Source organism: Lissotriton helveticus, chromosome 9 (assembly GCF_964261635.1).
Source record: "Lissotriton helveticus chromosome 9, aLisHel1.1, whole genome shotgun sequence".
Lineage (NCBI taxonomy): Eukaryota > Metazoa > Chordata > Amphibia > Caudata > Salamandridae > Lissotriton > Lissotriton helveticus.
The window spans coordinates 172,620,248-172,691,783 of record NC_136070.1 but is presented as its reverse complement, the minus strand read 5'-3'; the positions used below and the strand labels follow the sequence as shown (position 1 = coordinate 172,691,783).

General features: G+C 46.6%; 1 protein-coding gene across 1 annotated transcript; it reads right to left on the bottom strand.

The window, feature by feature from the left end:
* Positions 1–37,691: 37,691 nt before the first annotated feature.
* LOC144781064 (small ribosomal subunit protein uS14) lies at positions 37,692–51,500 on the bottom strand. Its single transcript, XM_078659700.1, has 3 exons — positions 51,343–51,500; positions 50,484–50,583; positions 37,692–37,913 (listed from the first exon to the last, which is right to left on the bottom strand). The coding sequence occupies exons 1-3, from the start codon at positions 51,402–51,404 to the stop codon at positions 37,905–37,907; spliced, it is 171 nt and encodes a 56-aa protein (XP_078515826.1). The 5' UTR covers positions 51,405–51,500; the 3' UTR covers positions 37,692–37,904.
* Between the last annotated feature and the right edge of the window lie 20,036 nt (positions 51,501–71,536).

The window sequence follows — 71,536 nt, the reverse complement described above, 5'->3', positions numbered from 1 at the left end:
CAAGTAGTGGCATTGGAGTTTCGGGGCATGGGTGGCCCGGAGGGACGCTGGATCCCGAGACACTTGTTATTCTCTATTATCCTTCGGCAACAGTTACGCCTCGGGACGCTGTCTGGCGAGGTGCGGACAATGAGGCTGTGCTGGCACCGGAGTCAGCGCAGAGCTGGATTTACCCGTACATACGCCCCGGAAATACCTCTGGTGATGTGTACCGCCTTCCCGCATGGGGGGAATTGGGCCACGCTGACTGAGTGGGAGGCACTGCGGGTTCAGGTAGTGGGGGATTTATATAAAGACGGCGCCTTATTACCCTATCAAGCATTGCAGGACAGGTATGGCTTACCTTGTGGAGATTATTTGCTCCACTCGGCCCTAGTTGCTGCAACATTGAAGGGAGGGGCTATCGGAACCAAGGACGGATATGGCATGTCAGTACGTAGTGATGGCAGCGGGGACCTTCTAAGCAATTACATGTTTATATTGGCGCTTGATCGATGAGGGAATGAAACCGCTGCGGGACTTGCAACGAAAGTGGAGGGGGATCTGGGTAAGAAGATTCCTCAACAGACTTGGGCACAGCTAGTTAGAAGAGCATGGAAAAGCACCAGGAGTGCCAGATTCCAACTGATTCACTTCTTTATATTACACAGGGCGTACCTCACTCCTGCCAGAATTAATAAATAGTTTAAAGTAGACACAGCACGGTGCCCGCGCTGTAACCTAGAGGGGGCAGAGTTTAATCACATGATGTGGGATTGCCCACAGTTGGGAACATATTGGGAAAATGTGGTCAAGTTGCTCTGCGAGGTTACGGATCGACAATTAGAACCTGACATGGGTACCTGCTTACTTCAATATGAGACCCGCTAATAAATGTTAAGTGATTTTTGCGGCTGCGCGATTGGGGATCACCGTGTATTGTGCTAACATTCTTATGTCAAATAAAGTTGAATACAACGTCGCACTGTATCCTATAGACGGACTTTAGTCGGATACACCGGGGAATGTGGGCGGGTTGGGTGGGGGGGGTGGGTTGTGGGCTAGCTTATTTTTTTGTTTGTTATATAACTCAGTTACGGTCGCAGTCACACCCCAGTTATTAGCCACTGTTGGGCCTTCTCTGGCCTGTATGTCGTAATTGCGGCATAATGCTAGCGAGTATCAATCTGGAGAATGTCGGCACAGGCTCAACTGGCTTAAGACGATGAAGTGTAGTAGAAATTTTACTTAATGTGGATTGCCGATTTGTTGGTTACTGAGCAAATTTGATTCTGTATTATCTGCTTACTGTTGCGGTAAAAATGTAATAAAAACATTTAAAAAAAATAAATGAAGCATTTCCCATTAAATAAGTGTATAAAGGTGGCTTCTACTACAAGGAGGATAGTTTCATCATTTAACCAGAATATTTGATCCATGCATTATTAGTCAAGAGGTTTTGATAATTACTCACTAGCAGAAAAAATTGTGACAAAGCCACAGAAAAACTTACAAAACATTAAAATGTATGATTGATCTCAAAGTGATCTCACGCAGAGGGAATGTTAAAACAGCGTAGTACAATGTATTACAGATATGCAATGAAACAGAGGCTATTTTTTATTGCCAGCACTGCTTGAATCATATACAGTGTATTTAGAGATTTTCAATCGCTGCAATTGTGTACGGGGTTATGACATGCTTGAATTACAGGGATATCAAGGCAAAGTTTGTGAAGCAAGAGCAATGTATTAAATTATTGATTGGAAGAAATCGAGTGTTAATGGGCATCGCCAAATGGAACCTGCATATTGAGTAGCATACTATCACCTGGTTCAAGAAGGATGAAGACAGTAGTCTGTCTTATGCCCTACTGGAGTAGATAATCGAATGTGTAAGCGAAGACACAATATTTTGCAATGCTGGGGCTACGATGCAAGAGTTGCCATGCCAGAACAAAGTCTAGGAGAGAGCTATACATGTTTGACTGCCCCTGGTTCCAGGTGGTATTTGGGCAGCCCTTGAGGCTTAATATTAGTTCAGGACTGGTCATGTGTGAAGGGTTAGCCTGACCGTAGGCTGCTTGTTGTGTTCATCCCTTTTTCACTACTTTTATTCTGATGCCGGATTAATGTTTTAAATTATTCCCCTCTGTGTTGTTAATTTGTTTACCAACCTTAAGCCGCTTCCCCCGTCTGCCACGGCGTTCTATGCCGATTGAGCGGAGGCAAGTGGAGCCTCTCTAATTAAGCCGGAGCACTTTGGCTGAGTCAGCAGTCTAGTGCCTGAAGGAACAGCCATAAATTGTCATGCTGGGGCGGATGCATCAAAGGCAAGCCCTTCTGTGCCTGTACTGCGTCATGCACCATGACACCTGGTTCTTGTACCAGGGAAAAGGCCAACAAACTCACTTACCCCAGAGACCAGCTCCTTAACATACAGGAACAGGGTAATTCTGTGGCCTGTTATCTCCTGCTCGCTTAGGGAGAACCCTTGTCTGGCAGCATTACTGGCTGCCCTGTCTGCAACTTTTAGCCCACCTCCTTGACATTGGGCTCGACGACAGCTCAAGATGTCCCTCTTGCTTAGATAAGAACACCCTCTCTGGATTTCTCATCAATGCCATATCACTTATAAAAAAAATTAAATTGAGATAGCAGACTATTTCATGTGCCGGACCGTATTTTTTTTTTTATGGATACCTGGGCTAAGTACTCCTCGGGTTCTGATCTGGTTGATGCTATTCCTCCGGGATATACCGTCACCCGGCTTGATAGAACTGGCACAATTGGCGAATGGGGGTTGGCCATTTTATATAAGGCTACTTATACCCATTTTATAGAGCCATTGTCTATTCCTTATTATCTTAAGGAAGTGAGAGCAGGGCTTGGGGGTTTCTGGAGGAACATCACACGGCAGGGTGATTGTTGCTACTCTAGCTTGCTTGCAGGAGTCGCCTGTTCCTGTTGATCTTCCTATCGGATTGCTGTCGACAGGCGAGCCCGATCTAGGCTTTGACTCTTTCTAGACTTGCTTGGCTGGTGGGGTGTTTCCCTGGCTCTGATGTTTACATTGAGGGACACCATAGTGTTTGTGTTTATCTTTATTGTTGCTTTCGGGCATCCATTTTGTCCTCTGGTCACGAAAACTGAAGTGGGGTCCCCCCTCCCCGGCCTCTATGCTCGACTGGGCATAGAAAGAGAAATGGGCTGGTTCCGCCCTCTGCTTTTGGTGGACATCTTAGAGTGGCCATGTTGACATTATCCCACACGGCTGGGCACAGAAAGCGAAAATGGCTGGTTCCACCCTCTGCTTTTGGTGGCCATTTTGGAGTGGGCATGTTGACATTATCCCACACACCTGGTTCAGGAGTTCTCCTCTTGACACCATTCATGTCCCACGGATAAGACATTACCATCGGCCAATAGACACACTCTCAAAATCGAGTTAAGTCCAGATCCCTCAGGATCCAACGCATTATCAACAACCCATCCAACCTATCGAAAAACACCACCAAAAACACAAGCATCACATACTCAGGGCTAGGCCCGAAACTTAAATCCCGGACGTCTACTTTTGTACAAACAAGGGTGGTAGAGTTAATGGGGGAACATCCTTTACAACGCAACTTTTACCACGCAGTGCCTTTACGACGCAACTTTTACAACGCAAACCATTACAACGCATTGCGCTGGGGGGCGCTCTAGGATAGGGAATAGGTTTAATTTACTGTCCAACACCTTCCCTACTATCCACGGGGACTGGAGTTGGAATAGTAAATTAAACTATTCACTACCCAGCGCCCCAAAGCACTATGCGTTGTAAAGGCATGCGTTGTAAAAACAGCGTTGTAAAGGCATGCGATGTAAAAGCATGCGTTGTAATGTCATACATCCGAGTTAATGACCTTATTTTCTACAGCAGGAAAAGAGCATGTTGGCGAAAAGTCTTCTACTCTATGCTCAGAATATCAGTTACAGGAAGAACACCTCATGGTCTCAAACAAACAGTAGCGCCCGCGTCCACGCTCAACGCCAATGCCACCATCACCCTCTATAACAATGGGATCATCCTAATCCAAGCTCAATCTAGCTAAAATAGCCATTATCTTCCCGTTACTCAAAAACACAGTTTCGGCAAACACCAACCCATCTACTTTGGGGAGGCCTTCGCTCTATCTAAATCACTCATCGCCTTTAGATGATCACAGAGCGGCTCTGTCCCCTGTTGACGTGCCCCAACCCTCTAGACCCCTGACTTAGACAGCGAGAGACATTTCAGGTCCACTCGGCACACAGCTAACCAGTTCGATTCCATCCGTTCCTCGATCGGAGAGATCCCTGTGTGACCTACTATCATTGCCTTCAACGATTGAGCCCCCTTTCCTCATCCCTCTCCCCAAGCTTCATACTATGCTGGAGTCCGGGCAGATGCCCTCCACCGACCATGATCAGTCAAACCCACTCATTCCTGTTTGGACCGTACCTGACCCTCAGCTCAATGGTCATATCACCCTCGCTAATGCTCCATGTTTAATATCCAAAGGCCATGGAACTCCGCTAGTCCCAAATGATCAATTCCCTCCCCAGGAACTACTCACCATCACTTTGGACCCAACGGGCTTACACCTAGGCCTCCCTTCTCCGCTCGCTTTTCCCAGCACACCCATTACCTCTTTCAGACTTGGTTGCGCACCTGGATGATATATCTCTCCAGCTGTACCTTCTCACTACTGAACTACATGACCTGAAAGTCCTCTCAAATGATCTTTACCTCGTGATCAGCTCCTTCCTCACCTCTGCGATTCTACCCAGAGCCTCCCATAGCGTTAGAGATCGCATGGGGCAATTGTGAGCCCCCTCGTCTCGAAAACCATTCCCCAACCTAACGCACCCTCCCGCCCCAGAACATTTGAGACCTACCTGGCGTCCAATGATTTCAATGACCTTCTCAACTCTTACTCTACTAGATCCAACTCCAACATGATCCTGCCAAGACAAATACAAACCATCCATTCTAACCCGAATAGAGAACCTCCTCACAATCTTAGTGTCATCAATAAAGACACCCTCACGAGAGTGAACGTCATCCAGACTCCTTCCCCCATTAATCTGTTACGACTTAAATGTGTACTACTCAATTGCAGGTCAGCCAGTAAACAGGCCTCCGATATGTTCGACCTCATCCAACACAATGATTTAGACATTATCATCATCACTGAAACTTGGTTAAATCCCGCCTCCACTCTTATCTTAGACCTCCTAGTTCCTCCTACTCATGACATAATTAGGCTAGACAGAGCTCGTAAGCGGGGTGGTGACCTAGCACATATTCATAGGAACACACTCTTGATTTCTCACTTGGAGTCCTCCTCGCCTTCCTCCTGTCAATACCTTTGTCTCAGCATCTCAAGTAATATCCTGCTGGTTTGCAAACTTCACCCTTTTAACACCCCTCTGGAGACAATCTCCCCTTCATCGAGCAACTAATTGAAGTCATCTCTGGCAATGTCGACTCAATCGTGTCCCAAATCTTCCTTGGTGATTACAACCTTCACTGGTCTAACCCCAATGACCACGTGGTAACTTGCCTTAAAGCATTCTTGAACGATCAAGATTTGATTCAGCACTGTGACCAACCAATTCCTAATAAAGGAGAAACTCTAAACCTCATTATCTCGAAAGGGCAGACCATAACATTGGATACCATTACCCCTTGCGATTAGTCCGACCACCACTGCATCCTCTTTTATATTAACAGGGAGGTGTCGATGAGTAAAGTTCAGGCAACAAAATCAAAAATCTGAAAAAGGGACCTTAGATCAATAAACTCAGATGAACTAGCAGCCCACTGTAAATCTGCACTCTCCTCCCAAGCTGACTTGATTGAGGTTCAGTTACTCACCGACTCCTACAACTCAACCATCTCCAACATCATGGATGACATTGCACCACTCCAATAACAAGCATTTACAATGCAACGGTCTCGCCTTTGCAAAAGTTAGAGCCATTGGCATTGTAAATTACTAACTTTTTATTTATGTGTCGGTTTTGAAAACAGATAAATAAATGGCATTGTCATTTACAATGCCAATAGCTTAATCTCTTGCAAATGCGAGACCTATTGCATTTGCAATGCAATAGGTTGTGTATTTACGTGAGTTTGAGCTATTAACATTGCCAATAACAATGTGTTTTATTTGTTTAAAAAAAACAATACATAAATAAAAGGTCTCTCACACTGCTGCCTCTCTCACACTGCTGGTGTAGGTTGTGGGTTTACAGCTCAACACACACACACACACTCACTCACTCACTCACTCACTCTCTATAAAACAACCCAAAAATGCTATCAGGTGCAATTCACAGAAGGAACTTAGCGGACAAAGGGTCATAACAGAGGGTTGTGGGGAACACTAGTAATGGTGGCTAATCAATAAAGTGGACGAACAATAATCCAAGATGTGGTAACTCAATGAAACAGATGACCTGCTGCAAAACAGTGTACCGCCTAAATCTAATCGCTTCACTTCGTCCCACTACTTAGACGATCTAATTATACATATTTGGTTACAGCGTTTACGCCCTGTCATATAGAGGTAGTGACAGAATTGGTAATCGACCACCACGATGCAGCTGTCTGTCACTCGTGGGATATAGAGCACCCAGCGTGAGAGCCAGTAGAAGCAGATGAGACATCACAGTGAAATTGCTAGTTGCGATCGGGCTACTATCTCCTATTTGCCCCTACTGGCTGCGGAACACTTTAACAACATGACAGGACAATATTATAACACGCGGTCAGAAAGAGAAAGTCTTGCCACGTGTCCATGCGCATGTGCTTCAGCCGATGAGGAGCACACTACACTAGCTAGTTAATAATGCAATTTAAGGTGGGCATTTTGTTGGTAAGGCTCAACTAAGTTCTCCCAATCTTCGTAAGCATTTATTGAGAATTGTTAACCGTTTATATGCGACCGAGCAGCCAACATGACCCATCTGAAAAGCCTATCAAAACAACAAAAATAGTGTGTGAGGTAATGACATATTACCTCCGGGTCTACAGTGTGTAGACGGACTGCTTGGCCTTCAGAGGAAGTAGTGTTGTTACTACCAAGGAAACGCCAAGAAAATCTGTAAAAACCCTTCTTTTAAACTTAATCATCTCAGTTCCCATTATTCAACATGCAGACATTCCCAAGTAAACTATGATCTGTTAGGGAATCAAGCAGCTTCACATAACTTCTGTGCAACCCTACCAGGGGCCGGTACACCTCTTCTGGCAGAAGCCTGCAGTTTAAGGTACCCTACTGTGGAAAATGACTAAAATTAGGTATATATAAGCGGCGTTCGTTTATGTTCACCCCAGCCACTGTTGAAAGTAAAGTGAAAATCGTGAAACAGTGGCTACGCCATCTTGTCCCTTTTAGGCCCCATCATGCACGTAAGTGGCAGCCATTTTGTGTGTCGTGGCCTCTCTGCCCACTGCCAATAGCCTGCACATCTCTCCCCCTCACTCCACGGCCTCGCAAGCATTCCCCCGCGCCCCGACAGCCCCCGGTCTCTCCTGCTTGGGCCATAAACGCACCTCTAACGCGACCCTGTCTCCGAGCCACATCCCGTGCTGAACCCCCTCGCTCTTTCATCTTATTCAAAGAACAGGCCCTTTTGATAACCTCTTCCTTCCTGCCCGATTGTCCGGCCTGATCCCAGGCCATCACCTAGCCCAACAGATGCAGTTTATTGCCCCCTACAGTAGGACCTCGCCTCACATCAAAGGAGCGGGGATTAATCAATGCTTTCGCACCCCGAAGATCCGACTGATCACACACATCCCCGTTCCCAGCGGAATGTCCAGCTGCGCGATAACCACCACATGCTGAGATCGGGGTGGGAACTCTACTGTAGATGTGTGTGGGAACGGGCCTGGACCGGGGATTCCGAGGATGTCTTTTCTGTCCTTCAAAGAAACATTACGGATGCAATGTATGTAATAAAGCCATAAACCTGTGTATAAGAGGCCAGGCCTCAGAGATGCGGTTAGAGCACCTCGAGAAGATACCCTGTTGTCTGATTTGACGTGTTCTGCTCTGTCGGAATAAACTCCTGTTTCCTGCCTTCCTGTCTCCAGCGCCTGCCTCTTTGTTTGGTAACTATCGGATGTATGAGAGGCGGCTAACGCCGGGCAAACACTGAAGGTTCTTGGTCGACCTCGGCTCTACCTTTTTACAATTGGCGTCCCAAACGTGGGGCCCATCAGCGACACGTGGATCCAGTGGGAGAGGTCCCAACGACAGAGTGAACGACTGCAACGATCGGGAAGTGCACCTGCCCGATAGACCCTCGTCTGGCAGCCGATCATCCGAACTTCACTGGTTCCGAGCAGACCTCTCTCGAGTGATCTACGGTCCTGACTGGGAACCATCAGGAGTGCCACAGCAATTACGGAGAATAGAGGACGATCAGGTGCTGGAAGCGGAAGACGAGAAACTGTCCATGCGGTCTGGGTAAGGTCGTGTAACACGACAAATTGCGAATTGATTGTTTGATTGTTTGAAAATACTAGTATTACTCATTTGATTGTTTCTGAGAGATTCTCTGTCTGCTAACAGGGAAGAATAGGAGTATTCTCTCTTTGCAGATAGTGAAGGGTAGGTAACGCAGGCCTTTGCCCCCATTGTAATCCGTCGTGCCTGCTTCTCTCTCCATTTGATTGATTGTTATCCAAGCATTTACTGTTTTGGAATTGGTTCTCTTTGGATCATTCTCTATTTACAAACAAGCACAGAGTCGCAATACTCTGTTTAGTCTTTGCAGATAGTGAAGGATAGGTAACGCAGGCTTTTGCCCCCATTGTAATCCGTCGTGCCTATTTTTATCCCTCATTTGATTGATTGTTTATCCGAACATTGATAGTTCGGAATTGGTTCTCTTTGGGTTATTCTCTATTCACAAATAAGCACAGAGTCGCAATACTCTGTTTAGTCTTTGCGGATAGTGAAGGATAGGTAGTGCAGACTTTTGTCCCCTTTGTAACCCGTCATGCCTATCTTCGCCCCGTTTGTTGGTAGTTGGTTCAGCCCGGACCGCTTATTAGAGGTGAACCATCCGGCTCCACCGGAGGACACCCCTAATAAAAAGGACATATATATAAAAATACGGATTAGCCGCTGTATCGTGCTAGCAAACTATAACATAAAAATCGTTAGGAAAAACAAAAGGAATCGAGCAAAATCAGTAGGCCACTGATGGGATCTTTTTGACCCCGCTAAAATAGAAACATTAGGAACAACCCCTCATGAGAAATATGAAACTAGTGAGAAGAGCCGAGCTCGACGCCATGATGGCCGCAAGACAGCTCGGCTCCGCCGCCCACCCCGCCAAAATAACGACAAACCCTATGCAAATATTATAAATTTATACAACACTCCAGCAAAGTAATATGTTAAAACGTTTTATTATACAACTATTTACATGGCAGCCGGCTGCAACATCAATCCCAATGCATTCTCTGCTTGACGCTGTTCCTGTCCCTCCTTCCTTAAAGTAGCAATGTTGGGCTACTTTTTAGTTGGCTTTAGGCTATAGAAAGTCTACAAAAGCCATCAGCCGGCGAGGTAGCGTCGGTGGCGGCCTGGGGTGGAGGACCGTTGTGCGAATAGGCCGGAGGCAACCCAACGCGCCGAGGCCCGTCCCCGGATCATCCAGAGGTGATGTCCAACAAGTTGTGTGCGGGGGATGCCTTGCTGATGGCTCCCCCCTTTGTTGCCTGGTCCAGCCATCTTGTATACCTGCGCCAGGAGATGGCGTGGGGCACCCGCAGATGGCGTGGGGCACCCGCGGAGAGGCGGCGCGGACGGCCCCCTCTCCCCCGCCCCCCCCAGGTGGAGGTTCCTCTCCCGCACTAAGACTGCCATTAGCGTTCCACTCAACGAGCCCCCGCGGTTGACTGGCCAGGGGACCCGCTCCGGTGGCTGTGGTGAAGGACAGCTGCGGGAGGGGGGGGCTCTCAAGATGGCGGCCGGCTCCCCGGATTTGGGCCTGGTCCACTAGGATGGCTCTGGGCTACCATGGAGCTCGGATGCTTGCCTGCTCGGGCATGAGCCCCATTCTTGAAGACGTCCTCTCAGTTTTAAAGATTCTACGAGAGTCGTTGGCCCTCGACTCCCGCGGGCTTCCGGTGGGGGCAACCGCCACTGTTGCTCGACTATCCCCCATGGATATGCCGCTGCCCGGGGCGACCGCCACCTTATCCACATCTGGTGCCGTAGGAAAGACTGATTCAACGCATCTGTGGAGGAATACGCCTGCTGTCCCGCTCTCCGGAGTGGCCACAACGTCGTCACAAGATGGTGATGCTCTCATGCTGACACCAGCTTTTGTCCGAATTACTAAGAGACGCTGTAGACTGCCAACTCGATCAGTTCCGGTGGGTCCTCAGCGTGACCCGGTAGGGAAGAGTTTGCCTTCCTCGCCTTTAAGTCGCGGTTCATGCCGCCTGTCTCTTCTGCTGGCGTTAACAGAACTTTTTTGAACTGCCGAAAGGGATTCTGGTCCGGCCGCTAGTCATTGGAGGCATTTGAACTATACTCTGGACCCGCCTGGCCTCGATCAAAATGGCGCCAGTATGGGCGGGACTTGCAACTCCTTCTGACGATTCTAGTTACTTAGCCTTGATGTTATGGGGGATGTATGCGGTCTTTGTGCACATGGCGGGCGGGGAAGTGTACTGACTGGGCATGCGGACAACCCTATTGATGTCGTTTTTTTTTTACTATTGATTATTGTATTATTAAAGCTCCGAAGTAATGTTACTCATGATACTCGCCCATGGTGTGCGCATGGACGATTTTATTGTAACTGATCCTGTTATACTTTCAATTATAAAATCAACCTTCACTGATCCTGCAACCGTTTGTCACGTTTAGTTTTTTCCAATTAAATGACTCGCTCGTTACGTACTCCTATACTACAGTGTAATCTCTCCTTACCTCATGCGTTTCCCGTCTGCCCCGTGGCCGGCCTGTATGGTTGGAGGCCCGTATTTGAATGCTGACATTTTTACAATCAAGGTTTTAAAAGAAAAATATATATGGAACTATCATCATAACAGTCATTTAGATTGATAGGGTTGTTTTTTTAAATACCATGCTCTGCGAACAGGAACGACCCTATACCACCGTAAACCTTTTCTTTTCCTCGAATGAAAACATGAATCCGTCACCCCCCCCACCTTATACTGAATACCCCTGGCCTTTGACCCTCTCCTACACGCGGTCTGTGCTACTGCCCTCGGGCGCACTACCAGTTCCTCTGGGCTTCAATGCCGAGACATAAGGGACTGCATCCCAGAGAGATAAGTCAAGTACGTGGTAGGTAAAAACATTTTCGTGTTTATGCGCGCTGATGTACTTTGAACGCTGCCCCCCCCCTCTTTTTCTTTTTTGCAGGTTACATCGGAATTTCAGCTGAAGTATGGAAAAGACCTAAAACCGCACCGTGTTCCACGCAAGGAAAATAGGCTAGCTCTGTGAGACGGTACATTATATGTAGGAGCTATCTCTGGGAGCGTGAAAGATTGTATGGTATGAATGTGCGCATGGGCCCTGATTTGTACGGTATGAATGCGTATGTGTGGCGCACGTCTGGGTCAATAAAAGAATGCTTTTTGTATGATTGAGGCGTTGATCGAACGGTTAATGGGATAGGAAAATTAAGCCCGAACATGGTACCCGCATGTGAAAGACGAATAAAAATATAGCACTTACCTTACTTAGGAACGACTCTCTCTGGAGCTAGCGAATGAGAGAGTGGCCTACACCAGAAACTCGAAGGCTTATTTCAGTACGACGAACCCAACCCCAACCGATATCCCAAATGTACACCCAAAATAATACGCACCAGTGAGTCAGTTTATGTGCTGACTAAATAAGAAAAGTTAAGAGTACCCTGGGTTGGGGTTCATCCAAAATCCCCCTCAGCCCAGATATTAGGGATATTGTTATTTTTTTAGATTTACCCCTTCTTCTTCCACCCTCATAGAAAAGTCAGAATTGTACCACCGCACGTCCGACTGACACCCCTCCTTTACCTCAGCTTGGATCATCACTTGCTAGATGTTGGAAGACCCCACCGTGAGTATAAGCGCGACTGGACTAGTGTCCGACCAATTAAAAAGGAGTAAGTATTTTTGAAGCGAGGTTACCAACAAAATTGTCTACTATTAGGAAGGAAGGAGAACAAAGAGCTCGACCCCCAGAATGAATTAAAGGGAATACTGAGAATATGCAACATGCATGACAAAGTCCTTTTGCCCAAAATAGCTCTGTGTTCTGTCTTAGGTTTCCGTACTTGATGTATGTACTGTCGCACCCTATCTGGTATTTGTGTGTATGTAAACTATGTATTTATGTTTTCCCTCAGCTTGTGTTTTATACGTAAAACCGACCCGTACTGTTCTATATGTGTGTGCACTGAATAACCTATTATTATACACGTTTCTCTCTCTCTCTCTCTTTATGTTGTACGTGTACTAATAGCCTATTTGGTGCACACGACGCTCTCTCCCTCTGAGGGCTCCCTTGCTCCCTTTTGACTAAATGACGACACTGTACCTCGCCGGCACAGGTATAATTGGCTTTAGACACGACAGTATTTGAACAAATTGACAGAAACAAAACGATCGTATTTTGCCATATTACTACCTCTCCTTTCTGTAAAATGATGGAACTTAATTGGCTGAGAAAGAAAGGACAGGTAAGACGACTAATGTCCCCTAATCTGACCCTTAAAAGGGAACTATATGTCAGTGGCTTTTGTTTTAGTGCTTTAGTAACACCACCCTCATCATTTGGATTACCACCGCCCATTGCACAAAAGTAGAATGTCCGAAACGTCCCTGTTTTTCCAGAGTGATCCCAGTTCTGTAACCAGCCGTCCCAGAAAATCTTAAAGATTGTAGCTGATGACCTTGTTTTTAAAGATAAATCGTCCAAAAACTGATAAAAGTTAGCAGTTGCTGTCAGAAAAGAAAGAAAAAAATGCTTTACGTATGTCCTTCCCTGAAAAAAAGTAGCTGTAAGCCCATGATAGTAAGCACTTCACACTTTTTATGAATTAGCAGACCTTGAAGTAAAATATAGCTCAACAGGATTTGTTTTAGAAAAATACAAGTCTCTACTGGAGGAGCCGGTTTGAATTCGATGAACCATGTAATTGTTGGATATCAGACTTCTTGCCACGCTCGCGAATATAACAGGAATAAACACCAGACAGACATGATGTTTGAAAATAGAAAGACACTTGCAGACCTGCACCACAGCAATGATGCATGAGTTAACAGCATACACCGATGTAAGGGTTACTAAGCATCCACCCTATTGTGACCAATAAACGTTTCCCCAACTACTTGGGGTTGGGAGAGAAATTAAAGTGTGTAAACATCTTCCCCTGCCAGTTCTCTAAGACTTGTTTTTTTTGTACTCATTTAAAGATAACGTGCGGTCGTCGGAGAAGAGGGGCCGGACGTGACACACAGCCTGGCTGCAGATCGGGGAATATCTATGACCTCGACCAAGGTGGAGCCACAGAGCAAAGAGTTGCGGGACAAGGCACCATTCTCAACGTGGAAAGTGAAGGAAAGAAGGGCTGTCCAGAAGCCCCTACATGTTGATGAGCTCGTGCCGAAAGTCCCAGCCCATTGTGCCCGATTGATGGGCCCACTTGCTTGAAATTTCTGCCCTCCTTGGTCCGTTTCAGACCTGATCCCACTCCACCCTCTTTTCCCTCGGCCTCCCAAAGCACGCCCCCATCACCCCTTTTTTCCATATGGAGTTTTTGAACTTGACTTAAAGAAGAAACACTGCACAAAAGATAGAATAGGGTTTGTCCCGAAAGAAGAACGGGATACGGGTACCCCGACTAAAGTACCTATGGTAGATTAGTTAGGTAACAGGACAAACAGGACTGTGGTCCGAAAGCAAAGAGTGGCCACCCCCTGCAACGCGAAATCTGAATCCGAGCTGGACGCATAGCTCCACCGCCGGTGCTCAACAGTGCCAACAAAAGAAGAAAAACAATGAGAGCCTACCAGTGATGGCTCGCTGTAATAAGACACTGGAAAGACTAACCCTTTTTTTTTTTTGAACATTGCCACCCCTTGACTGCCCCTTGTATTAAGTTGAATTCCTCTCCCAACCGCTTTGTATTGATTACCACCCAATTGAGCTTTCGAAACCTTACATCGGTCACTTTCAGCTGTACATGGATAACTAAGAAGGCGTTAACTCTGTATCTTGATGATTGTAGAACACCAGTTATGCACATGAACATGCTGTCTAAGTTTTGACACCCATGGAGTCCAGACCTCAAGTGATAATAGCCCTTATCCTGCCAGAACTTTTTGTATGACATCATGTTTGTATTCGGACGAATCTCCTACATCGTCTAAAGTAATGTCCCCGCCTCCAAGGGCTAACGTATGACGCAGCTAATGTAATTTTGTATGCACTGTCTCCCCGCCCATCACATTGACTACATATGGTTATGTACGATTCTGTCTGCATTGATAGCAGAATTATTTCCATCTACCTATAATGCATATGGGCTACCAAAGCGAATTGTATAACTAATGTCAGCTTGTACATCCTCACCTGTGACATGAACAGGAATGAACTAACTTATGATAAAAACTGGGGACTGTGGAAAATGACTAAAATTAGGTATATATAAGCGGCGTTCATTTATGTTCACCCCAGCCACTGTTGAAAGTAAAGTGAAAATCGTGAAACAGTGGCCACGCCATCTTGTCCCTTTTAGGCCCCATCATGCACGTAAGTGGCAGCCATTTTGTGTGTCGTGGCCTCTCTGCCCACTGCCAATAGCCTGCGCATCTCTCCCCCTCACTCCTCGGCCTCGCAAGCATTCCCCCGCGCCCCGACAGCCCCCGGTCTCTCCTGCTTGGGCCATAAACGCACCTCTAACGCGACCCTGTCTCCGAGCCACATCCCGTGCTGAACCCCCTCGCTCTTTCATCTCATTCAAAGAACAGGCCCTTTTGATAACCTCTTCCTCCCTGCCCGATTGTCCGGCCTGATCCCAGGCCATCACCTAGCCCAACAGATGCAGTTTATTGCCCCCTACAGTAGGACCTCGCCTCACATCAAAGGAGCGGGGATTAATCAATGCTTTCGCACCCCGAAGATCCGACTGATCACACACATCCCCGTTCCCAGCGGAATGTCCAGCTGCGCGATAACCACCACATGCTGAGATCGGGGTGGGAACTCTACTGTAGATGTGTGTGGGAACGGGCCTGGACCGGGGATTCCGAGGATGTCTTTTCTGTCCTTCAAAGAAACATTACGGATGCAATGTATGTAATAAAGCCATAAACCTGTGTATAAGAGGCTAGCCTCAGAGATGCGGTTAGAGCACCTCGAGAAGATACCCTGTTGTCTGATTTGACGTGTTCTGCTCCGTCGGAATAAACTCCTGTTTCCTGCCTTCCTGTCTCCAGCGCCTGCCTCTTTGTTTGGTAAATATCGGATGGTATGAGAGGCGGCTAACGCCGGGCAAACACTGAAGGTTCTTGGTCGACCTCGGCTCTACCTTTTTACACTCCACTATGCACCACATCCGGACAGTTGAAACTTGCTCGTTACAGGAGCGCTGCCAAAACCAAATGTTATGCAGTCAAAAATTTGATGGTATCATTTTCGAAAATAGACACTTTGAGGCATTCACCACAAGAACAACAAATGTACTCTTACAAGATCGAAAATTCAAAACCATATTGACCCATTTCACGAAAATAACATTGAAGTGCATAGTGGGTGCAGATTTGTGAATAAAGAGCTTAATTTCACCATTATCCACAGGGATATGTCAAGGGAGACCTGGAGACGTTGACGTCGCGTAAATCAACGGAACAGCATTTCAGAAATAAGAAAGTAGGTCACCACCAGGAACGAGAACACTCTGGGGAATAATAGAAATGTTTCGGAAACGTTCTGACTGGAGCAGAGGGCTGCCGAGCCGACCATCGTTGAGACGCCGTACCTTGGCGAGGGCTGCCGAGCCGACCATCGTTGAGACGCTGTACCCTGGCGCCGGCGTCCACCATCTGATACATTGAGCACCCTGCTAGCTCGTGCACCTCATCACCAGGCACCATTTCTGCCCGTCGTTTGACTGCGATCTATTTTTGACTGCGACCAATCTATACACGAGACTTTCTTTGGCAGGAATTATACAGGTATCGCAGAACAGTCCTTCTGCCCTTAACATTTGGATTTTTGAATCAGCTTTATCTACTTCTGTAGAGACTTTGAAATACTCAGCGATTACCGGGACCCGGCTGCAGGGCTCTGCACCTTCCACCCTGACTCATCGCCTCCATTCATCGGCAACTGGTTGCTTTTGCCATCGTAGTCACCCAGTTGCGACCTAGACCTTCTCGTAAAGGGGCTCCTAGAGAAGCCTCCCTTATAACTCTACCAAGTATCGACCAGCTTTACGACTGCCTGATTTTGTGGGACACTACTGAAGGTCACATCTCTGTTTCTGAAAACATGGCTTCCTGATGAAGGCACATAGCCGAAACGCGCGTAGGAACACATTCCCTAGCCATGCCCCAATTCACTACAACTTATCATTATGAATTGTATTGTGACCATTGATTGTCTGACCAGACACTTAGTGACATGTTTTAGTACTATTATTCTATGAATGAACTTTTGAATTACTGTGTATTTACTGTATTTAATATATATTTATATTTAGAGAAAAAAATCTTTTTCAATAAAAAATAACCCTGTGAAATTATTATCTCTATGTATTATTGATTACATGTATTTTCTGGCATTCGTGATTTAATTATTCTGTTTAGGTCCACTGTATTTATTTTGTTCCTAAATGTTTATATTTACACTAGGATTACTTTCCCTGATTTAGGAACTTATTTCAGGGGTACCCCTTTTTTTGCTCCCATTTTGCCTGGGTTTTTCACACTCCGAGCTCCGGAGTTTCCAACGCTAAAATGCTTCCCAGCGAGATTTCTCAACGCAGGTGGTTGGTTGCAAATGGTCGCTACCGCTCACGTTGAGAAACCTTCCGTTCATGCTGAGGAAGCTAAGCTGCCTCTCGAGTAGAACTTCTACTCGAGTGGCAGAAAGAAAAGATCCCTCTTGCGCTGCGCAGGATGCTGTTCACGCTGATTTTACAGTGCGTGACAAACACGCAGCCCTAAAAATCAGTTAGAACGGCACTAGGTAATGTACTCTGCAGCTCGCGGAACTCCACGTAGCTTGGCGGAGTTTTCAAACTCCGCCCAGGGCTAATTCTGTCCCTGGTATTTAAAAACACCTCTGGAGCAAAATACAGCATGCACTATGTTTCTTGCGTAGGAAGGAGTTTTGAATATGTGCGTTTTCAGTTCGAAAATTGTACCTAAAATGATTGGCACATTATGCCTCCTTTGCACTATATTCTCAAACATACCACCTGACAACTGTTTTCAAATTCCTTAAAAGTCGAAAAGAACATTCAAGTGCTCATCTCACTGTGTTTACAGACATGTTGAGACAATGGAAACAAGGTTTACGTAAGAAAAAAAGCTTAAGTGACCAGGCAATGAATATTGGCCTTGCCCGTTTTTCCCAGGTTTCCTACAGCATCATCGAACTTTAATAAAAATTATTTTTAGCCATGCTGCACTGCAGCCACAGTGCTATACAGCAGTGGCAAAAATAATTACCAAAGCCAATAGCTCACATAGACGTGGCCTATTGGCTTTGACAATGCTGGTTTTCGAAATTTTCAAAATGAGCAGGACTACAAAGGCTATTTTGGTATTCTTACAAGAGATTTGTATCATTCAAAAATATATGCTATCTCTAGATGGTGGACGTAATGCTGAACAATGCAAACAGTCATCTCCTGTCAACAGATTTGGGTTTAATCCATTGTTTTTTTGCCCACTGTGCTACCCCAGTTTGGACCCAGGCATATGCAAATCAGTCTTGACCCTGCTCCTCATCGGAACACTCCAGCCTGAACTGCCAAGCCAGGTCCTCCTTGTACCAGAAACAAGCATCCTGGGACCGTTTTTGGGGTATCACCCCTCATCAGCCAGGCTAGCTTGAATCGACTTGGGAAGGGAGCACAGGACTGTTGCCATTTTCACAAGTAGGACACAGATAGGGTCACGCATTTTGGTTTGTGATTTCTAGTAGAACAATGTCTGTTCTTATGCTTTCCATATACAAGTTTAATAGGAGTCATAGCCTTTGCCAGAAACTGCTAAACGCTTTGCTTTAGCTACCCCAGTGGTTCGTAACCTTTTGACTTCTATGGACCACATTTAACCATTACTGAAGCCCAGGGAGCCCCAATGAATCATTATTGGAATTTGAGGACCCCACAGTCATTATTTACAGCCAGGGACCCTGCCATAAGCATTTTTGATGAGTGGACATGCAAAACAATACACAACAATACAGAAACAAGCATTCATCAAACAAATAGATAACTGGTGAAATATTTTATTTAATTCCCAAATAAATATAACAAAATATGAATCTTAATGGGAAGGTTAACAATTCAGTTTAGGCTACTCATCGCCCACACTATATTGTGTTTGATGCACTCGCATTACTCCCACAAATCAATCGGAGGATACTAACTTAATTTTTCGCCTCCAATTTCAAATTCTTTCACATTTACAAAGCGTTTTAAAAATGTCAATTTAAATTTTTGCTTCTTCATATACATACATTTTATTGTTCCGTTAATATTATTTCATTTTCTATGTAGCCACAGACACACTGAGTAGCCTTCGTGGACCCCGAGGGGTCCCTGGACCAGAGGTTAAAACCACTTAGGTACGCCATGACCTCTTAAATAACCGAGGTCTAAAGTCCACATAGCTCTTGTATGTTTAATTTCGAATTCTTCCATAATGTGTACATCACTTTGGTGGTATGCGCAAAGCCTAACTCATGTTAGACCAGCAAGGGTGTACCTACACTAGAATAGTCAGACTCAACATAAGCATGTAAGATGGCAGTTTTCCTTAAGGAAAACTGATTACACATAAACTGGGCCAGAGAAAATGTTTCACCTCTCTCCAGCTGCAGTGTTTCTCCCACAGTGTTGATTCTGATTGGTGTCAAACAAGAGAATAGAAAGCATGTCCACGAGTCGGTGTATAAAAAGAATAAATAGAATATTTGCTTGCAATACATAGTGGATTTTTATAAGATATGTAATTATACTTATAAATGCAGTTACAACTGTCTGCAGGTGCCACAGACTTCCTAAATGAGGTGAATAGAGATGATGGTATGTTAAGTGGGTGCCTTGTAACAGACCAAAGTACCTCACAATTGAGATCTTCACCCCAGAAGACTACTTCAAGCTGCTTACCATGGTAAGAAATCATGTTGCCTGTCTGGGAGTGGCTACTCCTGTTGGACCGACGTTCAGCAAACAAACCCGTCCCCTTGCACCGGGGTTAATCTCCTCAAATCGTCTCTTCTTGAAATGCAGAGAATGAGAACAAAGAACAGAGGAAATTCTGCCAACAAGTCAAGACTGAAGTAACTTTGTTGTTAAGTTGGGTGTTGGTTACTTCATTAATAGCTTAGCGTCGGTGCACTTTAAACTCAAATGATCACGATATTAATGCCAACTTTTCCTTATGGAGGGCCTTGCTGGTGTCCATTGACTGACGCAATCCTGGGCCGCTCTGTCTTTGCCTAATTTCTGAGATATAGAAGTCTGTTCTGCTATGCCAGAGTCCAGTGTAGATCCATGTTACACAGCTGGACCTGAGAGCTCACCAAATGACCTCTGAGAGCAGTAAGATGCTCAGACAGCATTTCTGCGCTGCCGCCCTCTTCTGAAATCCCAAATTACTTGTAGATCTTTCTGGCCGTGGGGCAAACCCTTAAGTAAGGTTAAGAGCTGCATGTCATCACCCCAGTGCTAGACCATATGTTCTAGGAGTGATGCACACATACTTTTGGCTTAGTGATTTGACAACCAGCTGAAAGAAGCCAGAAACTGAAGCCGTTGAGTCTAAACACACCGTGGTAAGTGGGCGCAGAAGAAGCACTGACATTGGGTGAGAGGAATCTTTATCAAGGTTCTTCTATCCAGAGTCTGAAGTTTGTGCAGTTCAAGGCATTCAGCATCACTCCATAAAAAGTGTCTGTGACTACCAAAGTAAGTGACTCTGCCCAGCCACACCAGCCTGTGGGAACTGCTGGTTCCCACAGGCAGACAGTGGAAAGCTGCCCACTCACCAAGACGTGAGACCATAAGCTGGAGCTCTACTTTGAAGCACCACAGCCACATCCACCTGGATAGACCCTTCTACTCCACGTTTTCGCTGTTGAACCTAAAACTGCTCATTTCCTGAAGGTTGGGGAAAACTCCAGTTCCCTGATGGAGTTCTGCTTGCATATTACCCTGCTTCTGCTGTTGATCTCACCAAGGTGGACGCCCATGGCCCACTCAAAGTGTCTACTAATTATTACACAGAGCACTAAGATTCCCTCTTTACCCTGTACGAGTAGACGAGAGGATGGTTGCCATGAGATTCTGCAGGTAAAGGTGAGCTGGATGGTGACTGCCTGGCAAGCAGACTCCCTCCCTTTGCCCAGATGTACTTGCTTCAACTCTGCAGGACATGCTGATGTTGCCCTTTCTTGGTAACTACTAGATCAGGTCAGCGGGCAAAACACCATAAGCCCACGACTATTCTCAGTGGCCTACAATCCCAGTTGCAGGGTTCAACTCACAATTCATGGCTATGTAGGAGTCCAGTGAAGTGCTTGTTTGCTTCCTAGCCCGATCCAGAGCTTGAAAAACTCCTGACTGGTCTTTGTGTCCCCTTTACTCTGCAGGGTCCACAATCCCACGGTCAGCCATAGGTAAGAACTCAGTCTGTTTCCTTCAGTATTACAGCCTTTCCTTCCTGGAAGTGGAGGCATTGACCCAATATAACCAGTAACTATTGAGTTTCAATAGCTACAACTTTTGAGTTTTTAAGATACTTTGAAAACCCTAACCCAAAATTGGAAGGCAGAGCAGATTTCCTGGAAAAAATATATTGAAAGCACACACAGAGAATCTTCCCACAGGTTGTCTACAGGTCATTGTATTGTGATTGTAAGTTTACCTGTGATCTCGTTCAACTGTTGATCAAAAACAGTGTAGCAGGAGGTATAGTTTTTGGTGGCAAGCTTGGTACTCAGTAAGGATACTGTTGGTTTTTGCTTCCTAAGAAAGATGCTGTGATTCATCTAATTAAGGACACTCGATCATAAACAGCAGTTACTATGCTCAATAAAATGATGAATCGTATTTGTGGCTGCTCAATGATACTACTGATGGAGCAGATAATTGAACAAAATTTAGTTCAGTCTTGTGAAATCAAACTTCCATAATGTTTAATAAAACTAATATGTTTTGCATGTATGTTATTAAACCAACCTAGAATAAAATTGCATTCACGAACATATGGGTTTAACATTATGTGCTCTATGTTGCAGCAAGTACGTTTTTTAAAAATAATTAACTAACCTTGTTTGTTTGTCTATTGTCTTGACAATATTAATTGTGGCTGTTTAATTAATGGCATGCACCTATTTTATGTATGCTTTTGTCTATGTTATGTCTTTTTATTTTATACAGGTTTGTGGAGAATCCTGTTGGACTAAATGAAGAATGGTAAATACAAATGCTGCTTTATTTGTTTGCTTCTGCTAGATAATATTGACTAATGGGTTAATTATTAGCAATGGTGGGTGGGTAACAGAACGAACTATATTTCTTGCATTAATTATTCTTTTATGTTTGTTTATACACTAGTTAACGTGAAGGCGTTTTTGAGGCCTAGTGTTTTCGCGGTTGGCAAAAGTTCTGCTCGGAGAAAGCGAGAGTCCTGTGAGGAAAAAATGATTTCTCTGCCAAAAAATTATTCGTGTGGGATGAAATAAATAAACGTGATGAGCTGACTGTTCTTTTAGTCAGCGAGGCCAAGGCCAGGAACCGGCAGAGGAGTATGACAAGCTGAGGAAGTTATGAATCTCGTTATTAAAATGTTGCAAACTGGGGGAAGCCTCACAATTCGAAAGCGAAGGACAATGGACTCTAAGAAAGAGACGGAACTAAAGTTTTGAGAATGCAATGACATTATGGCCTGTCATTTGACAGCCAATGAAATCCCAGTCCGATCAGAAAGAATACAATTTTCCTTAGATTAGTTTAGTTAGAAAAGGTATATAAACTCTTCCTCTAGGGAAGAGCTGCTGCTGCTTGCTGACCTTTAGATGGGTGTGTCGTGCTGACCGACTTCTTTTGGAGCACGTAAGAACCTAGGGCTTAAAGACTTTTACCCTTTATTCTTTAACAGAGATAGTGTAGTTAGGGACTTAGAATTTAGAGGATGCCAAACTGCTATTTTCCATTTGAAATTAATGCTTTGAATTTTACTTGAAACTGATATTACCTATTGCAAATACTTTAATAAAAATGCTTTAATAAAAGATTCTAATGCACTTTCTAAATATTAGTTAATAAAAACATTCTTTGAAAAAAACAAGCTGGCCTTGTTATTTCATGAGTTTAGGTTACTAATAGCAGATCTTTTCGCCACAGTGGCTTAATTAATCGTAGGGTTTGATAAAGTGTGATGAAATCGTCTTACTGCAGTTGTATATAAATGTATATAATTTGTGAATAGGTTAATTAGGTCACATGATTCAGTTGGTCAAAATATGTCATGTTAGTTTATGGGCCTTATGAATAATTTGTGGTAGATGGTAAGTATTGTGGAGTTGGGTAGCGTTGCTTATGGCATATTTCCTATAGGCCGCTGGATCACTACTACTTTGTATTAATTGCTGACGTTCTGTGATTTTAATGAGCGTGTTGCTTGATATTATTTGGTTTTACTTTAGTGTTATGCATATATATATTTAATGTTTTCACTGGTAGCAACTCTAGCTGGACATTCCTTCTGCATTGAAACTCAAGAACTGTGCTACACTGCATCCAGTCTCAGCCTCCTCACCCCCTCCAAACTACCCTGTCAATAAGGCTTTAGAGGGCCAGCTGCGGTCTCCAACCAAGTACCTGCACCCTGGCCAATGGGAGTCACGTCCAGTCTCACCTTTGGTGCCTGGGCACAGGCCTGCCAAGCAGCATTGCATAAACGTACAAACAGAGTTAACATTGGCGGTCACATTCGGCACTCGGGAGACAGGGAAGAGACTCGCGAAGGAGTACTTTACCATTGTGTGTGTGACTCAAAGCTGTGCATGAATCACCTAACAATGTTCGCAGAAGCAGGACAAACCAACCTTTCCTCTGAGCTCTCGAGCCACACACCTAGGGGCTACAGGGGGTACACTGAGTGAGGGCTGGCCTCCTGACGCACGTGTAGTTGTCCCTCTTTAAAATAAATCAGTTTCAAGTAATGAACTGAGCTGTCCAGGTCCATAATGTAAATGTGCAAAACAGAAACTTACATGGGAAGCACTGACAGGCCTGAAAGATGTAACATATACACGTTTACCATTCCTCTCAGCCTCACCCCTCACAGCAGTTTATAATGAATTACGCAGTCAGTTGAGAAATGTACTAAGAGCAGTGGTCAAAGTGGGAAATAAAAAGTAGGGGAACTGTGGGTGGAGAATCAGGGGGCAGGAATAACCGAAGATTGAATCAGTGGGCGGAGTCAGGGGTGTGGCTAGAAATAGCAAAACATACCAATTTTTAGTACGTTTAGCATTTCACTCACCAGTTACAGCTTATAACATTGTTTAATTAAAACAATGGATAAACATGTTTATTAGAGGTTTAATTCAGGAAAAAGCAAACACTTATAGGGAATACTGGTTTATGTAAAGCGTGTGAAATATAAGCAGGAACAGCATGTTACCTTAACCCTTTCGTTGCTGCCGTCGGCCAACGGCTGTCGCGAGCACTACCTTTGTAGTGCTGCGCACGTCCGTTGGCCGACGCGGCCCTGCCCACTCATCAGAACGCCCGCCCCGCTGTGGAATTGCTGCCGCGGTGAAGGTGTTAATGCTTTTACTCTCATTGTTCAGAAATCCATGATATTTTTTGTCTCAAACATTGAGGTCATGAATACAGGGCTCCTCATGTACACATGTGTTAAGCAGGGCTCAGAAGAGAAAGGGACTCTTCAGGAGAATCTAGACTCATGGAAACCCACGAAGGCTCCTTCATATTCATGTCAGCCAGTTAGCTGTTCAACCATAATATAGCAAAAAGAACAACTGGTGGACAGAATGCAGAACAATATCATACATTCACCCCAGTACAGAGATCTGGGCTTAAATCCATCGTTTTTTGCTCACCATGCCATTCCAGTTTGGACCTAGCCATGTGCAAATCAGTCTTGATCCTGCGCCCAATGTGAACAGTCCAGCCCGAACTGCCAGGCCATATGTATTCAAGTGTCCTTTCATTCGGGAAGTGAACACAAAGCAGTACCCACTGAACTATGCACATAAAATATTGCTCTTTGATATGCATGGTACATGTTCTTTTCAGCAGGCATATTCCCTTTGGCCCTACCTTAGATGAGTAAAACAGCCACTAGACAAAACATGCTCCCATCTCTCTCCAGCAGGTACATTGATCACCAAAGTTATCTTGGCACTTGTATTGTTGACCAAAACCTGCTGAATATACAAAGAACTTTGCAGTGTTATTAAAACTCCTGTACTTGTACAAAAACGGTCCCCCCCAAACTAAACTGGCCCCCTACCCTTCCAGTCGCCCTGGGACACGCATGCTCCTGCCCTTTCACTGCTCCTGTCCAGTCAGTACTCCTGCTCATGCTCGATCAACACTCCTGCTTCGTCAATTCCCCTGCGCACTTCCTTCTCCTGCCACCGTCACTTCTCCTGGCCAGTCACTTCGCCTGGTCCAATCACTTCTCCTGGCCCATCACTTCTCCTGCCCTGTTCACTGCTCCTGCCCTGTTCACTGCTCCTGCCCTGTTCAATGCTCCTGCCCTGTTCAATGCTCCTGCCCTGTTCAATGCTCCTGCCCTGTTCAATGCTCCTGCCCCGTTGACCGCTCCTGTCTGTTGACCGCTCCTGTCTGTTGACCGCTCCTGTCCGTTGACCGCTCCTGCCCGGTCACTGCTCCTGCTCATGCCTAATCACTGCTTCTGCCCCGTCACCTCTCCTGCCTTGTCACCTCTCCTGCCTTGTCACCTCTCCTGCCCCGTCACCTCTCCTGCCCAGTCACCTCTCCTGCCCCGTCACCTCTCCTGCCCCATCACTTCTCCTGCCCGTCACTTCTCCTGCCCGTCGCCTCTCCTTCCCTGGCACCTCTCCTTCCTTGGCCTGGCGCCTCTCCTTCCCTGGCGCCTCTCCTGCCCTAGCGCCTCTCCTGCCCTGTCGCCTCTGCTGCCCTGTCCCTTTTCCTGTCCCGTCACTTCTCATATCCTGTCACTTCTCCTGCCCCGTCACTTCTGCCCCGTTCACTACTCCTGCCCCGTTCACTGCTCCTGCCCCGTTCACTGCTCCAGCCCCGTTCACTGCTCCAGCCCCGTTCACTGCTCCAGCCCCGTTCACTGCTCCAGCCCCGTTCACTGCTCCAGCCCCGTTCACTGCTCCAGCCCCGTTCACTGCTCCAGCCCCGTTCACTTCTCCAGTCCCGTTCACTGCTCCAGCCCCGTTCACTGCTCCAGCCCCGTTCACTGCTCCTGCCCCGCCACTTCTGCCCCGTTCACTACTCTTGCCCCGTCCACTACTCCTGCCCCGTTTACTGCTCCTGTCCCGTTCACTGCTCCTGCCCCGTTCACTGCTCCTGCCCCTGCCCCGTTCCCTGCTCCTGCCCCGTTCCCCGCTCCTGCCCGGTTACCGCTCTTGCTCATGCCTAATCACCGCTCCTGCCCCATCACTTTTCCTGCTTCGTCACCTCTCCTCTCCTCTCCTCAGCTCTCCTCTCCTCTCCTCTCCTGCCCTGTCATGTCACCTGCCAGTCATGTCACCTGCCCGTCACTTCTCCTGCCCCGTCACTTCTCCTGCCCGGTCACTACTCCTGCGATACAAAAGGGGATGATGGACGGAGCGTTTGAGCAAATCAAACACTCATCCCCAGTCAACTGATCTGGGTTTAATCCATCACCATTCTTTAGCCCACTCAGCCACCCCATTTCAGACATGGCCATATGCAAATCAGTCTGACCCTGTGCCTCATGGGAACAGTCCAGCCCGAACTGCCAAGCCATGTCTTCCATGGACCGGAAACAAGCATCCTGGGACTGGTTTCGGATTCATAATCCTCATCAGCCAGGCTATCTTGAATCCAGTGGCCAAGTGAGCAAGGGACTCACGTCTGAGCATACCCTGCCACACTTAGGGCGAACAAAGCGATACAAAAGGGGATGATGGACGGAGCGTTTGAGCAAATCAAACACTCACCCCCAGTCAACTGATCTGGGTTTGATCCATCACCATTCTTTAGCCCACTCAGCCACCCCATTTCAGACATGGCCATATGCAAATCAGTCTGACCCTGTGCCTCATGGGAACAGTCCAGCCCGAACTGCCAAGCCATGTCTTCCATGGACCGGTGTGAGTGTTTGATTGATTCAGATGCTCCGTCCATCATCACCCCCTTTTGTACCGCTTTTGGCCGCCATAAGTGTGGCAGGGTATGCTCAGACGTGAGTCCCTTGCTCACTTTGCCACTGGATTCAAGCAAGTCGGCCTGAAGACGGCTGGAATGCCAGAAACCGGTCCTCGGAAGCTTGTTTCCGGCCCAGGGAAGACATGGCTTGGCAGTTCCAGCTGGACTGTTCCCATGAGGCACAGGGTCAGACTGATTTGCATATAGCCATGTCTGAACTGGGGTGGCAGAGTGGGCTAAAGAACGGTGATGGATTATACCCAGATCTTTTGACTGGGTGTGAGTGTTTGATTGATTCAGATGCTCCGTCCATCACCACCCCCTTTTGTACCGCTTTTGGCCGCCATAAGTGTGGCAGGGTATGCTCAGACGTGAGTCCCTTGCTCACTTTGCCACTGGATTCAAGCAAGCCGGGCTGAAGACGGCTGGAATGCCAGAAACCGGTCCTCGGAAGCTTGTTTCCGGTCCAGGGAAGACATGGCTTGGCAGTTCGGGCTGGACTGTTCCCAGGAGGCACAGGGTCAGACTGATTTGCATATAGCCATGTCTGAACTGGCGTGGCAGAGTGGGCTAAAGAACGGTGATGGATTATACTCAGATCTTTTGACTGGGTGTGAGTGTTTGATTGATTCAGATGCACCGTCCATCACCACCCCCTTTTGGCCGCCATAAGTGTGGCAGGGTATGCTCAGACGTGAGTCCCTTGCTCACTTTGCCACTGGATTCAAGCAAGCCAGGCTGAAGACGGCTGGAATGCCAGAAACCGGTCCTCGGAAGCTTGTTTCCGGTCCAGGGAAGACATGGCTTGGCAGTTCGGGCTAGACTGTTCCCATGAGGCACAGGGTCAGACTGATTTGCATATAGCCATGTCTGAACTGGGGTGGCAGAGTGGCCTAAAGGACGGTGATGGATTATACCCAGATCTTTTGACTGGGTGTGAGTGATTCAGATGCTCCGTCCATCACCACCCCCTTTTGTATTACTCCTGCCTGGTCACCTCTCCTGTTGCCTCTCCTTCCCCGTCACTTCTCATTCCCCGTCACTTCTCCTGGCCCGTCACTTCTCCTGGCCCGTCACTCCTCCTGTCTCGTTCAGTGCTCCTGCCCCGTTCACTGCTCCTGTCCTTTCACCTCTCCTGCCCCGTCACCTCTCCTGCCCCGTCACCTCTCCTGCCCCGTCACCTCTCCTGCCCCGTCACTTCTCCTGCCCGGTCACCTCTCCTGCCCAGTTACCTCTCCTGCCCAGTCACCTCTCCTTTCCTGTTGCCTCTTGTGCCCCGTCACTGCTCCTGGCCCGTCACTTTTCTTGCCCCATCACAGCTCCTGCCGTTCACTGTTCCTGCCCGTTCACCGCTCCTGTTCGGTGAGCACTCCTGCCCGATCACCGCTCCAGCCCCATCACTTCTCTTGTCCCATCACTTCTCCTGCCCCGTTCACTGCTCTTATCCGTTCACTGCCCCTATCCGTTCACTGCTCCTGCCGGTTACCGCTCCTGCCCATTCCTAATCACCGCTCCTGCCCCTTCACTTCTCCTGCCCCATCACTTCTCCTGCCCCATCACCTCTCCTGCCCCATCACTTCTCCTGCCCCATCACTTCTCCTGCCTCGTCACCTCTCCTTTCCTGTCACCTCTCCTGTCCCATCACTGCTCCGGACACGTCACCTCTCCTGCCCACCACTTCTCCTATCCGTCACTTCTCCTGCCCTGTCACTTCTCTTGCCCATTACTTCTCCTGCCCAGTCACCTCTCCTGCCCTATTACCTCTCCTTTCCTGTCTTCTCTTCTGCCCCGTCACTGCTCCTGCCCAGTTCACTCTGTGTACAACATTGACAAATTACACAAGGTGGCAAATTCCCCACAGTACTCTGTTTGGGGAAAGCTCCTCTGTAATCACTAACTCCAATCTCACTGGCACATGACATGCTGAAGGCAGACGGCGGGCGCATTGTCGTTCGAAAGGGGGTAATCAGCCTCAATCGGAAACTATAGCATTTTCAATATTATATACAACAAAGCCATAGTTGTATGAATGTAGTATATTTATCTTTTCCAACCAATAACCTTTGACAAAGCCAATAGTCCTGGCTTGTTGTAGGTGTAATGTTACTTGTTGTATTATATATGTGGGACAATACCAGAAGCAGCAAAATACAAGTCGGGCAGCACATTACGCTGGGCACATATTTTTAGCATAAATGTTTTAAGCCACATCCTTAATTATATCGGCCACATCCCTTTGAGAGCCCCCCAGTTTTTTCATCCCACTTAAACCCCTGCCCCAATTGTGCTGCGAGTGATGGAAGGTCATGAAAAGTTGGTTGTATGGGTGTCAAGGGGGATCATATTGTGAGAGCCACTGTAGCGTCACAACGAGAGATTCCCCAGCACACAGGCCCTTTGCGAGGAGATACAAAGCTATACTGATCTGTGCTGCTTAACAATTTCAATCAGATGTGCAGCCATTGCAGTCTCAGACAAACAGTCAGCATAGAGGGGATTGAGACAAATAGTTTTTCTGAGTCTCTTTTGATTGTACTGGGTTGCCTTCCTGAGGAACAGTGCACAAAATGTCAGTGCAGTGAAAAAAAAAACGTCTCCTTGAGTAACCCTATACACCGAAAAGGCATTTTTTTCAGGCCTTCTCACGTAACATGACACAATTATTGTATTGTATTGTAATTGCATTTAAATAGTGCTTACTACCGCCAACGAGGTGTCGAAGCGCTCTTTCGGGGAAAGCTCCTCTGTAATCACTAACTCCAATCTCACTGGCACATGACATGCTAAAGGCAGAGGGCGGGCGCATTGTCATTTGAAAGGGGATAAGCTGCCTCAATCGGAATGACAATGGGCCTGCCCTCAGCCTGTGAGGGCTCAGGGAGGGGCTGCTGCAGGGCCTCAGTCTGTGAGAGCTCAGGGAGGGGCTGTTGCAGCTTCTGGAGTTCAACAGAGAAGTGCGAGCAGCCCCTGAAAGCTGAAAGTAAAAAGTTATTGTTTTTATTAAGTAGGACTATTCTTGCCGTCCCATGATGCTATTTGAAGGTAAGAAGTAGGGGAACAGACTGGCATAACTTTTAGAAGTAGGGGCACGCCATGCCCTTCCGTCCCCGCCCATTTCTACCACTGACTAAGAGGCCTAGAAGTCCACACCGTGGGTAAACCACGACCAATGTTTACGTTCTTCCGCCCCTCACACGGCGCTTCCTGCTAGAGTGCCACAAACAGAGGCAAAACGAGCGACTAGAGTTAGCGCGTCAGTAGCTCTGCGCCACTTAGACAAAAGCACATCTCATTTAGCACTCCCAGGAACAGCCGTCTCGTCAGACAGAAGCTTGGACCACTTCCAGGCTCGGCCAGAGCAGAGGCAGCTGATGTCTCTGCGGGGACTACCCTCGGCCTCAAGTCATGGAGTCACACTGGACAAGGCGGTACTCGGAGAACTTTTCACATGCACAGAAGGCTCCGTCTGCACAGCTCACCACACCCTGCAAAAAGCCTCTGAGTGCTGACATGACACCAAACTTTCTGCTAGAGTGCCACGGCTCTGCGGCATGAACCAGCTCACTGCCTGACACGAGAAAATCTTTAAATGACTAAGAGTGTGAAAAACAACAGGTCGTGGTTTAGCACAAATGCAGCGAAATAGACGCACGTCACAGTGTAGGTAGCAGGCAAATATTATTTGGGATCCCAGCAAACAGCACTGAGCACAGAGTTGTTTATCGGAGGGAAATATTTCTAGGGCAGACGTGTTTGGTACCCCCACGCTGTGTTTGTGTATACGGTGCCTCTCGGATAACAGCCAGCAAGAGCAGGGAACAGAAATGCCCCGCAGCGTCCAACATCCACAGGAACCGGCAGCTCGTACGGCTCCATTTGTAGAAGAGACGAAAGTTAAAAGCAAGAATCCATTTGAATACGGACAACGTAAAACTGCGGCGCAGCATTTCTCGATGCCAAGTACTTACTGAGTCTTGTCCCTACTGGAAAATCAGCGTCAGAGCCAGCCTTCTCCAAGTCCTAGGCTGAACGCACTGCAGCATATAGATCCTGTGCATTAGGTTGCTTCCACTGCAGTGCCTGCCTGCCCGGCCCGCTCTGACTTCAGTTTGGATAAGTGCTCTGCTGACCAACCCTCCTGTCGGCACACGTGACGCGCCCCGGCCCGGCCCCGCGTCACGACTCCCCACCCGGGGCCCTCTGCTGCTCCACCTAGTTTATAATAATAATATGCGCATCTGTTTGAGAGCAAACCCTATGTATATCGAATTAAGTCACTTCCTGCAATTGTGCAGCGCATAGAATGTACATGTCATGGCACTTACACGGTCGTATTCTGCAGTTGTTTTTTGGGAACGACGCAATACCCGTCACCTACTCTTATTATAATGCCTGACTGAAAAAGATGCACGCCAAATAAATGCTTACATGACAAAATGTAATATTAGTTCAGAGAAACGGAATGAAGTTCGGCACGCAAACACTAAAAGTGATAAAACATTTTTGGAATAGGTGCCTTCGCTGCTTAGCATTAGCAGTGTTACGCTAAAGCAAAGAAGGGAAAAATACCTAGTGTGAGATGCAATGAACCTTCCCAGACTGACAGCTGCAGACGCCACTTTGAGAACAAGCTGAGGATCACCGGGCGCGAAACAGCACGGTGACGCAGCACGGTGACACAGTCGCCGTGAGCGTGCACGGAGGCTGAGGATCGCCGACGAAGACACGCATAGCTCAGAGTCTGCCTGCTGCCAAGACTGACCCGCTGCGGAGGGACAGGGACACGCGGAAAGAGCCCAGTGAGTGGGGGGGGGGGGAGGGAGGGGATGTGTGTGTGCGTGTGTGTGTGCCTGTACGTGCGGGTCCACAGACCAGAAACGCCGCGCGTGCCCCGGTCTCTCTCCCTTCAGAGCTAACTCGGCGACAATAGGTCTCGAGAGCGAGACCTTAAAAAATGGCTCAACAAAAATATTCAAACCATGGTACAATGACAATTTAAACACGGAACGCCACAACCTTAGGGCAGTTGAACGTTCCTGGAGATCCATTCCCATCTGGAACAACTAAAACTCCTTAGAGAGGTTAGGAGCTTCTACAACAAACAAATCAAGAGCCCCAAGAAACTTTTCAAATTGGTCAAACAGCAATCAGTGGTAGGTCCAAACCACTCTAACTCTGGAGGCAGCCCTCCCTCATGCAACAAACTTGCTTTCTTCACTGAAAAATCAAGACTCATCACCATTGAACTCCCCTCTAATTCCATCCTCCGTGTCTGCACCACTCCTTGACCTCTTAGAAAAGTGTAAGCCTATCAGCCTGAACACAAAGAGCAATGCATCATGGGGCACCTTTACCCCATCATTCAGTGAAAAAGACATCAACAAGAGTCTTCAGAATATAAACCCATCTAACCACTTAACTGAACCGTTGCCCCCAGCCATCTTCAAAGACATCAAGAATGTACTCATCCCCACCTGGACAAGGATGGTAAACGCTTCTCTACCACAAGGCACAATCCCAGACTGCCTAAAAGCAGCTCAGGTGTCACCTATACAAAAAAAAAAAAAAAACAAACGCAGATAAAGCTGACCTCAATAATTTCCGCCCTATCTACAACATCTCCACCTCGGCGGGTCATGGGTTCAATTTCCTCGGACCTGATAATTCTCGCCTCAGTGCCTATTCTAATCTCTGCAACTCTGGGCAATAGCTTGCTTAATCTCCACAACAGCCCCAACAGCGCTGGGATGCCTGGCTTCACCTTGGGGGTGCCCAAGAGTGGACATTTCACAGGGAAAAGCCAGGAAGGGTTCCACAGCGGTATGCGTTACAGCGCCAGGACACCCCAGTTGGGGTATTAGTGCGCTTTATAAGTACAAATTACCCTAGCCAAACTACTAGAAAAATGCGTACGATCCCAACTTTGTGCTCACATAGAGAATTTCCAACACCTAGACCAACATCAATCCGACTTTCGGAAGGGACAGTACTGAATCGGCTCTCACGCATGTTATGGGTGACATTTTAAAAATGCTTGACCAAAATGATCCCTGCCTCCTAATCCTCCTTGACCTTTCCTCCGCATTCAACACAGTTAATCAAGACAGCCTCCTATCCATTCTGAAGAACTGAAGAACAGGAGGGGTTTCTTGGGTCAGGTGTTACAATGGTCCTCGTCCTTCCTCCACCACAGATCACAAAGAGTCAAGGCAACCAGTACTCATGGGTGTCCCCCAGGGGTCCACCCTATCTCCTATCCTCTTCAACCTTTTCTTGGAATGTTTAGCTAATTCACTAAATTCCACAAACATTCTCTTCCATATATATGTGGACACACAACTTTATTTGACAGTCTCATCCCAGATAACATTATTTCACTCAACACCACTCTAACGTCTACTCAAAATTAGTTAACTGAGAACCATCTCCTGCTCAACACCTCCAAAACTGAATTCCTTCTCATCATCTCCTATAAACCACATCCCCAAGCTATACCCTTGGCTGAATCACCTCACTGCTGTCAACTGTACCCCTCTCATCATAGACTCAGCCAAATCTCTTGGAATCACCCTAGACAAGCACCTGAATATGAAAAACCATATCAGCAACGTGTGTAAGGGAGCTAATCATTTGATGAGGACACTTCGAAATATCAAACCATTCCTTCCACAAAAGGATTTCAAGCAGGTGGCCCAATCGCTTGTCTTGCCAAGGTTAGACTACGGCAGCGCTACGCTCTGTGGCCTTCCCAAATACACCATGGCTCCTCTAAGGGCATCATTGACAGCTGCGGCTAGACTGGTCACAGGTACCAAACGAAATGAGCACATATCATCAGTCCTAAAATCCCTGAAATGGTTGCCCTACGAAGTTCAAATTCAGTTGAAGATTGCTGCTCTGGCGTACAAAGACCTGCATTTCAAAACGCCCAGGTACCTAGCGCAAAAGCTTGAATTATCCCGTGGTGGTAGAGCCTCAAGAAGCGCTAACACTTTCCTCTTGAAACCACTCATCCTTAGCAAAAAGACAACTTGTCACCGAGCCCTCTCCGGTGCTGCCCCAAAGATATGGAACTCTTCCACTGGAAGTACGCAGAATCTCCTAGACGACTGCTTTCAAAGTGGAAGCCAAAAGAAAAAGATTTTTAATGAACAAATTCTTTCCTTAATTGGGCTAGGTTCACCTGCTCGAAATCATTCATCCTCCAAGTATTGTACCATCATTTGATGCACTTCTTCTTTACTGCATAGTGTGCCCCCCCCCCCCCCCTTTCATAGCCCGCTATATACCGGTTTATTGTATTATTCTCCTTGATTAATTTGTCTTGTAATTATGCGATTACTCCCGTTTTGTATTCTTATTGGATGTTGATATTGCATTTATTTCCTTCCTTCCATCCTTTTTTTAAAGCGCACCGATATCCTTTGTGATCTTGTTCACGCTATATAAAACTTTATAAATTCCTACAACTCCATGTGAAGGATTATATTCGAAAAGTGTCGCGGACCGAATCTTTTGCTGGAATCTTGGGTTATCGGCCATCTGGACCTAGGTAGTCTTTTACCCAGGGGATTGCTCACCTTATAGAACCCTATAATGGAAAGCAAAACATTACCCTTTTGGGAGATTTAACCTTTCATTTCGCCAGCGACTCTTGTAAAGTCTTACAGGTTTTTAAAGACATGTTATGTTGCGGTCTTGCACAATTAGTAAGCTACTCATGATGCAGGACTCATTCTTGATGGCATTTTCTCTAATGTCCATTGTCTGAGGGTGGATGAACCTCTTCCTCTCACTTGGTCTGACCATCATGCTGTACCACCCCCACACATGAAACTGCCCCAAGGGGCATTAATAAGGTGTTTAAAAAGAATTGGAAAGGTACAAGCATGGAGTCTTTTCTTGGGGCTCTTAATCAAACTTGGACTGACCATAAGGATATTGACCTGGGTATTTAACATGGCTTTCAGCAGCTATTGACTCTCTTGCTACCCTTAAAGAATCCTATGTATGTAGGAAGAAGCCCACCTATCCCTGGTTGACAGAGAAGCTGAGAATATTTAGACAAGCTTGTCACCGCCAAGAACGCGTTTAGCATAAACAGTATGACCCGCTCGAAAAAGCCAACCATAAGGCCATGCTGGCAGAATACAAAGCAGCCATTAAGCTACATACATCCATGTACTGCAATCAGAAGATCGAATCAGTCAAGTCCTCCAGGGATCTATTTAAACTGATAAATCTTTTATCCATACCTTCTGTTTCCTCCAGTTCGCAGGTCTTCTGTGATTGTATGGCCATATCCTTTCATTCCAAAATATTTTGATATTTACTCTTCCTTGGACAGTCTGAATTCCGAGACCCTCATTTCTGCTCAAAAGACTTCTCACAGCCCCCAGTCCCCTACAGACTAAGAAGAGGGATAATTGTCTTTCTGCTTTTAACACTTGATCCAATGAGCTGACTGAACAGTTTCTTCGAAGGATTAAATCAGCCTCCCCACTTGAACCGGTCTCTCCCAAACTGATGAGGTTGGGAGGGGATATCATTCTCCACCTTACAGCAACTCTCAATCCAACCATTTCTTCTGGATGCTACCCTCAAAGCAGGAAAACTGCAATTGTTTAGCCTCGGTTTAAGAAATCCAACTTAGAACCCGCTGAATTAAAAAATTATTGGCCTAATTCTCTTACCTGTTCCCGCCAAGATCCTGGAGAAACATCTAAATGTCGAGTTGTTTACTTATTTGGAACAGCAGCATCTGCTGGACATTTCAGATTATGGATTTAGGAGTAACCATTAGACTGAGACTACACTACTATCTGCAATCAACAACATCCATACCATGGGTGATGGTGGGCTGGCAGCAGTGCTGGTTCTGCTATCCGTGGCCTTCGATACCATCTCCCCCATCAGGATAACTGACCGCCTACAGAAAATTGGGGTCTCAGACTTAGCTGTGAAGCTTCTGTCACCCTTCCTGATAGGTCAGACACGGGTGGTGGACGGTCAGACACGGGTGGTGGACCAATTCTACTCTCACCCCATAGCCACCTTGTGTGGGGGTTCCGCAGGGCTCAGGGATGAGCCCTATCTTGTTTAATATATAGGTCTCCCCGCTGGCCTAACAGATTAGATTGTTTGGGCTGCCGGCATCATCCTACAATGATATGAGACAGATAATTGTGTATCACAAATGGGAGAGGCCTTCGCCGCTAATTTTAACTGCGGCCCCCTGGATGGGAACTAATTACCTCCGACTAAATGGGGACAAAACCAAGGTTTTAATCTTTGGCAGCCAACAATCTATTTGGACCCACTCCTGGTGGCTAGAAATGCTTGGGCAAGGTCCCAACCCTGCTGGCTCAGAAAAGAATCTTGGTGTCATCGTTGACAACAACCTGTCCTTTAATCTTCAGGTCAATAAGACAGTATCGGCTTGTTTTTGGGTTATTAAGACCCTTAGGAAGGTATTTCCATTTCTCACCCCCTATGCGTAAACACGCGGCGGTGGCACTTAATTTTGTCCAGGGCGGATCATTGTAACGCACTCTACTTAAGACAGCAATTGAAAAGTTGCAGCTTATCCAGAATGCTGCAGCAAGACTGGTTTTGGATCATCCTAAATATCATTCAGAGTGGAGAAGTGTGGCTCAATGGTTAGAGCGGCAGACCCTGATGCAGAGGTCTAGCCCGGGACCAGGGTTCAATTCCCCGCCTCGGCGGGTCTTGGGCTAAAAAATTCCACGGACCTGATAATTCTCGCCTCGGTGCCTATTCCAATCATGGAGTCCCACTCTGCAACTCTGGGCAATAGCTTGCTTAATCTCCACAACGGCCCCCACAACGCTAAGGATGCCTGACCTCCGCCTTGGGGGTGCCCAGGAGTGGGCACCTCACAGGGAAAGCCAGGATGGGTTCCACAGCGGTATTCGTACAAGCGCCTTGAGACCCTTGCGGGTGAGTAGTGCGCTATACAAGTATCAATTTACAATTTTATTCAGTCTCTGCTGCTATTCGGAAGCTGCACTGGCTCCCGGCTGCCAAACAAATTGTATTTAAGGCCTTTTGCACTTTCATAAAGCACTTCACAACTCAGGACCTGAAGGAGTTCAGCATCTCTCAACTGTATATTCCTACCAGACAGTTGTGTTCTGCTGGAAAAACCTGTTAGTTATTCCAGGGGTTCGAAGGGCAAGGTGGGGAGGGAGAGTCTTTGCTGTGGCGGCATCTAAGCTTTGGAATGCTCCCCCCCCCCCTCAATCTATCTCTTGCCTGGAAGCCCATATTCCTTTCCCCAAGTCCTTCAAGACCTGGATTTTTCCCCTCCTAATGTCTTTTTAGCATAGTAATAATGCTCTTGTCCCTTAGACTAACCACTTTAGCACCTGGACGCCCTCGGGCATTTGTTTGCGCTAAATAAGCTGCCAAATCAATAAGCTGACATGGTAAGCATTGTAACACCCCAAACAGGAATCCACTTCTGGCTAAAAACTTTCGAATTGTTTGATTTTCTAGAAAATCACAAAACTGCACACTTAAGAGCCACTGTTAAAACTGCAAGAACACAAGGTAGACTGCATGTTCTCCCGTCCACCACTTTTCATTCAGGCACTTGCACACTTCAAGCACCTGCTCTTCCTGTATTGGCTGTAATTTTCAGCACAGTTGGAAGCACTTCCTCATGCAGGCAGAATACCACTTCGTAGTAGGCAGCATGTATCTGGTATAATAAGCAACATGTCCTCTAGCTTTTATGCTGTCACGGTTCTCGTTTGACAGAGGGCTGCATGGTCTCCAACTTTTTCCATACCAAGCTCAATTCCAGTTGTGTGCCAGAGGCTTTCACCTCATTTACCACTTCTGTCCTCCCACTTAGAGAGCTCAGATTTCACAAGATTACCTAATGTTTGTGAATACAGAAGTGTGAACTAAGCAATGGTCCTCTTTAAAGGATAAGTGACCCTCACTCTAATCGCTCCAAATTAAAGTGCACAAAGTTATAGTGAATAAATTGAAGGAAACAAAACGTAAGACTGCAACCATTTATTTCCAAGCTGTTAACAGAGCAAAAAGCCTCTTCAACATTCCAGCCTTATATTGACTGCCATTTATGTAGAATATGGCAAATGCTAATTAAACATGGTGGAAGCATAGTCCATTTTGTGCATCTCCATAGCTTTCCTTTCTTTGTCTTTGCCACTCTTTCCTTGGACGTCCACGCAGCAGCCTTTTTTGTGTAGTTTAGTCCAACTAGGAATGAAAAAAAACACATTATTAAAGCATGAAGGTTCCCTCCCCCATTAAACTTACAAAAAACAATACCGGATGAGATCTGTTACTATACAAGACACTCCATATATATGCAAGACTTAAATGTTTTCAATCTGGCCAAGTTAAATAAATAGAAGTACAAAACTAAAAGGATACATTTATAAACACTTATGTGATAAATTACTGGCAACTGGAACTTTGAAATGCACGTCTTTGGATTATGGGTTCTTTAGAAATGCATGGTCAACTCTGCATTATCAGACAGTCATTTGTTCAAGGAGCAGGCTGTTAAATATGAAGTCTGTTTCGGTGTAACACCCTGTTCAATTCATAATCTTTTAGCCACGTTCAGGGACTCCACACGGTCTATATCAGTGGATTTACGCTTAGCTTATGCATTGTAACATTAACAGAGATATAAACACCTTCATACAAGAAACATTACTTCACAACTGAAACACGGGGAGGTTGTCAGGGGGTCTATTCCTACCACAAATAAAATGCCACCCTACAGCATGGGTACTCACAAACATTTTCCCAGGGCCAAAAAGTTTGGTCTTGGACGGCACTGTTGGTTGGGGGAGGCGTAAGGTGGATGATGGGGAAGCTAAGCATATACAACTAGTGGCTGAACTGAACAGTACAATATGGAACCGGAAGACCTAGGATGAATCCTGGCTTCCCCACTTGACCAAATTGTGTATAATTTATACACGTTTGCTGTCTTGAAGGGTGCTTCTAAAGTTAAGGGGTGCAGTACACCCTAGCTACTCCCTTTAACTGTAATTCACTTTTAAATGCTTGCTGTTTAAAAAATGTTTAATGTTTGTGCTGAGTAGAGTAAACAGCAGCTCATGGTGCCCATGTAAAGGTCAGAGGGCCACATGCGGTCCCCGGGCCGTATCACTGCCCTACAGGGATTCTGGCAGATTCACCCCCCCCCCCCTCCCCTAGGTACACTAGGATAAGGAGCGGTAGGTAGGAGCACAACATATAATTGCATCAACACGAAAGCATATAATCTATGCAACAGCACAATGGTTGAACTGTTTTTATTCTTTACCATTCTCATAATTACTCTATTTTGTTTCCTTCTATTAATAGCAGCAGTGCACTTTTTTTTTTTTAAAACAAGAGTCACTGCTTCAATAAATATTGAAAAACGGATAAACTCATTGTTGGCGGGGCAAGTCATATGATGTTGATGCTTTTACATTCCATTTAGGGTAATAGTTCCCCATCTATGGTTATTTAAATACTTCTAAAACATAAAGGCATAGAAAATTATGAGATTTAATAAATTCAACAACCATGAGAGTCTGCTAGTCTTGCATGACAACCGGAGCAGCATCATGCCGGTTTGTAATAGGACAGCGTAGTCCTTAATAATTGTGCATATTTATGTGCAATTATAACTGTATAGGACTATGTACAATTGCCCTGCTATAAAACTGGAATAAAGAAATTAATCAATAAATTTGGGGTGGGCAATATATTTTTCCCCGCCTGCGGAATTCTGGTCAAATTCCACCAGCCGCTGCGTGGTGGAGTTTTACCATGTGTGTGGCTCAAAAACATATTGAAGAGCGAACTTTGGCAACCCCTAGCATGCTTTTCGGTCGCTTGGAAGGCACCAGGCAAGGTTTCCCCAATGCGGATATCGCGGTCAGTTTCACCCGAGCTTGACAGGATATAAGCTGACCACCTACAGCACAGTTAGTGACTTCAAGAGCTCTGGTGACAGAAAGGCGAAGACTAAAGACATGAAAACTTTGCTCTCTCCCTATACACCTCTCACACTAAGGAAAAGAAAAAAACCTTGCTACTGGTGAAGGCTTAAGAGGTGCACCACTATGTTAAGTCAGACCATCTTCAGTAGTCGGAAAAGTTTAAAGGAGGTCTAAAGACTTGAAACGAAACAAAGCAGGTTATCAACTGTGACCCAATTAGAGCAATCAGATGCTGGGTTTGGCTACATGTATAAACACATCTACCAGTGGATTAGGGTGCATAGTACTGTGCCAAAGTATAGTTGAGGTAAATACAGATACACATTCGGAAGAGAATTGTTAATGGATTATAACGTTTTAGCTACTGAGTACTGTACCTTTAATAGTACTAAAAGTAATAGAGCTATTTACGATTAGCAAAGCATACAGGTTTTGCCTATGAAAGACCTATTGGCGTAGTCAAGTTTTTTTTTTTTTTAAGTGTTCCACAGCAGTGCAAACAGGTTGTGCGACATGGTGTAAAGTAAATAAAAATAAAGTGGTATTGCGCGGGCAATGCTAGTCGTGCATTAGCACTTTATTTCCTTAAAGCCATGTTGCACAGCAAAAATAGATCTGCAATGTGGGACTGTAAATAGCTGGTGAAAAGCCCAGCAGCAACTACTTAAATACTATGTACTTTGGAAGTTGCTGAGGAAACAATGGCTCCTGTGGACTAATAAAGTTTGTTTTAATAATAACGTGTTCGATGGCAATGTGCAGGGTTCAATTGATGTCAGAAAGAAAGCTGGCCACAAACCCCTAGGACTCAATTTGTAAAATTGTTTATATAGTAAGTAGGTAAGCTAAGATATATATACACATAGAACTTAGGAAGTGAAATATTTTGTACAACAAATAAAAATAGTGAGAGGTTTCCCAGTGAAAAAAACGTTTGGAACCTAAGCTAATGGTGACATACGATGTGACATATGTGCACTTTGGAACATTTAGGCGACCACTGGAAATTCAGCAATGTATGTGCTTGCTGGAGGAGAAGATGGGGTCAAGCGTGTGGCCGGCGTAGTGGGTGGGGGGGGTTTACCAGTTGTTTGAGTCCGAGGTTGGCCAGCAGGGCGGCAGTGTTGCAGTCCTTGTTGTTCTCCAGGTGGAAGTTGAGGTCCCCTAGGAGGATGTAGTCTGTGGGGTGAGGGCGTGCGGATTGACGAAGTCTGCGATGGCTTCGCTGAATTGTGTGCGTGGTCCCGGGGGTCTGTAGATGAGGGTGTCTCTGAGGGTGGTCTTGGGGTCGGTGTGTATCTGGAAGTGAAGGTGCTTGGCGGCGGTGAGGGTGTCGTCTGAGTTGGTCGTGATGCGGATGGCGTTTCTGTGGACGATGGCGATGCCTCCTCCGGTTTGGTTGACGCGGTCCCTCCGGGTGATCTTGTAGCCATCCGGGATGACTATGGCGATGTCGGGGGCTGAGGAGGCGTTCATTCAGGTTTCTGTGAGGAAGGCGACGTCTGGTGAGGTTGTGTCGAGGAGGTTCCAGAGTTCGACGGCGTGCCTGTGGACGGAGCGGGTGCTGAGCAGGATGCACTTGAGGTGGTTGTTGCTGGTGCTCGGCTTGGCGGGTGCGGTGCAGGTTCGGAGGCAGGTGAGTTGGCAGGCTTGGCAGGTGAAGGGTGTGTGGGTGCATTTCGGGGTGGCTCGGTAGCAGGCGGGGATCCGGCCGGCGTTGAGTGCGTTGATGGTGGTGGCGTCGTAAATTCGTCTGGTGCGCTGGCATCGTCGAGGACCAGGGGTCCCGGCACTGGGCGCGGTTCAGGCGTGGACGGGCGTAGACTGGCTTGCCTTTGGCGCGCCCGCTGCGCGGGCTCCATATGAGGCGAGGCAGGAGGGTAGTAGCCAATGGGTGCAGGGGGGCGGGGCAGCGGCAGGAGAGATGGGGCTGAGGAGCCCTACGAGGATCGCGGTGAACCTAGGGGAGGCAGGAGCCACGAAGAAAACACTCACTCAATCATTCGGGGTACAAAAGAGAAGGGGGCGGGCAGGCACACGGGGCACAGAAGCAGGGCAAAGGCAGTCCAGGCGGCGATCGCGCAGGAAGTAGAGCGCCGATCTGGAGGGAGGAGCAGGCGGCACAGCGTTCAGGACAGGCGGAGCTACAGCGGTGGGAAAGTGACCTACCCGAGGGTCAAGGGTCACAGTCAACAGTTTCGCTGGCTTTAAATCACAGGGTCACAGCAACCTGGAATGATGCCAGGAATCTAAGAGTAACTGATAGGGTGGTTGTGCAGGGAGAGCAAATTAAATAAACAATTTTAGCCTTCTTTTACTTGAGAAAGCTAAAGGTTTACCCTGCTGCAACCAAACAACTAATGGTGATGCATTTTACTATTCACTCCAAAGTAAAATCAATCAAACTTTTGCCCAGCAGCTGGAGCTTGTGCCTTAGCAATTGCACGCAAACTCTAAAAGCTGCTAAAACACTGTAATCTTCGCTGCGCTGTGCATGCCTGGACTAATGCTATCTCACAGGTGACGTGCTGAGCCAGGGAAATGCTTGTACCATTTAAATACAAGTCTGAGCGCTAGTGAGTTCCTGAGCAGGGGACAATGGCAGTGCGAGCAAAACACACACCCTGCTGTGTCCGCCGCAGCAGCCGCTGCTTGAGAAAAGGTGAAGCATGCACTAAGCATTAGCCATTTGGAGGCTGTAATTTATTTATGGCACAGACAAAACCAACAGAGCTTACATTGCCTAACTTGCATTGGCTGAATAAGACACTCGCGGCAGCTCCGTAAATGTTGCTGTGGGAATGGGAGTTCAGGCAGGGTGTGGTGGGGGATAGAATGGACAGGGAAGCGGAAGCAATATTGTGCGAGAGAAGGCCATGAGGTGGGATGCAGCGGAAGTGATGGCGGAAAAGACTCCTAACGCAGCCGCAAAAGTGCCAGGATGTCGAGCTGGCAACAAAAGTGAAAGTAACCGCGAGCAGGCAAATGGAAACGCACCGTGCTCACGCTAATTGAAAACATGGCCCCTGCGGGCCGCTGCTAGCTCCCGCAAGGTGGATGCCGCCTCAAGCACGAGTGTGAGGAAGAGAGCGGACCGATTTCTAAAGGTCATCTCCTAGAGCAACGCATGCGCGCTACCTAGGCGAGACCTAAAAACAGAAGTACAAGTCAGACCCCCCCAGGATATAGCGGCATGGATTAGCAAATTTAGCGGCACAAAAAAGGAAATTTAGCGGCACAAATATGGGAATTTTGCGGCATTTTTTTGGGCCATTTTTCCTACAACAAACACAGATATCTTTGTTTTTGAGTTATTTAGCAACATGAAGCTATGAGACTCTATTGCTGATGCTTTCTGTCCCGAAGGGAGACAAGAGAAGGCACAAGCTTACAGGAGATGTGCACGCGTACGGACAGGAGATGTGCTTACCATACGCATGTACATCTCCTGTCCCCGGAGACTGGCAGCGCCTTCAAACTCTTTTATGCAACAAGACTTCATGGGGTCATGTATTAGCCCATTTTATATCCTTACTAGGGAACCCTCGGATTTCAGATATTCCAAGTAGCTTACGTTCTAGTCATTGAAACATACAGATGTGCTCAAAAAAGTAAGCCCATTGTGAACATCCACACAGAAAACACAAGGAGAGCAAAAAAATCATTGCTCCTGGATTTGAAGGTGGCCATCAGTGCAAAACCTAACTCAACAGCGCCACAACAGCTTATATCTTAAAACCATTCCATGTTAGCACAACATCTCGTTGAAGCCATTTGCATGGCTCGCATTGACAGACAGTAAAAGTCAAATCAAATGGAATTTTATTCTGATTTTAGCAAGAAATCCATAAAAGCAGAGCAAACCAAATGCAAACATTCAAAACTCTCGTCCGAAGCCAGTGTAAAATATTAGGATATCATATAACACACAATAGATAACGAGATGGACATACAATTATAAAAATCTCCTGCCCATCCATCCGTCTCTCTCTCTATCCGTGACCGTCCCTCTCTCTCCGTCCCCCTCCCTCTCTCTCACCGTCTCTCACGCCGTCCCTCTCTCTCACCGTCTCTCACGCCGTCCCTCTCTCTCACCGTCTCTCACGCCGTCCCTCTCTCGGTCTCTCACGCCGTCCCTCTCTCTCACGCCGTCCCTCTCTCACCGTCTCTCACGCCGTCCCTCTCTCTCTCACCGTCTCTCTCACGCCGTCCCTCTCTCTCACCGTCTCGCTCACGCTGTCCCTCTCTCTCTCGCCATCCCTCTCTCTCACTGTCTCTCTCACCGTCCCTCTCTCACGCCGTCCCTCTCTCTCTCGCCGTCCCTCTCTCTCTCGCCGTCCCTCTCTCTCTCGCCGTCCCTCTCTCTCTCGCCGTCCCTCTCTCTCTCGCCGTCCCTCTCTCTCTCGCCGTCCCTCTCACCGCCTCACGCCGTCCCTCTCACCGCCTCACGCCGTCCCTCTCACCGCCTCACGCCGTCCCTCTCACCGCCTCACGCCGTCCCTCTCTCTCTCACCATCTCTCACGCCGTCCCTCTCTCTCAGTCTCTCACTCCGTCCCTCTCTCTGTCCCTCTCTCCGTCCCTCAGTCTGTCCCTCTCTCCGTCCCTCTCTCCGTCCCTCCGTGTCTGTCCCTCTCTCGGTCTCCCTCTCCCTCGTCTCGCCCTCTGTGTCCCTCTCTCTCGGTGTCCCTCCCTATCTCTCGATCTCTCACGCCGTCCGTCTCTCACGCCGTCCCTCTCGCTCTGTCCCTCTCTCCGTCCCTCAGTCTCTGTCCCCCTCTGACTCCCTCTCCCCCTCCCCCTCCGTCTCGCCCTCTCTCGGTATCCCTCCCCCTCTCTGTCTGTCCCTCCCTCTCTGTCCCTCCCCCTCTCTGTCTGTCCCTCCCTCTGTCTATGTCCCTCCCTCTCTCTGTCTATGTCCCTCCCTCCCTCTGTCTATGTCCCTCCCTCCCTCTGTCTATGTCCCTCCCTCTCTCCGTCTATGTCCCTCCCTCTCTCCGTCTATGTCCCTCCCTCTCTCCGTCTATGTCCCTCCCTCCCTCTCTCCGTCTATGTCCCTCCCTCCCTCTCTCCGTCTATGTCCCTCCCTCCCTCTCTCCGTCTATGTCCCTCCCTCTCTCCGTCTATGTCCCTCCCTCCCTCTCTCCGTCTATGTCCCTCCCTCTCTCTGTCTATGTCCCTCCCTCCCTCTCTGTCCCCCCTCTCTGTCCCTCCCCCCCTCTCTGTCCCTCCCCCCCTCTCTGTCCCTCCCCCCCTCTCTGTCCCTCCCCCCCTCTCTGTCCCTCCCCCCCCCTCTGTCCCTCCCCCCCCTCTCTGTCCCTCCCCCCCCTCTCTGTCCCTCCCCCCCCCTCTCTGTCCCTCCCTCCCTCTGTCCCTCCCTCCCTCTGTCCCTCCCTCCCTCTGTCCCTCCCTCCCTCTGTCCCTCCCTCCCTCTGTCCCTCCCTCCCTCTCTCCTCTCTGATAGGTGTGCAGCTATCCAGCCGGCCTCATGGCCGCCGTTCGTCATCCTAATCTCAGTTAAACCCTCTTTCCTTTTCCACACCTTGGCGATAGCTCTGTCTCTGTCTCAGTTCTCCTCAAGCACTTAAATGCAGAACTCTACAAAAAGTTCATGTAAAATCTTCGGGGCGTCCCAGAAGGAGCATTGCAACGCTTGTCTAATTGTTTTAGGGGTGAAACGCGGCACGGAGTTAGAGGCCTGCAGCTCGCAGCGTGCCCGCCCGTGCCGAGAAATCAGCACAGCGTCCCGAAGAAGAAGCGGACGCAATATTACTGAACACACGAGCAGCGGGATGGTGAAATGGCCAAGTTAGGGAATTTTCCGCTGCGGTTACTTCCAGGATAACAAAGCTGCATTTGTAAAATGTAAACAGCAACTTGAGATGCATCAGAATTTTTTGTGGGCTCTCCACACAGGCATGCGCAGTGTGGACGGAAAATGTGAGGCACGGACGGGCACATTACAGCCTTTCCGAAGCGCCGTTTCAAAGCATTCGGGGACCTTAAATAAGACTTTCATATATTTAGATCTCATCTCTGAAGTACTAATGGCTGGCAAAACGGCAGATTTCGCGGGCGCTTGGGCAAATATCGCGGGATTTGCGACATTCGGCTGATTTCGCGATTTTTTTGCAAATCGCGATATCCTGGAGGGTCTGACAAGTCGACTTGAAAAAACTATCAAAACAAATTTGCGTCGTCAGAGCCTCCTAGTCCAATAAAATAGATTCAGCTCAACTCTGCCCTAAAACTCTCATGTAGTAAAAACACTCTCAGATCCAGTTACCTCCCTCTCACCTCAGTGTGATGAGTTTGTCACTTTTCTTAAAAAGAAACCAGCTGACATTCAGACCTCTTTCTCCGACACACCCTACTCCAGCACACATCTATTGCTACCTGGCATGCCTTAAGTGTACTTCACCCCAGAATGCGGCTGACCTTCACTTTGCTCCTTGCTACCAGCAAATCAGGTTTTGCTCTCGACTCCTGTCCACCTTTTGTGTTCAGCAAGCGTGCCCCTCAATCTATGATTAACTCACCCAACTTTAAAAATGCATCTCTTTAAGAAAACATGCTTTGGTCACGCCACTACTCCAATACCTGTGGTCAAGAATTTAAGGGGCTGGCTTGGTGGCATGAGACCTCAGATTACCAAGGTTGCTGCCACCTGCTTTAGATATTCTAAAATGGCTCAGGAAAATTCCTGTAGGTCTTCCGGTCTCAGCCTACAGAACTGTAATCCAGGCACTGGTTATTTCTAGGCTTGATTGTGGTAATATCCTCTACCTGGACATCGCAAAGACTTTGCTAAAGCAGCTCCCAACAGTGCAAAACACCTATGCACATCTATCTCCCCCCTAAATTTACTTCCACACAGACGCTACATGACCTACACTGCCTGCCAATTGAACACTGTGTTAAATCAATTCATAGCTCTATGCTGCATACACAAATGTCTATCCAACTCTGGGCCCATTTACTTGAGATTCTTGGTGCCTTCATATTCACCCAAGCTTTCTCTACCGTCAAACAATCTCAAGTAGGCCGTAATTCCCAGAGTAAGGAAGTTCCTTCAAGGAGGTTACGCTTTCACCTATTTGGATCATAAGCTCTAGAACTCTCTGCCTCTGACCTGGAGTATTCACCCAAGCTTTCTCTACCGTCAAACAATCTCAAGTAGGCCGTAATTCCCAGAGTAAGGAAGTTCCTTCAAGGAGGTTACGCTTTCACCTATTTGGATCATAAGCTCTAGAACTCTCTGCCTCTGACCTGGAGAGCTTTTTCCTTGCTCTCAGTCTTCCGTAAACTGCTAAAAATGTGGCAGGTATAAATCTTCCGATAGCAAAAAGCTTACTGCGATGAGCTTAGCTCTAGGTTACCTTTCTTAGGTAGCCATATGCTTTATAAATCACCTAACGATACCTCTTCAAAAGCCAATGCCTGAAAGGAAATACACTAGCTAAAAATAAAAAACAGCAGGAATACTTGTTACAAGGACTGCCAAAGAACCAGCCAGCCCGGCTAGGTCTAACCACAATGGCTGAAGGATACGTTCATTCAAAGAAAACATGCCAAGACCAATAGGCTCTCATACTTTACGCCAAATGGGTCATTTACTTGCAACCTATAACTACCTGTCAATGGCTCACAATCTGGCCATTAACTGCAGCAAGAATTGTGAGCTTCCGTATTTGCCTGTGCCCCAACTACACTTCCCCATTGTCCCTCCCACTCACTTCATTACGTACTACTTTGACAAGTACTGTACATTTAAATAAAGCACATGTAGGAAGGGTAGGATCCTTCTAGCATAGTTACCCCCCCACACTTTGCCTGGTGTCAGTGTGTTTTTGACTAGTCTGGCTGAGATTTTGCTAATCAGGACTCCCAGTCACTGTGCTTCCTCCCTAAATTTGACTACAGTAGGTACTTTGGTACCTTCCTAATTAGCCACTGGTAAACGCTTAAGGCCCACTATATGGTACTAATGGACCCAGGGCATAGGTACACCGGGGGTCTCCCATAGGCTGCAGCATGTATTATGCCACCTGAGAGACCACTCAAACTGTGAATAGAGACCTGCCACTGCAGCCTGTGTGAGCTGGTGCTAGCTGGTGCTAGCACCACTCACAACAGATCTAAGTTTCCTTATATCTGAGGTCACTGCACTTAAAACCTATAAGTCAACCGTAAGGCAGGCGTTTCAATCATGAAGGCAGGGTGCTTGGTTAGAAGTGTGAGGGTGCCCTGCATTAGCAGGATACCCCCTAAAAACCCCAGACTTAATTCTCCGGGCTTTAAGTGTGGTCAGCCATTTTATACATATAGTGGACGTCAAGTATGAGAAGTCTAACTATATACTGGCTGTTCTGAAACTGGTCATGTTTGGTATCAAACATGTTGGAATCCTACCCAAACACTGGTTCCAGTGTTGGATGTAGGATCCCATGTACTGGCGGCTTGTATTCCCAGTGCCAGCCTTTCAGGGTCTGAAAGCAAGCTAGTGCTGCTGCCGACCACAGACACGATTCTGCCTTCCTGCTGCTGAACTCTGGCGGGGGAAAGTAGAATAATAGGTTTCCTGTCACAGGTAGGTGTGACCACCTCCCAGACAGGACTTTGTGTATTGGGCTGGGTGAGGCGCTTACCAGCGCCACCAGGCTGATTTGAAGGGCATATTTAGTGCTCTCCTTGCATACTCCAGTTGAAACCAGTTCAGGGAGCCGTTGGCTCCCGCTCTGGTGCGAAACTGGACAAAGAACATGGAAATATCCTACCCTCTGTCCAGCCCCTCCTCTAGGAAAGACCCCTGAATCGTCTGAACTCTTTCGTTTAGGTACTTAAGGGCTTACCTGTGGTTGGCTCTTCAGATTCATCGTGGGACAAGATTCAGATCCGAAACCACGTCTACTGTCTGGGCACTTTGGACTTCGCTTTGGCAAGCAAGACTGCATCTTGGAAGACCCCTGTTGCTCCTGGTTTCGTGGTCCGGTCAGTCTTCTGAGTCTGTGCCTGTACTTCATCCAGGTTCTTCTCCATGGATGTGAGCATCAAAGGCACCCAAAAGAATCCCCCTTGGAGTCAAGGAGTCGCTCACCTGCATCTGCAGGCACCGCAACTAAGCTGACCAGTCTGCTGCCCCCCGACGTCCTCCAGACTCCGAAAAGCCCAGCAACACAGGTGGTGATTCTACAACTCCCTCGAGGCCTGCACTGTCTTAGGACTGAGTTTTAGGCCAGTATTACTCATCAGAACCGCTGGAACAGCACCCCTGTGCACCACGTTGACCTGCCATTGCCAAGGCTTGGTGACTCTTCTACAGAGATCTACGGGCTCGAAGAAGCTCCAGCCTCCAGCATATCTTCCGGCCATGATCTTAGTCCTCACCGCATCCTCTGCACCAGGGCCTGCATAATTGGTGAGCTGCTCTAGGTCCTCTTGCGACTCCTATGCCTTTGGCCTGTGGGTCCTCTTGAGGGTCTTCTTTGGCTCCAGTGGGCTCCCCTGTTTGCTCAGGGCCTGCTCTGACTCTCCTGCACCTGGAGAGTTCCCTGAACCTTGCTTATCCAGACACTGCACCTTCTTCGTTTTTCACATCTGTTGCTGCTGCCCAGGCTGGTTGGTGCTTCCGTTGGACACCGACCTCCTGGTTCTGGACTTCCGACATTGGACAGCTTGTGAAAGACTCCTGGTCTTCCACAGCGTTGCCTGGTTCTCACAGCTGCAGCGACAAGGTCACTGTTGCCTCTCCTGCATCTTCCATCATCGGTGGTCATTGGTTTTCCATGCCTTGGAGTCACTCCCGATTGACAGACTCTCTCTCCCCTCTGCTTGTAGGTAATCCTCTTCAAGATTCCACACTTTGATTCCACCGGACTCACCTTCACCAGCTGCATCTTCACTGTAGTCCGCCATAATGGTCTACAGTGGTTTCCGAAATCACCTCACACCTATGCACCAGACTTCCTTGGTGTAGGTATCCTGGTGTATCCACAGGTGGGGTGACTCTCTAACCTTCCATTTTTTATGGGGGTTCTTCAGGGTCCTCTGGGAAGGGCTTCTTGAAAATTGTAATTGCGACTTTTCCAATGACCTGCATTGAGTACGCAGAAGTGTTTTCCACTCTGCACACAGCCTCCGTGGGGTTCCTGGGTTCTTACCTAGGGTGGTTTCTTGGGGCCCCAGCTCTAAGTCTTCTGGGTTAAGTCTCGACTTGAGTCACATTTTGCATTCCACTTTAGAAGTATATGGTTTAGTCTCCCCCTGAAGACCACTATGTATTTGTGCTCCTTACCTGAATTCCTTTTTAAATAATGAATGTATTGTGCTGATATCTCCGGGTAGGAGATGTACCAATGTGTTAGTGAGCGTGTATAATAAATATAACTATTTTTATAACTACACTGTGTAGTTCTTTTTCGTTTAACCTACACTGCACGATTAGTTCTGGTAAAACAAGCTGCTTAACACTCCTTCTGGACTAAGCTTGAAGGCTGCTCTCAACAGCTACCACTTAGAGAGCTTTCTATGTTTGTCTAAGACAACTAAAGTCACCATGATATGGTATGCATGGACAAGTGCCGGGTGCTTCTCTAAATAAGTGTGCACCACTCCTACAGCACGTTGCACTTGTTACGATCTATGTAACAAACTCACGCACAGCCTTGTACCATAACAATAAAAAAAAAATGTCACGGTGCAACAACTTGCACACAAAGAACCTACGTCTCTGCTAGTTCAATGTACGCCCCACACTTTCAATTTTCGAACAAAGACTGCCAATGGCAGATTAATGCAAAGTTAACTGTGCGATTACCTTACCTTTACAAAGCCGATATCTTTGGCATACTGCCTGAAACACTGGCGACACATGTTCAAACCATACTTGCGAATCAGTCCGTGCTTGTTCGAGCAAACGCGGCTACAAAATAAACAAAAAAAAACCAAGACATTACTTTGAGTTACCGTAGTGTTACGCTCCTCTCAGGTTTGATTCAGATGCATGCTGCCATCAAGTCAAAGTCAAAAATGACGAGCAACAACTTTCCAACAAAAACCTAAACTGTTCAGAATACGAAAACCTAAATATGATATATTAACCCTGTCTACTAAATGCACCGCAAAGTACGCTTTGCCGTACAAAAATATTTAAAGTGAAACTACTAAATACAAGAGGGGCGTTCACCTGGTACCTCTTGAAATCACTGCAGGTCTTACAATACAAAGGCTCACTTTACATCGCAACCTTGAATGAATAGCACTCTTGCATGTATTTGTTTGACAGCCGGTTTAGTTAAACTACTTTTTGTAGTGCACTGGAAGTCAAAAATGACATGTAGCCAGTAAGGGTGCTTTGTGAAATAGTTTGGATGGGAAGAATGCACCTAAACAGCGAGTACTGTACGTGGTGATGAAACCGGGCAATGGTTGGGAGGATGAAATAGCGGTAATACATGTAGCCTGGGGGCTGGAGGGTCAGTTATTTCAGTGTAGCCCGGACGAGCGGCACTGGGAGAACGTCCGCTCAAACCGCACTGGCCGCGCAGTCTGCTGCCATACGCGTGTGAGTACTGCTGCTCCCTCCGTAGCAATCCCCCTGACATTACTGAGTCTGAAAAACAATTGGGTGTTGTTTGCACCAAAGAAAGCCCGTAGTTCCAACCGCCCACTACTGACTAACCAAGATCGGGAACCCTGTCCGAACTTCCTCGGGTGGCTCCAGTAAAGCTGCTGGTGACCCATCTTGTTCTTTCACAGATCGCGAAAAGGAAGAGGCGGAGTCAAGTGTCACATTATCAACCCCTTTGCGTCAGTCCCATTGGACAGCGCGAGCAGTAACTTCCTGTAGTTTCAAACAACAATCCATTCAATGTATTAAGCTGAGTTTTGAGCACAGATCTTAACCTTAAAAATGCGTGTCAGCTTTCCTTTCATTTTCGCAAATAACTGCCATATTATGATGTTGAGCGACGTTAAATTACTTTAAATATAACACAAAATAGACACTCTCGCTTCAAAATCCACTGATATGTACAAACTGCGTTCATTTAGTCTTTGGTATGTAACCGTTGCTTGTGCCAAAAAACACATTAAGAACAGATTGGTCGCTGTATGACAGGCTACACTCTTCCTTGGTCTCTGTTGTACCAAACCTTACAGACTCAGCTTCCTCCGGAAATGCCGCCCCGCGCTGCACGCTGGGACTAGAGAGCGACTTTCCGATTGGCTCGCCTCTTTATTGAGTGTTGTGGAGTTGAGTGAACGGCGGTATTAGGAGGATAGTGCCGCTGTTTGTCTGGAGGCATCATGAAGCCGCAGTGTGAGGCGGAGGTCGTTAACCGTATGCTGCCCACCTTCGGTATGAGGAACCGAGGCAAAGGGACCCGTGCCGTGCTGTCCATCGGCAGACAGCATCTCCAGAGCACGCCCGGGGGCAGGAGTGCTGCTATCTACTTGATGATCTGCACACTTAAAAACAAGCATTTGCGATGCAATCTGTCTCGCATTTGTAAAAATTGGAGCTAATGACATTGCTTTTTACTTATGTTTATGGATGTGTGTGGAGCGGAATTATGGAGGTTCATAGCTGCCAAGGTTTCAGATTGCTATGTGTGACATTTTCATAATTTCATTGTAATTATGAGTGACATTTCAACGTCTATGAGTGACACTTTATCATGAGCAAAATCATGCGATAAAGATGAGGGGAAACGTATAAAAAACAGAAATTACACTCATTTAAGTAACGGGAACCTCTAAAAAGCTCTTAAAACTACTACAAAGAACCAGAAATGGAAGGGCACTAACCAGAGAAATACTGCGTGACCGCAGTTTTCAGTAACAGAAGGTAGGCATGCACTGCAGCTGCTCAGAAGATCTAATTGATTTGATCATTCATGACAGCATGCTAGCTTAAAAAACAAAGTTCATAGCATAGCAAGTGCAACTAGGAGATTATACCATAAATCAGGCCTCTCCGAGACCAGTCAAACTGAATGACAAACTAACTTTGTTTTAATTTCTGTTTGAGGACTGACTAGAGAACATGCTGAACATTTAACACAGCAGACACCATCCCAAATACATACATTTGCTACGGTGCCACTTTCAGGGCTGGCAGCCAAGGGCCCCCTTCTACTCTGTTGGTAAAGAGGGTATTGTTATACCCTTGCCAAACCCAAAAAGTCCCTGGGTATTTGTGCACATTGTTATCATAGCCTATTTTACACTCTGTGTTATATGATTTGAAAATAATGACATGCATATTCATAGTGCTGCCAGAGGCTAGGACTTCATAGCACTTCAAATACATGTTCCTAATCTCCAATACATCAACAAGGGTTAAATTCTGTGTCGATGTTACAGACACCTGTAGCGATCACATTAACCAGTTGAGCTTCCACGACCTAACAGTACATTTCCCACCTGCTAGTTTAACTTGCATTTATGTTCTTCATTAAATGTGTGTACATTTTATTTTATATGCAGTTACCTGCAGGTAAAAGGCAAGCAGAAGAGTTAAAAAATATTTTGTTTTTAGCCCCGTCGCTGGCTCTATCCCCATTGCACTTGTGATAGCTTCATACTCTTTCTTATGACCCGCTGGTGAAAATACAAGTTGTATGAGCTATGCTGCGCTTTTTGAACTACACTGAAGTCTCCCTCTTGCATCTTTCCCTGCTGAATTTAACACCTGTTGTGCATTTCCTACGGACGGCACCCATCACCCTGGGTTAGCAGCCGGCGAAGAAAAGACACTGAACTAAGGAGGTCAGTTTGCCTACGAACTAAAATATACTTAGAGGTACCTTACGACAATGCCAACTGAGCTTGGAAACGGGGATTGCTGCAGCTGGGCAGACCGTGGGGCCTGCCTGAAGAAATGAGCGATGAGAGCCGTCGAACTAAATGTCTTGCACGGGGCAAACAGAACCTCCGGAACTTGGCGGCCGTTAGTGTTAACAGTCATTCCAGCCCCCCTATGGCATTTCAGTTATGCATCACATACTCAGTAGTGCGTAAGTGTGACAACACCGTAAAGTGGCAGACTGTCTGGCTAGAAGTACTTACTGTCTCTCTCTGACACTGTGTTCATTTAACAGTTGGGTAGCGCCCGGAACGCTGTGTCGACTGTGACTCCGCAGCCACCACAGTGGGGGGCTGACTTACTTATGTTGAGTGACCTGCTGCAGTGCTGCCCAGCCACGATGTGCAGCACAGACTGCCTGACACTAGTACTGCCAGTGTTGTGTTCATCTAGGCAGAGCTGCTGCTGTCCACTCGAGTCGGACACTCCTCGCCTCGACCGCTCCCTCCCCGCCGTGGCCGTGCTCGTCCTCCTGGTGGGGCTGGCCAGCCCAGAGCTGACTTTCGCCGGCTCAGCTGCCTGCCAGGAGGTCAAGTCAACTGCTGCTGCAGCCTGGTTTGCGGGGCTCAGACGGCCGCAATCGAGCATGCAGCCGGACCCCCTGCGGCCGGCCCGGCCTGCCATGAGAGGCTGTGAGTGACTGAGCAGCAGGCAGCATGCACTCCGACTCGCAGATTCCCCCGCCGCTTTACAAACTTCCTGTTCCTGTCCGGACGTGACGGCACTCTTCCGCCGCACATCCCCTGGATTTAATCCCGCCGCCCCTGGTGACACGGTGATCATTCATTGGCTGCACTATCGGACTGAGAGGGCAGGCATGATCCCGGCCCCCGGCTGTGTTATGAGCCGCGTGCTGGCGCCGCAGCCTCACCATTTGCCAGTGACAGGCGCCGTTGGTGGCTCGCCTGGCAGCAGGTGCAAAATGCGTGACATTGCATTTCAGTGCGGTGATGCGGATCACCGCACTGAAATGCGTGAGCGTCACACGTGTTGCGTGACGCTTGGCAGGACTGTCATAGCTGCCAAGGTTTCAGATTGCTATGTGTGACATTTTCATAATTTCATTGTAATTATGAGTGACATTTCAACGTCTATGAGTGACACTTTATCATGAGCAAAATCATGCGATAAAGATGAGGGGAAACGTATAAAAATCAGAAATTACACTCATTTAAGTAACGGGAACCTCTAAAAAGCTCTTAAAACTACTACAAAGAACCAGAAATGGAAGGGCACTAACCAGAGAAATACTGCGTGACCGCAGTTTTCAGTAACAGAAGGTAGGCATGCACTGCAGCTGCTCAGAAGATCTAATTGATTTGATCATTCATGACAGCATGCTAGCTTAAAAAACAAAGTTCATAGCATAGCAAGTGCAACTAGGAGATTATACCATAAATCAGGCCTCTCCGAGACCAGTCAAACTGAATGACAAACTAACTTTGTTTTAATTTCTGTTTGAGGACTGACTAGAGAACATGCTGAACATTTAACACAGCAGACACCATCCCAAATACATACATTTGCTACGGTGCCACTTTCAGGGCTGGCAGCCAAGGGCCCCCTTCTACTCTGTTGGTAAAGAGGGTATTGTTATACCCTTGCCAAACCCAAAAAGTCCCTGGGTATTTGTGCACATTGTTATCATAGCCTATTTTACACTCTGTGTTATATGATTTGAAAATAATGACATGCATATTCATAGTGCTGCCAGAAGCTAGGACTTCATAGCACTTCAAATACATGTTCCTAATCTCCAATACATCAACAAGGGTTAAATTCTGTGTCGATGTTACAGACACCTGTAGCGATCACATTAACCAGTTGAGCTTCCACGACCTAACAGTACATTTCCCACCTGCTAGTTTAACTTGCATTTATGTTCTTCATTAAATGTGTGTACATTTTATTTTATATGCAGTTACCTGCAGGTAAAAGGCAAGCAGAAGAGTTAAAAAATATTTTGTTTTTAGCCCCGTCGCTGGCTCTATCCCCATTGCACTTGGGATAGCTTCATATTCTTTCTTATGACCCGCTGGTGAAAATACAAGTTGTATGAGCTATGCTGCGCTTTTTGAACTACACTGAAGTCTCCCTCTTGCATCTTTCCCCGCTGAATTTAACACCTGTTGTGCATTTCCTACGGACGGCACCCATCACCCTGGGTTAGCAGCCGGCGAAGAAAAGACACTGAACTAAGGAGGTCAGTTTGCCTACGAACTAAAATATACTTAGAGGTACCTTACGACAATGCCAACTGAGCTTGGAAACGGGTATTGCTGCAGCTGGGCAGACCGTGGGGCCTGCCAGAAGAAATGAGCGATGAGAGCCGTCGAACTAAATGTCTTGCACGGGGCAAACAGAACCTCCGGAACTTGGCGGCCGTTAGTGTTAACAGTCATTCCAGCCCCCCTATGGCATTTCAGTTATGCATCACATACTCAGTAGTGCGTAAGTGTGACAACACCGTAAAGTGGCAGACTGTCTGGCTAGAAGTACTTACTGTCTCTCTGACACTGTGTTCATTTAACAGTTGGGTAGCGCCCGGACAGCTGTGTCGACTGTGACTCCGCAGCCACCACCGTGGGGGGCTGACTTACTTATGTTGAGTGACCTGCTGCAGTGCTGCCCAGCCACGATGTGCAGCACAGACTGCCTGACACTAGTACTGCCAGTGTTGTGTTCATCTAGGCAGAGCTGCTGCTGTCCACTCGAGTCGGACACTCCTCGCCTCGACCGCTCCCTCCCCGCCGTGGCCGTGCTCGTCCTCCTGGTGGGGCTGGCCAGCCCAGAGCTGACTTTCGCCGGCTCAGCTGCCTGCCAGGAGGTCAAGTCAACTGCTGCTGCAGCCTGGTTTGCGGGGCTCAGACAGCCGCAATCGAGCATGCAGCCGGACCCCCTGCGGCCTGCCCGGCCTGCCATGAGAGGCTGTGAGTGACTGAGCAGCAGGCAGCATGCACTCCGACTCGCAGATTCCCCCGCCGCTTTACAAACTTCCTGTTCCTGTCCGGACGTGACGGCACTCTTCCGCCGCACATCCCCTGGATTTAATCCCGCCGCCCCTGGTGACACGGTGATCATTCATTGGCTGCACTATCGGACTGAGAGGGCAGGCATGATCCCGGCCCCCGGCTGTGTTATGAGCCGCGTGCTGGCGCCGCAGCCTCACCATTTGCCAGTGACAGGCGCCGTTGGTGGCTCACCTGGCAGCAGGTGCAAAATGCGTGACATTGCATTTCAGTGCGGTGATGCGGATCACCGCACTGAAATGCGTGAGCGTCACACTTGTTCGTGACGCTTGGCAGGACTGGGGGTTGTATTGAAATTGTTAGTTGTGGAATTGTGTGGCGTGTAATAATGTGGTGCAGAGGGGATTTATGTTATGGAATTATGTGGCATGGTGTGCAGTGGAATTATGCAGTAATTAAGTGGTATTAGGTGTGCTGGAATTATATAGCATGGGATTGTGTGCAATCACTGGATGTTAAACAAGCCTCCCAATAATTAAAAAAAAAACACATTTATATACAAAGAATCGTGCGTTTACTACACACCTCCTTTGCATTTGTAAAAGGATCATCTGCAGTATACCCAAAGTAATAATTTGTTGTATTGAAAAGGGCTAAGACATTAAAGTTACAAAATAAAATAGCACTTACAAAATACCCTGTTTACACACTATACAAGTTGCTCAGTGCTGTAAGTTATTTTACCAGCGTTTTACTGAGCTCGTTGGCACACAGAGTTAACAACTTCCAAGTGGCTGAACGCCATGCAGCATCCCCTCAGCCCGTTGTGGATGTTTATGTTTGCACTGGAGAAGCACATAATCAAAAGTGAATGCAAAACTACAAATCCCACAATGCAATGATCCTGCCCCCCCGAAGAAAACAGAACAAGGTAAATTGAAAAACAGTTTCCTTCATTTCCCACATAGTATATTTTCATTACAAGGAAAGTACATGATAAGATTAGCAAAACAATATATGGCCTTCCCCCGCTATTCGTGCTTGAGGCTGCATTGTCTGGTTAATGCTCCAGACAGGAAAACAATATCTTCCAAGCACCGACCAAATTCTTCAGTAAAACCGTTCTCATTCGGAAATCTCTCTGCCCTATAACGGGATGCTATCTAAAATGACTCATGAACACCATGTGCATGTACTACCCAGAGCGTCCCTGGACTCGACTTTAGGGCACACACGGTATCGTGGCACTATCTCAACAAGTGTCTTGAGCTATCACAAGAAACCAGGGCGCCGAGGCTAAAAAAGCAGTAAATCACACTGAAAAGGCAGCCCAAGCTAAAAATCCTTGTGAGTCATAAATTCTATTTCACATCCGTTATTAAATGCGTCACTAACACATGCGTAAAAAGGAGCCTTGTAAAATAGAAGCGAACATATATTTAAACATTCTGAAACTTTGGAAAAACAATTTATATTGGGAGAGAGTTCACAACCTGCAGAAAGCACCTGGGGGAAAGATTGCAATGTGGCTCGGGCACAAATGCAAAACAAGAAGCAGCGACCACGGAGGGTGTTGTGGGCGGGCATGCACTGTTGAGGGAGGGGTGAGGTGGAGTGGGAAAGGGCACAAAGAGATTACCATCGGCTAAATGAAGCTCACAGCTTTCAGTGCATAAAATCATTGCCAACAAAAAAGCAGCACACAGGGCGGATACTGACTGCTGGTATGACCACAGAGCCCTCCACAATAAATCGCTGCATGTAAGCCTGCAGCCTCACCGCACCTTCAACATTGGGGGACGAAAAGTCTGGGTCTGTGATGGGGGAGGGGAGATTCAACACGAATCGGGAGGCAAAAATAAATATTTAATGACGGCGACCAACTTTAAAGCTCCCAGGTGAGTTCCTGTGGTAGCAATAAAAATGAAGCGGCGTGTGCTTAGCAAAACGAAAGGCAGGGAGGCATTAGCTGAGCTCTGATGCTTAGCAAGCGCGTGGACAAGATGCACACCCAAAGGGTTGGGGGAGGGACACGCTGTGTTTTGGCTTGAAGGGTGGGCGTAATGCTTCAAAGCGGCATGTGCCAAATTGAAAGGGAGGCATTAGACTACTTCATTCCTAAGAAACTGTCCAGGCGTAAGCGCGAGCATTCCCACCCTTGGTACTCTGTGGCACTGGCCGAACAGAAAAAGCAATGTAAGCTACTAGAGCGCATCTGGAGACGAGCGTATGATCCCCAGGCGAAAGCCAACTTTAGATCCACTACCAAAGCGTATCATAAGCTCATAAAAAAAGTCAAAGCCACCTATTATATGGACCTGATTGGTGCGAGCGCAAATAGATCTAAAACCATCTTCTCTCTAGTGAAGGACATGACTAAGTCACCAGAGGATCGCAACTGCCGGATAACATCTGACTTACAATGTGAAGAGATTGCTGTCTTTTTCGTCAGTAAAGTCCAAGGGATTTATAACTCTTTTGAGTCTGATGGGTCTGCTCAGACCTCCCACCAATCCCTTGACTTTCTGGAACCTCTCTATTCCATGCATTCCCTCCCTTCCATCTCACAGGCTACTATGGCACTTCTGGCTGCAAAAGTCAAGTCCGGGTCACCGGAAGACCCCGTTAAACCTGAAATGTTTAAACTATTTCAGGATTCCATCTTGGCGGAGAGTCGGGAGCTGATTAATAAATCTTTTCAGTCCTCCACCATCCCCAAATCATGGAAACACGCCAAGGTTGTCCCTTTACTAAAAAAGCCCACCCTGGACTCTTCCAGGCCTGAACATTTTAGACCCATTTCCCTGTTGCCTTATTTGGCCAAGTTGGCAGAAACACATGTTAATGACATCCTGACCAACTACTTGGAGAGCAATGGGATTCTAGATGACTCACAAAACGGTTTCCGGCCTAACCACAGCACGGAGTCCGCCCTGTTGGCCGTCACTGAACAACTAAGGGCAACACAAGATCTGGGTGGTACTTCGGCTCTAATCCTGCTGGATTTGAGTGCGGCGTTCGACACGGTCTCCCACGGGATTCTACTTAGAAGACTATGGGAGATCGGAGTCCGAGGTGGTGCCCTGGATTGGTTCGCGTCTTTTCTATCTGGCCGTTTCTTCCAGGTCCATGCCCCTCCGTACTCATCCAGCAGGTTTCCGTTGAGGTGCGGCGTTCCGCAGGGGTCGGCGCTCAGCCCTACGCTGTTTAATGTGTACGTCCGCCCTCTGGCAGTGTTGGCCAGAGAACGTAAGATCAAATTAATATCATACGCGGACGACACGCAGCTTATCTTCTCTTTCTCGAAGGATACGGATACGGACCAAGCCAAATTTCAAGATGATATTCTGGCCATCTCTAGATGGATGACCATGAACTGCCTGCAGTTAAACTCATCAAAAACGGAGGTACTCCTGATTGGCAAGGAAACACACAGGTGGGACGACCACTGGTGGCCCTCCTCGTTAGGTCCACCTCCCATTCCTAAGAAGGAAATAAAAAACTTGGGCGTGCTTATGGACGACTCCCTCTCCCTAGAGTCCCATACAAAAAGAGTGGCTGGCGTGTGCTATGATCGCTTACGGTCGCTTAAACCTATTTTGGGCTTCTTTGAACCACCTGTACGCCAGACAATCGTCCAAGCCCTTGTGCTATCGCATATAGATTATGTAATGTCTTAATGCTGGGCTCGAATCAAACAGCCATCAACCGACTCCAAAGGGCCCAAAATGCGGCTGCTCGCGTTTTGTTTGCCTTACCAAAACACTGTTACACGTCCCATATTCTGCGGCGCTTACACTGGCTTCCGGTAACACAACGTACTCAATTTAAGTCCCTCTGCTTAACTCATAAAGTCCTTCACTGCTCTGGCCCCCGAGTTTTGCGAGGACTGTGTTCCTCCTATGTCCCTGCACGCGCCCTCCGTTCGGCGGATCGCCATCTCGCCTGCACCATCAAAATCCAAAGGAGCAGAGCTGGCGGCCGCTCCTTCAGGTATTTGGCGCCGAAACTGTGGAATTCGATTCCCTCGGAGGTGCGTGCTACAAATAATTACCTGTCATTTAGAAAACTCATCAAAACCTGGTTGTTCCCTTCCATACAGGGTTCCTAAATGGTGCTACTCACTTCCCCCTGGATTAGTTTGTCTCTCTCTCAAACTGTCTGCAAGCGCTGGGACGCCCCGTCACTTGGGTAGCCATGCGCTCTACAAGCATTTTAACATTAACATGAGCTCTAAAGCTTAGCATGCACGTGGACAAAATGCACACAGAAAGGGTTGGGGAAGGGAAAGATCCGCCATCCCCTGGTCAGTAATGGCTTTATTCTACGCTTTCAATGACTCCAGATCCTTGCAGTCATCCATTAATTCCTTCCTTCCTCCTCATACTTTGATTCATCCATTTTTTTACATTATACACCCTCAAACTCTGTACAAGACAGCGTCGAAAATACCTATGTAAATAATACACAGCTAAACATTACCGTGCCACAGCTTACCGACATCCAGTGTCTAAGACATTCCCTTAGAAACTAGTCAGATCGGCAGAGAAGTGATTCTGTCCCACAGTATAGAAATAGTTAAATGTAATAGGCTTGGCACTTGCACGCACTCTCTCAGCCAAGCCCCCAGAACGGAGCCTCCACCCCCTTTTTCAGATTCCGCTTCTGCTCTTTATGGGAAAAAGAAATTCCAGGCGGGTTACTACCAAACAAGCCCGCTTCACTGGATCAAAACACTCCTCATCTGACACTTTCCTCTCCACACTACACAAGCCTACTTCACAACAATGTGGAGATGCCCTGTGAGCGGCCTCTCAGATTCTACGTTTATATGACACTTTGCGTGCTAGCTAAAACTGTGGTGTATGTATGCAGTAATGCAGCATACACATTTTGAAAACCTACATGTGTGCAGGGTCGGCTAGCATCAGCGTGGGTTATACGGGAAAGTTTCCATTCCCAGGTGACTGACTAACCCATTTGCAGGATGAAATTGGGGGAAACTTTAACAAAGAATCTTTTGAAAATAGCAAGTGGCTTGCTGTGAGTCAGATCCCTATTGTGGGTCACGGACAGGAAGGTGGTACATTGGCAAACGCTGTGTTTGGGCTCGCAGGGTGGGTGAAATGCTTCGAAGCGGCGTGTGCTTAACAAAACAAAAGGCAGGCATTAGCTGAGCTCTAATGCTAAGCAAGCGCGTGAACAAGATGCACACAGAAAGGGTTGGGGGAGGGAAACACTGTTTGGGCTCGGAGGGGTTAAGGCTTCTAATGTCAACTCGGAGGGGGAAAGCAATAGAGCGTGAAAGAAGCAGACTTTGAATCTGCGACTCTGAGATGAGCGTGCTGAAGACAGAAAAGGAAGCCATCTGCTCAGCATGGTTTGTAGTTCCCGAGGGCGCATCTTTAAAAACAACCCACAGTACAGTGAGAATGCCATTTCATTTTTGTCTAGCGTCTTACGGTTTTGAACGCAGGGCACGTTTATTTGGCTGGATTTGTCCCACCACACCAGGCTTGAAAATAGCATGCTCGACTGGAGGAAGGCCACCGTTCTATCACGAATATGGGCCGGCATTAGTACAAAACAAGGAAATAGTCCCTAACTAAAACGATAACAGCCCAGCAGTGGAACTACACTGTAGTTGGTCCGTGCTGCTTCCTGCAAAATGGAAGTGAGGATCGGGCCACCAGCCAATCAATGAGCGAGATCAGAAGAGCAATGCCAGATTTAACCAATGGCAAGCAAGAAAACAAATAGAAATGCAAAGGGTGGAGTTTCATCACTAATACTGACTACTTGATGCCTCGGAGAGGCAGCTGCGCTGCCTATGCGAGACCTAATAAGGCGGGGTCCAATTACTAAGTAAGGGCTCGCTCGAAGAGGCTTTTGTCTGCTGCAGGTTGTGCTGAGCTGAGAAGGGGGCGACTCAGGGGAGGCATCGCATGCGTTTACCAAAAAAAGAAAACAAGCATTGGCATTTATGAGAGTTGGAGTTAATGGCGTTGTAAATGACAGTGCCTTTTATTTGTGTTGTTTTTGAAACCGATAAATAAAATGCATTGTCATGTACAATGCCAATAGCTGAAACTATCGCAAATGCGAGACCTATTCCATATGAGACAGCGTTGCAGGCAGGACAAAGCTATGAGGAAAATAGTGCTCAGAGGCTGTAATTAAAGCCTACTGAGCAACACGTAACTGGGGGTGTCGCCATGGGAGGTTACAAAATGAGACAGGGCGGTACTGAGGAGGGACTAGTAAGACTTTTGACAAATGAACAGCCTCAGTTTACAGTGGGCAATGACGCAAGCCAATGAAAAATTTGAGCAGAGCTTCAAGTTCCTATCTCAATACAGCCTTGCAGAAGAAGGTGGGCCTTCCACTTGTGTACCCGCTAGGTATCTTTTAGGAGATATTACTCGTTGGGAGCGAAGCCTTCTTTTACGTCTTAGAGCCGGTAAAATAAAATACTTGGTATGTCTTCCTTTAGGCTATGAACCCAATATTGAGGATCAGGCTTGCCCTTGTGGCAATCTAGGAATCAGTCTATGTTGCATTTCCTGTTTTTCTGCACTTTTTATCAAAAGTATAGTATGCAGTTATTGATCCCATTTTTTAGGGTTAATGGAAAACCGGATTTTAAGGTTGCATACAGAATTATTCTCCACCTTAATGGTGAGGATTTAACATATCAAGAGCACTTTTAAAACAAGCATTGGAAATGCAATAGGTCTCGCATTAGGAAAGTTTGAGCTATTGGTCTTATAAATGACATTTATTTTATTTATGTGTTGTTTTTTAAATTAATAGCTTTGTCATTTACAATGCCAATAGTTATAACTTTTGCAAATGTGACACCTATAGCATTTGTAATGCATAATGCAAGAGTGACAGAAAAGGAAGAGTGATGGCGAGCGAGAGAGACGGACGATAGAAACAGAGAGGGGAGAAAGTGAAGGAAACAAGAGGAGAGGGAAGACGGAAGAAGGCAGACAGTGAGGGAAGCAGGGAGCGAGATACAATGATGGGAGATTGAATGAGAATAAAATACAGACGGTGCTCAATTTGTTAAAAAAAAAAAAGGAGACACGGCCTGGAGGGAGAGAGAGGGAGGACGAGAGGGAAGGAGGGAGAGGAGAAGGAGTGGAGTGAGAGAGGGAGAGAGAGAGAGGAGAGCAATAGAGAATAAATGGAGGCAAAAATCAATGCAGGCAACATTAACAGTCAAGGATGATGATGTACGATGAAATATAATTCAGGTTGAAAAACACAAACACTTGAAAATAAAACTTTGAAAAGATTCACCCAAGAATGATGCTTTTAATGCTAAATCAATAAGATAGTGAAGCAATAAGTAAGCACAAGATTGCCTTAAATGTATTCTCAAATGTGCACCAACAGGTACCTTAAAGTACTTTTAACCTACAGTTAACCCATTTGTAGACTATTGTGTAAGGGATCCTAAATGATCGATGCTCTCGTGGTTTGTTTTCTAAACTCCCAAAAAATAATCCCTTTTCTCATATGTATTCAATCAATCAACAAAGAATCATCACTTAATGCTGCTTGAAGGCAGGTATTACAGGCAATACAATAAATTCAATCTCAAACGCCAATGGCAACATCTGCTGTCAAACATTTTAGCATAAATATAGTATAGGGTACGACAGTAACTTTAAAGAGCGTCTGAGTGTTGCAGAGAAATTCCATGTATTCCCAGTATGTCAGTGCCGTTGGTATTTAGGACGAGGAGGCGGCCATAAAAAGAGGCCCACTCAGAATTGCATTTACACCAATAATAACCCAGCCAAGTTGACGGCTTTCCGATAAAGGTTTTCTGCTGTGTTTCCGCAGGCTTAAGAAGTGTTTATTTTTCCTTGAAAACGTGTATTTGTGATCCTAATAAAAGGGAAAAGTAGAGGCAAGCATAACGCGGCAATAAATGGCAGGCACTGAAACGGAAGAGAAGAGCAAAAGAAACGTGCTGGAAGACGTGAATCAAGTTAAAACAAGCAATGTCCTGAGCAAATGGTGGGGGCCTGAAGCAGTGGAGTGGGAGAGGTGAGGGGGGAGTCACGGGGAAATTAAGGGGCAGATTTGCAGACCTGATGAGCGAGGAGGGGGTGCGAGGGATGAGTGAGGATGGGGGCACGGCTGGCCGTGAAAAAGCCTTTGATGCAGCAGGGGGCAATTAGGGGAGAAGAATGGCTGGGCTGAGGCAGAGCGCAAAGCCTTTGATGCAGCAGGGGGCGGAGCGGCAAGAGCTGCTGGCAGCACCAAGCTGACGATTTGATGCTGTGCACGCGCATTTTAACTCATTGCGCTTGCGCATTGAGCTAAAAGCGCACATGCACTGCATCAAATCGCCAGTCTAGGTAAACTGTTTAAGCCCCTATAGTCTCGCTCCGCTCAATGCGCATGCGCATTGACAGGCGAGACCTAAAAAATGGCTATCCATTCACGTTCCTCCATGAATTCTTGAATGATGGATTAGGACGCACTACATGCACTTTTTGATTTTATACTCGAACGGGGTAATACATGATCCGAGCAACATCCGGACGTATAGAGCACCATGTATGAAATTTAATTCGCTATTTTTCTTAGTTTCATTTGCACTTTGCACACTGGCACTTTCACTCATGACGTTGCTATTTTAATAATCTCTTGTGACTAATAAATTGTCTTATGTGTTTTTTTTTTTAATAGAAGCTGAGGGTTTTTAATGGGATCCAATAATTTGCCCATCTTTGCTGCTATCTTTTGAAATATTTGCACTTTGGCACTTTAATATTGAAGCTGCTCTAGAGGATTCATATGAGACAGCGTTTCAGGCAGGACAAAGCTATTTGAGGAAAATAGTGCTCAGAGGCTGTAATTACAGCCTACTGAGCAACACGTAACGGGGGGTGTCGCCATGGGAGGTTACAAAATGAGACAGGGCGGTACTGAGGAGGGACTAGTAAGACTTGACCAATGAACAGCCTCAGTTTACAGTCGGCAATGACGCAAACCAATGAAAAATGTGAGCGGAGCTTCAAGTTCCTATCTCAATACAGCCTCGCAGAAGAAGGTGGGCCTTCCACTTGTGTACCCGCTAGGTATCTTTTAGAAGATATTACTCGTTGGGAGCGAAGCCTTCTTTTCCGCCTTAGAGCTGGGTAAATAAAATACTTGTTATGTTTTCCTTTAGGCTATCAACCCAAAATTGAGGATCAGGCTTGCCCCTGTGGCAATCTAGGAACCAGTCTATGTTGCATTTCCTGTTTTCCTGCACTTTTTATCAAAAGTATAGTATGCAGCTATTGATCCCATTTTTTAGGGTTAATGGAATAACGGATTTTAAGGTTGCATACAGAATTATTCTCCACCTTAATGGTGAGGATTTAACATATCGAGTGCACTTTTTAAAAAAATGGCTATCCATTCACGTTCCTCAATGAATTCTTGAATGATGGATTAGGACGCACTACAAAGAAAAACCAAAGGAAATGATGGACGGAGCATTGACTATACAAGCACTCACCCCCAGTCAACTGTTCTGGGTTTAATCCATCACTGTTCTTTAGCCCACTCTGCTACCCCAGTTCAGACATGGCCATATGCAAATCAGTCTGACCCTGCGCCTCATGGGAACAGTCCAGCCCGAACTGCCAAGCCATGCCTTCCCTGGACCGGACACAAGCTCCCGAGGACCAGTTTCTGGCATTTCAGCCGTCTTCAGCCCGGCTTGCTTGAATCCAGTGGCAAAGTGAGCAAGGGACTCACGTCTGAGCATACCCTGCCAACTTATGGCGAACAAAGAAAAACCAAAGGAAATGATGGACGGAGCATTTCAAAATCTGGTTAAAAATCGATGGACTTTCAGTATACCCCTGAGGAACACGATTCCAGACAAACATGCTTGTCAAACTTGAACGAAAATAAAAAATTGCTATCTGGATGGAATGGAATGGAGAAAAAGGCATGGCATAAATCAATTGCAGTGAACCATCCGGCTCCCCACGGTATCTGATACAGAATCACAGCGGGATTTGGCACAACTAGACAGCATGGGACGACAATTTTATTAATTTTGCGAAGGTCTTGCACAACCCTGTATTTTCCGCTCGGTTTCTTTATACCAATTATAGGTGAATTACATGTACTGCTCATTATTTCTTGTAAATTGCCTTGCTTAACCAAACGCTCTATTTCTGTTGCAACACCTGCTTTTATTTTCGGGCTCATTTTGTACTGTCGAATATTTGGGTTAACTGCACCTTCCTTCACTGTCATTTTTATTGGATCGACATTTGCCATTAATCCTATTTCTTTTCCTATAAAATCCCGTACATCAGGATTTATGGTACGCTGCAATTCATTAGTTTATAAATTCAGTCTTTGTCTGGGATCTGAATTTTAACACCACCTGGAGTGCAAATGATTGTGCAGTTCATTTTGCATAGCATATCCCTACCTAACAGGTTCACTGGACTGGAGTTGCACACGACAAATTTGTGCATTTCTTTAAAGTTGCCTATTCTTACCTCCATGGGTTTGTAACAGGGGTACTAATCTGTTTATTAGAAACGCCCACTACTTGGATCGCTTCTCCCAAGAGGGGTAGGTTTGGAACGTCTGCTGTTCTCACAGTAGAACGGGTAGCACCAGTGTCCAACAAAAAGGTAACATCATTTCCCTCAACTTTTCCCTCAATGTATGGACCTGACTGATCTACCGGTAAGGATGCGCCAAGTACGCATTCCTCTTCCTCCCCTCTCAGGCACCGTCAGAAACTATCTTCTTCAAAAAAAAGTGTCATGCAAAAGAAATTGTGGTGTCACTGAGTCTCTCCTGTTACTTCCCTCCCAATTTGTGCTATCCACACTGTATTTAGCTTGACTCCCAGAATCTGGCATAGGTGCAAGTGGCAACTGGTTTTGTATTACCTGTTGTTGTTGCTTCCTTGACACCCCATTCTGCGTCTGTGGATTCAAATTGTCATTTTGGACATTATTACTTTGTACAGCCTTACACTCGTTCTTCCAATGCCCCAATTTTCTGCACCCATGACATGGAACCTTTTTCTTTGCTTCATCTCTGTTCATTCTTCCCCTTGGTTTACCCCCACTTCCTTCTCCTCGACTCTGATTATTTTTCATTTGGCTTAATTGAAGTTCCTGTTGCTCTGCTAATTTTACCTGTGCCCACATTACGCTTTCTTCTAAATTTTTTCGTCTATTGTCAATTTCATCCCCACAATATTTTGCATATTTGAGAATTTCATCCACAGGCTTGGCCAGCCAGCATATTTTATGATCTTTAATCATTTGCGAAATTTCTGTCCTTAACCCTGACACAAAACGATAAATGAAATGCATCATGTCTTTTGTATCAATGTTTTCCAACCCACTGTACTGCTTGAGTAGCTGTAAAATGCGTTCATAATATGCACGCACTGATTCATCTTTGTTTTGGGTCATTCTGTCTATTCGTGTCCAATCTGTCTCTTTTGGGGGTACCTTTCCTTTCAAATACGTTATAACTTGATGGTACCATCTAAATCTTTTAACAATACTTTCAAAACATTAAAAAAGCTTTCGACTTGCCTGTACCACTCAACAGGTTTCTCTCGAAGTTTTGGAAAATCATTTGTAAATGACAAAATATCCCATCGGGACCATGGGGCATGTACATAACCTCCTCATGGGACACAACCTTTTTAACTTTTTGGGTTCTTTTAGTAAATACTCAGATGTACTACGATTTGCTTGGGCTTCTTCCTTTTTCTTTGTCTATCTAGCTTTCCATCTGTCTAAATCACCCCATTTTTGTAAAAATGACAATTCTTTTATTTGCAGTTTTCGTCCCGACACATTCATATTTTCTAAATCTTTATCAGAAAATTCAGCTTGGTAAGGCTTCTGTAACACTATAGATTTACCAATGTCAATTCCCATGACTGAGGCTAAACTCCTTAATTTTTCATGAAACGTTTTTGTATTTCGAGTAATGCTTCTGCATATAAATAACAATTTGCCTTCACTGAAAGTGTTTAACCTTTCCAATCCCACATTTCCAGCAAACATTTCTTCTAATTCGACTCTTAATTTAAAATGTCTAGTACCTTGGGCTGTGATTTTGGCTTTTCTATTTCTCGAGACCACCTCTCTATTTCTTCTGGGTATACTACAGTAGCACTCCTTGTACCGGAGGATGTTTCCATCCGTACTTCTCTAAAGCTTCCGGGAGTGTTTTTCCTGATCGAACCACCCACAGGTTCCCTTAAAGGTAAATCCATCAGGGAAATTACTAACTTGCACTCACTGGCTTGGTCATCAACTATTAAAGGTTCCTTTCTAGGTTGTACTACTGGTTGTAGTGACCGGATATTTTGTTCTATTTTCTGAGTGGTGGTGACTGGTCTACTACCATCTTAGTATAGTGGATAGATCCCTATTCTTAGCCTGTTCTTAGGGTTTGCCTATTGACTTTGACATAATTCAGTGCCCCTTTCATCGTTTTTGGGCCTGAAGGCTTATATTAGGAGGTAGATGCTTTATTCCGGACTCAATATTACCTATTGGTAGGGCTTGCCTATGTACTTTGACAGAGCTATGCGTCTCTTTCATTCTTTTTCGGGCCTGCAAGGCCCAAACGAGAGAGACTCCATTTTCCTTTTTGCCTCAGCTGTCTGAGATGCTTGTAGGTCAAAAGTAATATTTTAGTTATGAGCTGTTGTTCGCTGGAGAGGAACCGGTCAGAGGTGGCCACTGTGGGAGCGTCGAGAGCCCGGGGCCTGGTACAGAAGTCTGATGGGCGGCAGGTTACTGTCTGGAAATTTATTTCCACGAACAAAGGGCTCTCTATATTATCGAAATGCAGAGGGAGAGAAGGCAGTTGTTGTAGTTGTTGCTGTTGCAGCAGGCAGATGACTCTTGGAGAAGACAGATGATCCTTGGGAGAGCAGATGCAGATGATCCTTTGGAGAGACTGAAGTCAGTTGGAGTTAGTTTGTTGCCAGAATTGGAACAGTCAGAGTGGAGAAGTTAGTTGAACGGATGGTTCTCAGAACAGTGGAAACTATATTATTGGATTGAAGCATGGAAGTGAAGACAGTTCGTGGGAGAGAAGAAGTCAGTGCAGATTGGACGGTGTAGAGCTGAGAGACAGAGAAGAAGACCAGAGAAGGGTTCCAGTACTTTGGAGGGGTGACGGAGGTGAAGGAGCATAGCGGTGCAGACGTGTATCCGTGGGTGCAGAGCAGAAGCTGAGAGGAGCCGAGGCACAGATGAGAGAGGGACCCAGATAACAGCCAGAACCGGACTACGTAATTATAAGGTGAAGTCTGTCCTGCTATTATAGTGCGCAAATATATTAACTCTTTCCTTTACTTTTCAGGCTATGCTTAGATTGCTAGATGTTATTATGAATACAATGTTTATGTTTCTACAATAAAATGGACCCCAGTTATTAATAAATACATTTGAGTATTGTTTCCATGATAGAGTTAACCTTTCTTTTTAGCCAGATGCTGACGAACAGAAGGATGGTGCATTCCCTTCTGAGAAGGTGACTGATGACAGGGGAGAGTGTGAATTATATTAGGGAATAATTCCTGGATGTAATAATTTGGACACGAATAATAATAATTCATATAATAGATACTTCCAGTAGATGTTAGGTACTTAGGAAATTCCCAATAGAGAGTAGGAGGTATTAATAGGACAATGGGGAGAGATCGCTCAAGATAGAGCGTTATGTATACTGGAGCTGCTCCCCGAGGAGCGAGGGGGTAGAGTAGTCCGGGCCGGATTGTCGTGGGACTACAAGTGGGAACATTATAAAGAGAGATCGCTCAGGATAGGGCGTTGTATGTTGGAGCTGCTCTCCGACACGAGAGTTAGTAGATTAGCCCGAGCCAGATTGTTGTGGGGCTATAAGGTGAGATTATAGGATGTAAGATGGAATTCCGTAGTTTCTCTAGGATTTAGTGGTATATTAGCTGTATAAGCTTGTATATATTGTGGGTTCCCCATTCCCAGGTAAGTACCCCAGGTACTGTTGCAAATAGGGTCTGGGAAGGGATGGAGTTACGTGATGACTGGGTTTGTGGTGCTTGGGTGAGCTGATAACCTGATCAGAAAATCCGGTCATTACACGGGTGTAGTTAGAAGAGGAGTTTTAGGACAGGGCTGTTTATCTCCATACAATGGAACAACGGGAACTATGGTTACCGGAATGGTCAAAGCTTCAGGACTAGTATTCAACTGAGAGATTTTCTGAATTAACTCACTTCTGTTTATTTATTGCCTCTCTTTCCTTTAACACTTTTTCTAATGAGGTTTTATGTACAACTTGCAGAATCAGAGGTGGTTTTAAGGACGGGGCACTAGGATTAACTCTAGCTGTCTCTTCATGGTAAGGTGGCAGATTTTTCATTAACTATAAGTGTGTGTGAACAAATCAATGCGCACATCCCAGTATTTGGGCACTCCCTCTGGTTCAAAGATGAAGACTCCGATGAGTTTTCAAAAATTTATTTGAATTGAATTGAATTTCATATTTTCATAAGTCTTTCATTAAAGGATTATTTGCATCCATTTAATTGAGCTCTACACAAAATCAACTGTGCTCCAATGCATTTCGAGTCGATGACCCTTTTTCAAGGAGCTCTGTAAGAAATCAGAACGATCTATATTTGTATCAGCGTAGCATTAACAAATGATTATATACAAAACATACACTTCCCAATAGTGAATATAAACAAACATGAGTCTGTGTCTGAAAGATACAGAGACAACCGTTACACCTGAAGTACACTGTCAAACTGGCTCAAATGTGCAAGAAGATAGTCGGTGCACCCAGATAAGAGAAAGGGTTTGTAAGCGGGTAGCAAGTAGCACCCTAAGGAAAACGAAATGAAAAAATGCTCACGTGAATATCGGGTTGAAATGCCGTGCTGGGCGGATCAAAAAGTGAACAGAAAATAGTTAGGGAAACGCTCGACGAGCGGGTACAAATAAGTTTGAAGTTCATTACCAAATGTTGTT

Excerpts from the sequence above, each read along its gene's own strand:
- LOC144781064 (XM_078659700.1), bottom strand. The coding sequence starts at position 51,404 with ATGGGTCACCAGCAGCTTTACTGGAGCCACCCGAGGAAGTTCGGACAG. Across the intron at positions 50,584-51,342 it reads GGACAGGGTTCCCGATCTTG|CCGCGTTTGCTCGAACAAGC; the intron begins GTTAGTCAGTAG and ends TTTATTTTGTAG.